General features: G+C 41.6%; 2 protein-coding genes across 8 annotated transcripts; both read left to right on the top strand.

The window, feature by feature from the left end:
- The first annotated feature begins 14,934 nt into the window (after window positions 1-14,934).
- Window positions 14,935-36,835, top strand: TMEM225B (transmembrane protein 225B). Of its 3 annotated transcripts, none has more exons than XM_037138183.2 (6): window positions 14,935-15,020; window positions 19,009-19,219; window positions 20,677-20,823; window positions 21,608-21,745; window positions 36,214-36,423; window positions 36,630-36,835. In XM_037138183.2, exons 2-5 carry the CDS (start codon window positions 19,012-19,014, stop codon window positions 36,384-36,386), a joined length of 666 nt encoding a protein of 221 aa, XP_036994078.2. In that variant the 5' UTR covers window positions 14,935-15,020; window positions 19,009-19,011; the 3' UTR covers window positions 36,387-36,423; window positions 36,630-36,835. The 3 variants fall into 3 exon arrangements, with proteins under 3 accessions (XP_036994078.2, XP_036994076.2, XP_053521298.1); XM_037138181.2 differs by lacking the exon at window positions 14,935-15,020 and adding an exon at window positions 16,633-16,715; XM_053665323.1 differs by lacking the exon at window positions 14,935-15,020 and adding an exon at window positions 18,338-18,425.
- Window positions 36,836-44,730: 7,895 nt separating this feature from the next.
- On the top strand, window positions 44,731-58,510 carry ZSCAN25 (zinc finger and SCAN domain containing 25). Of its 5 annotated transcripts, none has more exons than XM_037138159.2 (8): window positions 44,731-44,785; window positions 45,526-45,688; window positions 45,784-45,905; window positions 46,792-47,211; window positions 48,144-48,345; window positions 49,520-49,611; window positions 50,854-50,980; window positions 55,146-58,510. In XM_037138159.2, exons 4-8 carry the CDS (start codon window positions 46,822-46,824, stop codon window positions 55,976-55,978), a joined length of 1,644 nt encoding a protein of 547 aa, XP_036994054.1. In that variant the 5' UTR covers window positions 44,731-44,785; window positions 45,526-45,688; window positions 45,784-45,905; window positions 46,792-46,821; the 3' UTR covers window positions 55,979-58,510. The 5 variants fall into 5 exon arrangements, with proteins under 5 accessions (XP_036994054.1, XP_036994056.1, XP_036994053.1 ...); XM_037138161.2 differs by having other exon boundaries at window positions 44,738-44,785; window positions 45,611-45,688; XM_037138158.2 differs by lacking the exon at window positions 44,731-44,785 and having other exon boundaries at window positions 44,792-45,688.
- Window positions 58,511-71,139: the final 12,629 nt, after the last annotated feature.

A 71,139-nucleotide genomic window follows, 5' to 3' on the forward strand; every position in this document is an offset into this window, starting at 1 on the left:
TTCAGGCTAACATTTCATTTAACACGTATTTATTGAGTTACTATTATGAGGTGTTGAGACTAACTTGAAAGAAAATCTAACTCCTAACCACCCATGAGCTCAGAGTTGAGTTAGAATAGTTAACTATTGAGAGACCATAGGACAATAAACAGTGTATAAGTCCACAAGAAGAGATCCCTGTGAACTGGATAGTAGCCCCAGAACCCTTAGAAAGTTGTGAGTTTGGCCATGGAAGGATTTAGAGTAAGGAAGGAATCAGTTTTTGATGAGAGAGGATAGAACAGATCCTTACCACAGATTCCTTCCTGCTAGTCTTTATAAGAAACCAAGTGCCCCCATATTCACCTTCTTAAATACTCATTATTCATATTTTAAGTTCTGTACAGTAGTCTCAACCCAACTTTAAAGTCTTACCTCAGTATTCCCTAAGACAAACTCAGCAAGAGCGGTGTGTCTCCACAGGGTAATGCAGAAGACACTTTGCACTACCCACTGTTGTGCATTTGTGTGCTCTTACTCACATGCTTGCCATTTCCTACATTCTCTGCCTGTCCTAACCCCATGCATCTCAAGATCCCATGTGTGAAGACTCAGTGCAGGATAGCCTCTTTCATGAAGCTTCTGAAACAGGCTGGGGCTGTGAAGAAGGAAACAATTAGATGCAAGAGGCATTTACACCTGAACTTGTGAGACTTGGTGGCTGACTGAGGGCAGTTGGCTACATCTGCCTTTGTTCCCTTCACTGTTACACCTCTTTAAAAAAACTTACGCCAATTGCTAATACCTTTGTAATTGCCATTCACTTCTTGACACAGTGCTCTGCTTCTGTTCCATCAAAACTGGTTGTATCCAGGCTGCCAGTGGCTTACCTAATGAACCCACTGAACAAAATTTTTTTCAGCCCTAATTTTTTGACCCCTTATTATTTTTTTGTTGTGATCTCTCTTCCTTGTAACTCTTGTTCCTTGGTTTTAGAAGCACCATTTTCTCCTGGTCTGCCTCTTGTCAGGGCCTTTATGACTCCTATTTCTCCACCTGTTCCTTAACCATTGATTTTCCCCAAGACTGTTCTTAGCCCCGTCCTCTTTTCACTCCTAGAGGTGATCCTATCTCCTTCCATGACTTCAGTTACCTCTGTGAGCTGCTCTTGCTTCCAGCTGATGCCTGAGTACTAGATGTTCATAGGTTCACTTCTGAGCTTCTGATCTCATCCTTGTCTGCCTAGCCTGTATCACCCTACCTTCCTCTGACTACCTAGGTTAATTTTCGTGACTGATTTTCCCAAGCCAGAAAACTTGCAATCATCCACTACTGTTCTCCTTCCCTTCATATTCGGTTACTAAATCCTACCAATTTTTCTTCGGAAAGACCTGATTCTGTTGCCTATCACTGCCACTTCCTCATTTTAGACCCACTGTATTTTCTCTAGGTTGTTGAAACATTCCTATGCTATTGGTCATTTCCCCCACTCTAGACTCCCCATACAGTTGCCAAAATAAACTTCCCTGGAAACAAGTCTGATCATATTCTCTGCCTATAGGATAAAGTAAAAAATCCTGAGTGTGGCTTGTATGTCTCTTCATTATCTGGCTGTTATTCTATTTTTCTGCCATGTCTTCTGATTACATTTCAGTCACGCTGAATTTTTTTTCACTGCACCTTAAATTTAGTATTCCCTTTTAGGTTTCTGAGCCTTAACATATACTGTTGTTTGCCCGGAATGCGCTTTACCTTGTTGATTCTGGTTATACTTCAAGACCTAGCTCAATGTCATTCTTTGAGGGTGCCACACCCAGCTTACTGAGGTAGAGGTTGTCACTCCTAATTTTGTGCTTTGAAGCGGTTTGGTAATATATATCTATTTTAATACCTGTATCGGTATCTTGCACATAGTAGGTGCTTCATATGTTTGTTGACTGGTGAAAATCAAACAGGAAGCACCTAGTTTGCTAGCACTGCTGTAACAAATTACTACAACTTATGACTTAAAATAACCAAACTGTATTCTGTCACGGTCATGGAGGCTGGAAGTCCATGGGGGCTAAGATCCCTCTGAAGGCTCTTGGAAGAATCTTTCCATGACTGTTAGCTTCTGATGGCTCCTGGCCATCTTTGTTGCTCCTTCACTTGTAGTTGCATCATTCCAATCTCTATTTCCTTGTCTGAATCTGCCTCTCCTTTATCTTGTGAAGATACCTATCATAGGATTTAGGACGCACCCACATCCATTATGCCCTCATCTTAACTAATTACTTCTGCAAAGGCCCCGTTTCTAAATAAAGTCGTATTTTGAGGTTCCAGGTGGACGTGGGTTTGAGGGGGGGGGCATTAAAAAAGCATTACTCATTTCTTCTGCTGTTAGAAGTAAATGTATCTGGGATCATACAAGTTTTTAAAAGAAATTTTATTTATTTATTTATTTTTAGAGAGAAGGAGAAAGAGAGGGAGAGAAACATCATTGTGAGAGAAAAACATTGATCAGTTGCCTCTCCCATGCACTCCGAACCTGCAACCCAGGCATGTACCCTGAACTGGAATTGAACTGGCTACCTTTTGCTTTGTGAGATGGCACACACAACCAGCTGAGCCACACTGGTCAGGGCTGGGATCATACAGTTCTGTGGCTCACCTACTTGAAGAATGCCATAGATTTGCTTCTCCTTTTATTTGACTGTTATTCCAGGAAGCAGCTGCTCTTGGGTTTCTCTACCTCTTGTCTCAGACTGGCCCCTGTCTCCTGAGGGGACGCCATGCCATGAGGGGACGTGCCTGTCTGAATTCTACTTGTGTCTCAGTCCTGAAGAGTTTTTTATAAATAATCTATTTGGGACCCTCAGTGATTTATAGATTCTTCTATAGATGGAGTAGAGCTTCCTTTTCATGGATTGCTGGGAAATAATCAGGAGCACTTTTAAGCACCTAATACATGAAGAGTTTCTTAATAGTCCTATGGTTGGAGAAAAAGAAGTGGATGGCATCTTTTACTTTGATCCTTTCAATATAAATTGAGGGAAACACACAAAACTGAAGTTATTTCTAAAGTCCGAAGACAACAGGGTTCATTAAATGCCATGAGGGATACAGGAACTGTAGTCCTTAGAAATTCTATGGAAAGAAACCACTTTCTGCTAGGGGCTGGAGTAGGATAAATTTCACAAAGGAGCTGCATTTGAGTTGGGTCTTGAAGGATGAATAGGATTTTGATAGGTTGAAAGAGGAGAAGGCAATGCCTGGGGATAAATGTTCAGTAGGCATTAGTTCAGATTAACTGCTGCACAGAGAAGATGTGATAGGGATGAGATTGTAAAGGTAGAGTGGAGTGAGATGGTGTAAAATGAATTCCAGGCCAGAGTTTAGGTTTTGCAGGCAGAGATATTGAAGTATGCTAGCTTTGAACAGCTAAGTGTTGTCTATCAAGGTAGAGAATCTGATTTGTTCAGGGAGATGGAGAGTGCTTAGGATCTGACTTTAGGACATTAACAGTGATAACAGGTATAAGCAATAGTACTGTTTACTGAATGGATGTGGAGCAGCAAAAGGAGTCTTTGTTGCCCTTTCTTTTTAAATTTTATTTTTCTTGATTTTAGAGAGAGAGAGAGAAACAATCTGTTGTTCCACTTATTTATGCATTTGTTGCTTCTTGTATGTGCCCTGACCAGAGATTGAACCTGCAACCTTGGTGTATCAGGACGACGCTCTAACCAAGTGAGCAACCCAGTTAGGGCTTCCCCTCCTCTTTTTTACTTTGAAAAATGTTACAGCCATGAAACTTACAGAAAACTTGCAAGAATATTATACCAAATACTCATATACCAGAAGGAGGAGTGGGTTTGGGACTGGTATGAGAGGCACATGGAAATGTCTTTTTAGATAATTGGAGATGCTATAGCTGCCTTACAAATACCCCCATCTCAGTAGATGGGAATAGTCACCCCTCTAACTCCTTAACCTAGAGGGAAACCTTTCTTTCTTTAATATCCATATCTATTAATCAGTAATCCTGTTGATGAGACCATTAACATTTCCCCACAATCCAAGTACTTCTCTTACTAGCTCCTCTGCCACCATATCCAGCTAAGTCACCATCTTATCTCACATGGATTATTGAAATAACCTCCTGGCTCATTGTCCTGCCTCTGCTGTTACCTCCCTCTAGCCTGTGTTCAACACAGCAGCCAGCATAATCCTGCTGAAATGTCAGATCTTGTCTTCCTTTGGTCAGAACCCTCCTCTAGCCTCACTCGCTGAACGCAGATCTCTACTGTGGCCTACAGGGTCCTGTGCTTGTGGATCCCCTTTATATGTCTCTGACCTCATTTCTCACTACAGTCACTTTCTCATTCCACTCCAGTCACACTTGGCCTCCTTGAACACCCAGGGCCTTTGCCTTACTATTTCTCCTTTGAGTAATACTTCTTCCTAAATACCCTTATCGACGTCAAGTCTTTGCTTAAATATCGTTTTCTCAGTTCTTCTTTAACAATGTTATGTAAAATTGCAATTCTTCTGCCCACTCACTCCACCTGGCACTCTAATCCTTGTTCCTGGCTTTTTTCCTCTATAGCACTTCTATCGCCTTCTAATAGTATGTAATTGATATTATTATCTATCTCCTTTACTAAAATGAAAGATCTTAGAGGGCAGGATTTTTGTCTGTTTTGCTCACTGATACATCTCAGAGCCCAGAATGGCATGTGGCATGTTGTGGCGTGTACACTGAATGAATATGAACGAGTGAAGTGCCTTATGACTTGTAAAGATGAGAAGTATTTCAGGAGTGATGGGAGAAGGATCACCTTCAGCTTCATGGAGAAGGTGATATTGAACAGGGCCCCAGAGCAGTAAGTTACATATTTGAATATATCCAGCAGGCTGTTAAATTTCTGACAGTAGGCACATCCTCTAGAATGTCTAAGCCTTCATATGTTGTGATAGAGAATGAATAGAGTGGTTCAACAGACAGTAGAAGAGTCTTTGTGTAGGGGAGATAGTCAGAATGAGACTGGAAGGACAGGTGGGGCCAGGCCAGGGAGACATAGCAGAAGCTTTCATTTTCATATTTACCTAAGCCAAGTACAGGAGGCAATTATTATGAAGTATTCCAAGTCTGAGTGGTGGAATGTCCAAGTTATTGCCCTTTCACCTGTCAGTGAACTGATGGAGGCTCCATTCATTCTCTTTTCTTATGTTTCATCCTAATTAATGAATTCAGTTTTGAAGGGCTTCTGTTTTGAAGCTCTTCAAACCTCTGTTTGAAGTTTAGGTGCCCCAAGTCCTGTGGGACAAATTTGGCAGATTTAGAAAGCTCTAGAGTTATGCTGTCCAGTAGTAGGGTAGCCACTAATCATAAATGGCTAACTAAAATTAATTACAATTAAATACAATGAAAAATTCAGCTCTTCAGCTGCATTGGCCACCTCTGGAGTGCTCATTAGGCACTGTTGGTATGGTATTGGACAGCACAGAAGTGGGAAGTTTCCATAACTACAAAAAGTTCTGTTGGATTGTGCTACTTTAGGCATTAGTGAGTGACTTGAGTTCATTATGGTACCTTGCTAAAAAGAATTGCCCTGCTAGTATTTAGACCTGATGATGTCTTTGTCAGTCTTTAGATACTTAACTTGTCCGATGTAGTCCCTGTCCCCAGGAGCTTGCAATCTGTCTGACACATTAAGGCAAGCACATGTGCAAGGGGATGTAAAAACATGAAACCAGAATAGCTATCATCCAAAAGATAAAAGATAACAATTGGGGAGTATATGGAGAAAAAAGGACCCTGTGCACTCTTGGTAAATTGGAATAGTCATTATGGAAAATGGTATGAAGGTTCCTCAGAAAATTAAAAGTGTAACTACCATACGATCCATTTTTGGGTATTTATCTGAAGGAAAGAAAATCATTATCTTAAAAAACTCTCTGCACTGCCATGTTCATTGCAGCATTATTTACAATAGCCAGGCATAGAAACAACCAAAGTAGGTTAAAGAAAATGTGGTATAAGTATACAATGGAATGTCACTCAGCCATTAAAAAAGAAAATTCTTCCATTTGTGACAACATGGATGGACCTTGAAGGCATTATACTAATTGAAAAAGTCAGACAGAAAGACAAATGCTGTGTGATCTCACTTGTGGAATCTAAAAAATTTAAACTCAAAGATACGTGAACAATGAACAAAACAGATTAGATTGGTCATTGCTGGAGGTGATGTGGGTAGTTGGGGGAATTGGATGAAGATGGTCAAAAGGTACAGACTTTAGTTATAAGGTAAATAAATTAGTCCTGGTGGTGTGATGTGCAACATGGTGATCATAGTTAACAATGCCATATTAAATATTTGAAAGTTGCTAAGAGAGTAGATCTTACAAGTTCTCATCACAGGAAAGAAATTGTAACGTCCCCCCACCCCTACCCCCTAGTATCCAAATTGAATACGCAGAAGATGAGGGCGTATCTGGAGGTGGAACAAATATAAATATGGTTCTGTGATGATAACACAAATAATTATTAAGTCCCTTAAAGGCAGTGACCATTATTTAATAAAATCAGGGCTGCATATGTTTCAGGCTTTCACTGCTGATGGAAATGCTGCATTAGAATTCCTCAGCACCACCTTCCAGAAAGATCCCTGTAAGCAGAGGGTCTGCTTTTTCAGTATCACTGCAAAACAACTTCACTTCCTTCAGTAAGCCCCATTTAATAACTAAAACTTATTTGTATTAAAGTAAACGGGAGATGTTTTCTATCCTGTCTCCCTTAGATACAGCTAGGGTACAGAATTTATTTTTATATATTCTCTTAGAGTTAAAGTAGATTTGGAAATGGTTCTCTATACTATGCCTCATATTTTAAACAACTTCTTCTCCTATTCTTCCCCCTACCTGCCTTCACCAAATCCTCCCAGTTCACACTATTTCTAAAAGGTGCATATATGGTTTGAGTGTGTCTGTGTTCATGAGTGAGCATGTGAGCATGTGTCTAGAGAGAGACTCTCAACAGGAGTGAAGAAGGCATTGGGGTGGTGTGACTAGGTTAGAGGAGTCCTCTGTTCCAGCACAGACAATCCATGTGGCCAAGGCACCATGTGGATGGAACCTCTGAGAGGAGGGTCTCTTGCTCTATTTGTGCAGTCAGTCCCTGCCCCTCCTCACACATATTCCCAACATCACCTGTCCTATGATCTGACACAACACACTTCCCTCGAACTCTGCTTTGTTTTTCGTTAATCCCAGTGTTTCTGTCTGGTTGGCTACCTCATATATAAATTTTAATTTTCTCCAAATCTGCTCAACTTGTATCAATCTTTCCCCTACATTGCAAGGCATCCCCCCCCCTTTTTTTTTAATTACATACTTCTGGAATACTTTGATCATCCTGTTTCCCACCAGAAGTTTTTCTTGTTACATTTACCTTTTTTATATTTTCTGTCAGATGGTGAGACCTGGACTGAGGATCCATTAATTATAAAGCAGAAAATTCTTGCAGTAGGGATACAACTACATGAAGGAGGTGAATGTGAACAAAGCAAACATGAGGGAACCTTTGAATATGGACAAAACTTTGGAAATATTGGAAACTTTATCCAACAGTCACAAATTCTTACTGAAGAGAAATCTCTGTAATATATGTGGAAAATTTTTCAGGCAGAACTCATACCTTATTCAGCATGAAAAAATCCACATGCAAGAGAAATCTTATGAGTGTCACGAATGTGGAAAAGCCTCTGGCCATAGTTCAAACCTTCTGCAGCATCACAATACATACTGAAGAGAAAACTTAAGAATGTAGTGAGTGTGGGAAAACTTGGTGCAGCTCACACCTTATCCAGCATCAGGTAACTCACATAGGAGAGGTGCCTTACATGGGTAATGCATGTGGGAAAGCTCTTGGTTGGAATTCAAGTCTTATTCAACATCAGAGAATCCAAACTAGGGAGAAACCCTATGAATGTACTGTATGTGGGAAGGCCTTTAGTCAGAGCTCCAATCTAATAGAACATCAGCAAGTTCACATTGAAGAGAGATCACATGAATGCAATAACTGGGAAAACTTAAGAGTCGTAATTTGCACCTTATTGAATATCAGAGTGTCCAGACAGCGGAGGCTCCTTATGATTGTAATGAGTGTGGGAAATCTTTTAGTAGGAGTTCAGTCCTTATGAAGCATCACAGAATTTACACTGGAAAGAGACTGTGTGAATGTAGTGAATGTGGGGAGACTATAGTCAGAACTCCCACCTTGTTCAGCACCAGAAAACTCACAGTGGAGTCAGACTCTGAATCTAAAGAATGTGGGAAAACCTTCAAGTGTAATTCATACCTTATTGATCATCTGGGAATTCATGCAAGGGAGAAACTGGATGAGATGAAGGTGGTATTACCTTTGGTTGGAGTTCAGCTCCAGTTGAACCTCAGAGAACTCACACTGGGGCGTAGTGAGTGTGGACGGCCTTTAGATCTACTTCAGCTCTTACTTGTATTAAGACCTAGAAATTCACATAGTAGACTGATCTCACAGGTGTGTTCAGTGTATGAAAACCTTTAGATTGAGTTCCCGCCTTACTCATCTCAGCAGGTTCACTTTGGAGGAATGACGGGTGTGGGAAAAACCCAGCTGTGTGTTGGAGAAGGGCACAGAAGGGGCACAATGCAGCACTACAAAGCTGATGGGTAAAGTGGAACCTTAGTACTAGTTTCCTTTGATACTGAGAATCTGCATCAGGAGGAGATTCTGTGGTTTGCTTTTCAAATCACCATAGCTGTCTTCTGAAAATGGAATGAGTTAGGTCTATTTCAGGAAAGAAAGAATCAAGGAGTTTTGGATTCAGACTCATAGGTCAGGAAAGCAATAGGTAACCTTTGAACCCAATCACTTTTCTTCCAGCTCATCTGCCCTGTTTGTTGTAACTGTAGATAGAAATGGCTCTTGGGTCTTTTGGAGACAGTATTTTACTCCACAGTGTCCTGCATACTGCTGAGTCCCTTTGTTTAATGTGAAATAAATGCACAGATTTTCTAAGCCAAATACTTTCTCAGTGTGACATGTCATGGTTCTTTGGGCAAGAGTATCACTAGTAAACGGACAAGTTCACTAAGAATTTAGTGCTCAGTCAGGGGAACATGAAGGCTACCCACCCATTCCAGTTTGCCAGAACTTTCTCAGTCTTAGAGCTCAAAGTCCCACCTCCTGAAAATGCTCAGTCCTGCACAAACCAGGACATTTGGTCACAAGAATGCACAGTGATACCATCTCCTGCCCCTCAGGGCTCTGAGCTACAACAAGAAAAGACATAACAGAGCAGTAGTTGTCAACTTAGGTTGCATACTGGAATCTCTTGGTCCCAATCGCAGAGATTCTATGTATTTACTGTGGAGTATACCCTGGATTTTGGGATTTCGTAAGTTCCCAGGTAATTTTAATGTGCAACCAAGGTGGAGGATCTGTACAGTAGAGGATATCAGTGCTTCACAGGTGCCGAGAGGAGGATACAGAGACTGCATAGGGTCTAGTGGCTTAGTCACCAAGGGCTTCAAGAGGGCTGGGACAGGAGTATAGAGAGCACCAAGGGCCTGTATGAAAGGAGAGAGGGTGTTCTAGGCTAGAAGGAAGGAGCAGTGGGAGGGGCACATTGTGTTGGGGGTGAAGACAGCTATTGGGTGGTTTCCCTCACAGGGGCAGGGGCCTGCTCATTTCCCACTAAAACTCCAGTTTGGGCAACTCCGGGCTGCAAAACCAATGGCAGATTTGGAGCTCTGGACTAGGAAAGCACTGAGCCTCGAGGAAGTCAGAACCCTAGAGACTCCGGCCCCAACTCATGGGTACTCCACCCACTTTTCCAGCAGGCAATTCCTTCTTCCCTTGCCTGGGAAAATATAAAAATGCTTCCAGAGGAGTCTATAACCTAAACTTATACACACATTCTAGTCCCAGGAGGTGTTGGCCTGGCAGTCCCTAGCCATACCTTGCATCCACGTGGGTGAGAGGTATCTCTTTGGCTAAAGAGGTGTAGGAGTATTTGGGCAAAGGGGAATTAGACGAGAAATGAATTTTAGCACTAGCACCCAAATGTGATTGCCCAAATCCCATCAAAGGCTCTCATGGTCCTCAGGATGAAATCCTATAAGACCTTTCACATCCTAGTTCTGTCCACTGACTTCTTCAGCCCTTTTGTGGCCACTCCTCCCAGTCATTTTGAAATTCCTTGGGTCCTTGAACACAGTATTTTTCAACTGTAGGTCAAAAGCCGATAGTGGGTTATAAAGTTAATTTATTGTAATGAGTTGCAACCAGCACTAAGGATAAAAGGAAAAAGAAGGAGAGCTAGAATGGAATAAAAAACACCCACGTGCATTGCATGTAACAGAGGTAAGTGAGACTTTTGTCCTCTCTGTGAGTGCACAAGCTTGTAATGCACAGTTTTTGCAGTAGAGGAGGTGAAAGCCCCTGCACAATGCAGGCCCTTCTGGGAATAAGAGTTTATCTAAATCTCACCTTCTTGGCAGTCCTTAGACTGAATTTTTGTTGTTTTGCAATTCCTGTAGCATGCTATCTTTCCTTTATGTACTGATCACACTTAAAAAAAATGATTTATTCATTTGCTGTCTTCTGTGCTTAGATTGCAGGCTCCGTAAGGGCAGGGACTGTATGCACCTAACACTATCTGTTATTAGAGAAAGCACTCATGTCAAGCTGCTGAATGATAAACCTGAGTTTAGGTTCTAGCTGTGTGTGTGTGTGTTCTCAGATAAGTTCTTTTTATTTTTTCCAAAGTTTTATCTGAAAGATTTCAATATACAGAAAAGTTGAAAGAGTAGTATAGTGAACACCCTATATATTCTCCACTTAGATGAACAACGATTAATTCTTCCATATTTGCTTTTTATCTATATACTTGTTTTTCTTAATCTTTAGAAAGTAAGCCTGGATATAACTTTCACCTCTAGATACTGTGTCATAATTCTCCTAAGATTATGGTTATTCTCTTACATATCATGATACTATCAGCATACCTAAGAAAATGATTGTAATTCCGTGATACCATCTAAAGTGTAGTCCATCTTCAGATTTTTCCCAGCAGCCCCGAGAATGTGTTTTATACCTCTTTCATTTCAAATCAAAATAAAATCAAAGGTTAAATACTGCATTTGGTTTTGTCTCTTTAGTTCCTTTTAATCTAGAACAGATCCTCCACCCACCCCCCCCTTTTAAATGACAATGACTTTTGGAGGAGTCAAGAACAGTTATCCTTTAGAACTTTTCAGAAAACTGACTTCTGTTTTCCTCTGGTGTTTAACTCCCTCCTCAACCCCCTATAGCTCCTCTAAACTGGAGCAAGGTTTAGAGCAGGGGTGTCAACTCATTTTTACCGGGAGCCACATCAGCCTCGTGGTTGCCTTCAAAGGGCTGAATGTAATTTCAAATCCTTAACAGTTAAGGAGTAGTTACATTTATACAATTCTAAAATTATTTCAGCCCTTTCAAGGCAACCATGAGACTAATGTGGCCCCCGTGAAAATGAGTTTGACACCCCTGGTTTAGAGGATTGATTAAAGATTTTTGGCAAAAATATGTCTTCATTCTCTATCTCATCTGGAGGCACGTGATGTCAGATTATTCCACCCTAAGTAGTGCTGTTTGTTCACTTGTTAAAGATCTATCCTATGTAAAGATATGCTTCTTTTTGCCATTGGTAGGTAATTTGCGAAGATGATAAACTCCAGGACAGTGCAAAAATCTATTCCTCTGCAGCCTAATGTTTTTAGCAATCATCCATGACCTTTTAGTGACCTCCATGCTGATTTGGGCAAGATCTTAACCTGAGCCTCAGTTTCTTGATCTGTGGTATGGAAATAATAATGCCTGTCATTTTTTCCCTCTCCCTTTTCCTCACTGATAACCTTCCATGTGAACTCTATTTCTGTGATTCTGTTCCTGTTGTAGTTGTTTGCTTAGTTTGTTTGTTTTTTTTAGATTTGGTTGTTAACAACTGTGAGTTTGTTGTCATTTTAGTTCATATTTTTTATCTTCTTTTTCTTAGATAAGTCCCTTTAACATTTCATATAATAAGAGCTGGGTGATGATGAACTTCTTTAACCTTATCTGGGAAGCACTTTATCTGTCCTTCCATTCTAAATGATAGCTTTGCTGGATAGAATAATCTTGGATTTAGGTCCTGCCTTTCATGACTTGGAATACTTCTTTCCAGCCCCTCTTGCCCTCAAAGTTTCTTTTGAGAAATCAGCTGCTAGTCTTGTGGGAACTCCTTTGAAGGTAACTGCCTCCTTTTCTCTTGCTGCTTTTAAGATTCTCTCCTTATCTTTAATCTTAGGTAATGTAATTATGACGTGCCTTGGTGTGTTTCTCCCTGGGTCCAGTTTCTTTGGGACTCTCTGAGCTTCCTGGACTTCCTGAAAGTCTATTTCCTTTGCTGTATTGGGAAAGTTCTCCATTATTTTTTCAAGTAATTTTTCAATTTCTTGCTCTTTCTATTCTCCTTCTGGTACCCCTTTGATATGGATGTTTAAGGTTGTTTTGAAGGTTCCTAAGCCTCACCTCATTTTTTTGAATTCTCATTTCTTTATTCTGTTCTCAATGAATGTTTCTTCCTGCTGTTCCAAATTTTTGATTTTAGTCCCAGTTTCCTCCCTGTAACTGTTGGTTCCTTGTACATTTTCTTTTATTTTACTTTTTATAGGCTTCATTTTTCCCCCTAATTTGCGACCATATTCAACCAATTCTGTGAGCATCCTGATAACCAGTGTTTTCAACTGTGCATCTGATAGGTTGGCTATCTCTTTGTTGCTTAGTTGTATTTTTTTTCTGGAGCTTTGAGCTTTTTATTTGCGCCACTTTTTTTTTTTTTTGTCTCAGCATGCCTCTTATGCAGTAAGGGGCAGAGCCTTAGGTATTCACCAGAGCAACCCAGGTCACTGCGTTGTGACACTATATGTGGGGGAGAGTTCCGAGAGGGAACACTGCTGCTTGCTCCACTCTCTGCCAGTTTTCAGTTACTTCCTCCCCTATACACAAGCAAATTGGCCCTTTCTGGTGCTGATTCCCTGGTGGATGGGCTTGTGCACATTCTAGGACCCTGTGGGTCTCTCCAATGAACTATCCTGTGAGGCTGGGAGTTTCTCCCACAGCTGCCTCAACCCCCACAAGTGTTTTCAGTCAGAGGTTTGAGGCTTTATTTTCTGTGCTGGAACCCTGGGTTGTGCAGCCTGTCTTACTCCCCAGTTATTCCTCCAGGTTTATCTGCACGTGGATGCGGATCCACCCAATCTGTAAGCCACTGCCTTGCCTGCCCTGGTCCTCCAGTCAGCTGCCTTGCCTTGAGTCCTCTTGCCCCAACTGCCCATCTCTGCCCCTCCACCCCTCCTACCAGTCTGGATGAATGTTTTTTTCTTTAACTCTTTGGTTGTCAGACTTCCATACAGTTTGATTTTTTGTCAATTCTGGTTGTTTTTTGTTTTTCAATTTATCGTTGTCCTTCTTTTGGTTGTGTGAGGAGGCACAGTGTGTCTTCCTGTGCCTCCATCTTGGCTGGAAGTCTAGTGCCTGTCATTTTTGTATTTGATGGGTAATAGCATTGAAAAGTAATGTATAAAAGTGCATATGAAAATGCTGTCATGGTCTGCCACCATTTCTCCCTTTTTTTTGAGAACACTATCCTCTTTTCTTTAAGAAAGTTCTCTCTAGGCTGTTCCAAGTATGTGGTCCAAATTGCTGGCTTCCTAGATGACCCTATTGCCTGGCTAATGTGGGGCACAGCTGACTCATCTTCTTATGCCAGAGCTGAATGCTTCCCTAGGAAATTATGAATCAAGGAGGGGTAGGAATAGGATGAGGATAACATTCTTTTTCCCTAGGGTGGCTAAATATGAGGGTGTGGGTCTGGAAGTTGACTGTTTTCCCTTGTACCTGGAGAAACCCTATCGGATGGAGGAGATCAAAGCTACCTTTCAGAGATCAGGGCTGAGAGTTGTCTGGGGTGTTCCTGGCCTGGCTCTAGTCCTCACCAGCCATTCTTTTCCCCTGACCCAGTTAAGCCAATGAAGGCCCTCTCTTGCTTGAACATTTACAAATTGGGTTCTAAACCTTATGACAGATAGAATCTGAATAGCATAAAGCCTGTCATGTGCCTATCACATCATAAATGACTCAAATTACTGTGGCCCATGCCCCTTTCCCTTCCTGTTGCTTTTCAATATGTACCGTACACCTAGTGGAGAAGTGTGAAGGGGTGCTAGACATGGTCCAGGTCCTGGAGTCTAAAAATCTTATGCGCTGTAAATGCATTTTCTTGGTGAGCACAGACTCAGAGAGCAAGGGGAGCTAGTGACTTACCCAGCTCCAAGTGTAGCTGCTTTGGCCACTAGAACCAACCCCCGCCCCCTCCCCATGGCTGGAAGCCAGTCCTGCCTCCATTGAGTGCCCTCTCTTTGAAAAGTTTAAAACCAGCCCGGGTGTTGAGAGGTTCAAATACCGTATTCTAGGAGGGCAAAGGAGGGACATGAACGTCAGAGCCTAGAAGGCCTGAGGGAGATAAGAGCACGTGCGCAGTATGAAGGCTGGGGAGCATTTGGGAGGCAGGGTCTTGGGGAAGGAGAGTGAATTGTCAGGGCCCTGGGGATTCAGAAAACCCAGGGCTTATTCCAGGTTGCTAGTCGAGACTGCTGTGCAGCAGTATTTCTATGTTCTGGGGGTGGGGCGTTTGGGGTGGGGGAGGGGCGGTCAACCATGACGTATTTTCCAGCCACTTCTCATTGGGCGCTTCCTGCCTGTCTGTTTGGCAGAGTTACTATTATTAATCCCCTTTCACAGATGAGAAAACTGACACCCAGGAGAGAGAAGTAATTTACCCAAGGTCACCCTGCTGGTAATGGCCGAGTTGGAATTCAAATTCAGATCCCGTGGACTTCAGCTTGCTTGCTCTAACCCCCACCCTGTTCAGCGCGCTGGCGAACGAGGCCTGACTGAGAACAACCCCTGAAGCCAGATTCCCCTAGCGGAGAGCCAGGTGAGCTGCCGCTGGACAACTTCCTGAGGGGTGAGCTCCTGTCTTCCTCCGTAGGGCCCCAGGGCTCAGGAGGCCGTGCTCGGAGACCAAGCATACCAGTGTCTGGCCTCTGGAGCCAACGGCAGCCTAGATCACGGGCCGAAAGGTCAGATGAGGCGGGTGCTGGTGGCTCGTGCCACTGCAGTGGGGTCACCTGGATGGGATCCTTGCCGGGGAGACCCGGAGATACCTATGGTGCCCCTGAAGAGGGAGGGGAGACCAGTGGAGGGTGAGTAGAGGTGGCCTCATGAGTCCAGAGCGGGAGGTCATGGAGCAGACAACCCCCCTCCCCAGGGCTAAACATAACCCCATTGAGCTGTTGGGACCCACAGGGTTGTGTCTGGGGGCAGATGGCCAGATTGGGGCCCATCATCTTTAGATCTGGAAAATGTCACTGTAACTTTGGAGCCATGGAAGTTCTGGGCAGAGGAAGGTTGTGTGGGAACAATGGCCTTCCTCCCTGCGGCCAGGACAGTTCCCTCCTGGTCTCTTCTCTGTTCCAACCCAGGTGTACTTTATGTCACCCACCTCTTTATCTCCCAGTACAGTTTCCAGGTGTCCCCTGGGGTGCACAGGGCCCGGGGAGGTGACAGGGCTGCACTCAGGCTGTTGCAGGGTGGTTCAGGGAGACTGTCCCAGAGCCAACCCCAGCTGAGGACTCTCCACCCAAGTGGGTAGTTCTCAGACATGCCTCCTGGCCCCAGAGAGGACATTTAGCTCTTCTGCTTTCCAGTGTCTGAGGTCCTTTTTTAAAATCTTTTTTATAAAGATTTTATTTATTTATCTTTAGAGGGGAAGGGAAGGAGAGAGGGAGAGAAATATCAGTGAATGGTTGCCTCTCGTGCGTCCCCTGCTGGAGACTGGCCTGCAACCAGGCCTGTGCCCTGACTAGGAATCAAACGGTGATCCTTTGGTTCATGGGCCCATGCTCAGTCCACTGAGCTACACCAGCCAGGGCTGAGGTCATTTTTAAATAATACTTAAAACAGTCTGTGATAGTAGATGACAGGATTTTTTGTTTTGTTTTGGATGCCCTTGGAGAAATAAAAAGTTGGCAGTCCCACCTTCCTTCATTTTCTCTCCCATTCTCACACATGCGTATTAACATACCTATTGGGAAAAAATGGCAAGTTCCAATAAATTTCACATTTGGAAATCATTGAACTGAACTGCTGGCCAGTAGCAGCTGGTGAGGTGGGAGGGGCAGCCATGTGGCTTTCTGGTCCATGGTCCCCGCTGACTGGGATCCTGGAGCCTTCTCTCCTGCTCCCTGTTTCTTCAGAACAAAGGGATCTACAAATCCCCTTTATATTAAAATGTTGGTGGTCCTTTGAGTCTGGCCTATATCCGTTCATTTCTCAAATTGCATATTTGTGCAGTCCCAGTAGTAACAGCTTGTTCCACACTGGATCCTGGCCTATTTTCAGAGAAAGGCCGACAAGGTCCTCCTCACTGGAGATGGGGGTGGAAGGTGGGTGGGTGGGGGTGCAGACAGGGTGGTACGCTGGGGACAGGAAAGCACTTCATCATGTAATATGTTTATTTGTCTCTCTCTGCAGCAGTTACCAGGAGCCTGCAAATTCCTGTCTTTTTTTTTTTTTTTTTTTTTTGTCCCTGAATTGTTTGCATTGGCCTAACCTGGGTATGGGGCGTCCAGTAAGTGCAGTTAACTTTGGTTGGGGGATGTATGATGGTTGGTGGCTGGGAGGTCTATGTGTAGTGTAAGGACCAAGCTAAGCTTTGCAGAAATAGAATTTAAAAGGTCTGGAGGAACAGAGAGTGTACCCCCAGGGAAGGACTCCAGATATGGAAGCTACAGATGCTTGGGGTGGACTGTGGTCCAGGACTGGAGGGAGACGTGGTGGGTGGGGAGCAGGAAGGGTGGGTAGTTGGAAAATTTTGTGAAAACTGGGAGAATGATGATCTGGAAGCATGGGAGAATGGGAGAAGCCAGCATGAGCTCCTGGCCAGAGTGGGTGGTGGAGAGAATGACTGAAATGGTCAACTTTAGACAAGTTTAGTTTGCGGGGAGTACATAAGAAGGGGTACAGACCATCGATGAAAATGTCCAGAGTACCCCAATCCCATCCAGAGCATTGGGATCAATATGTAGCCATGACTTCTACCTGGAGAGTTTTAGAGCTGGGACTCAACATTCTGCTCCCACCGACTTCATCATGTTAGAGCAAAGGAAACTGAGGCTCTGTTGAGTGACTTATCAGTTGGCCAAGAGGGTGGAGGGGAGATTGAAAAGGGAGCCTTGCAGAGAGAGAAGGATCCAATTTTTCGGGTGAGGAGAAGAGAAAATTGGTGAGTGACAGAAAGGAAGAGCACATTAGAACGTTTCCAAAGCACTCTAGCAGCATTCAAAGAGGAGCAATAAACAGTATAGCTGGGAGAGCGCCCACACCATTGCCCTCTGCCTTTACACTTGTTCTGCTTTAGTTCTCAAAGCTTCAGAGACACTCCTTGTCCCCAGCTGGAGTGAGGGGGGTCTGCATTGGGACCAGTGGAGAGGCCTTAATGCCTGGCTGTGAGCAAGGGTGTTTGCACAGAGTGCAGAAATGTAAGAGCAGTGCCTCTATTCTGAGGACTCTGTCTCCTGCCGTCTCTGTGCACAGCTTGAGTCCCTAGTACTGCCAAGCACAGCCCTTGGAAAGAAGGGTTATTGTCTTAATGTGCTTCTCACCTCCTTTGTCATGTGTGTCTCTCACCTCCTGATGCCTCCCTTCGGCACCAGCAGGTGGCCAGGTCATCACAATGCCATTTGGATGTGTTACATCCAGGCCTGCCCTTCCTGTGGCACCCAGGCTCCTACTCAATTCCTCTCCTTCTACTTGTTCGTCTCCACCTTGGGGAAAACTCACTCCTCAGGGCTGCCACGCTTGGCAAGGGCAGAGAGGAAAGCAGACTAGTTGAACAAATTTGCCCTTAGATTATGAATAGCCACTAGTCCCCTTTCCCACAGGAATATTTGAATTTTAGAAGTCTGTCCTTTCACCCTCTCAACCTTAACCAAGCTCTTGAATCCCAGCACTGTGCTTGACCCTTCAGGGTGTAGTTTTTCATTTGGTTCTCCCAACGACCCACTGGGCAAGTGTCATATCGTCCTTTTTCCAAGTGGGGACCCAAACTCCTGAGTGTTTTAGCAAGTTTCCCATGATTGCACAACTGGCAAGTGATAAAGCTGGGATGATAATTGAGAGCTTCTAAAGCCATGTCCAGCCAGCTCTTATCTTCTACATCTCAGGTACACCTTCAAAAGAAGGCATCTATAATGACACAGTGGTGAAGGAGAAGACATGAGGGATCCTTCACTGAGGGCCTTGACCTCCAGGCCTAGAGGGGACCTGCGGCTTCAAGAAGGTCTATGGAACTAGTTGTAAAACTTCTGTTGTGCATATGATCTGCTCATTTTTCAGCAGAGGGCTTCTCCTAGCCAGTTGAACCCCTTCGCATCTAAACTGGGGTCCTGAGGCAAGAAGGCCAGTTACTGAGTTAGGGCACTTCAGACCTTGGTGTATTATCTCCCCCTGGTCCTCATTCTGAAATCACAAGAGACAAATAGCTGACTGAAAGAGACCCATGGAGAGGCTCTTCTGTGGCCAGGGGTTGGATGATAACAGAATTGAATGGTTAGAATGTCAGAGCTGGAAGAGGTTGGGGAGAGCCTAGTTTAACCCCTTGATTTTGCAGAGGTGGAAATTGGGGCTCAGAGAGGGGACCCCACATTCCCAAGATCACCTGGTGAGTTAGTGGCAGGAAATGTCTTGTGTTTTTTATGCCCACTGGAGAGGTCTGTAAGGCTGTCAAGTTTATCAAGGCAAAGAAGTGAGCATTTACTGGGCCTCACATTTGTGCTAGCATTTCCACAGGCATTATCTCCTTGTGCCACGTGAGAATTCGGATTAGGTGCCCCACCTCTCACCCTCGCTCTTCCCTTACACAGGTGATGCTGACTTTAGAGGACAAGGACATAAAGGGCTTCACATGGGCCATAGCCCCAGCCTTGACCTCACTGGGTTACCTGCTCATACTGTTGGTCGCCATCTTCCCCTTCTGGGTTCGCCTTGTGAATGAAGAGTCCCGTGAAGTGTTTTTCAGTGGCTTGTTTGAGAACTGCTTTCATATCAAGTGCTGGAGGCCTCGACCCTTATCCAGTAAGGAGGGACAGAAGCAGGGACTGGGAAGAGATGGGGTTGGTGCAGGGACTGGGGGGTGGCAGAGGACAGGATTTAATAAACCCATGAGGGCATTTTCTCTTAAGTCTCCACTCGGAGGGTTAGAGCAAAGTAGGCGGCTGGGAGGGGTTAATGATGAGAGGCTGACACTGGAGTCAGGAGCCAATGTGTCACCAACAGAGTCTATTTCTGGGGAAAGAGTGGCTCTACCTGAGACGGGGTAGGGGACCTTGCCCTGCTCTGGGAGGCTCCCCCACCTCTCAGGGCTGCAGTTAGCCATCCAGACAGCACCCTTTAGGAGCTTCTAGCCAGGGCAGCAGCCTGGTTAGCAGGTGCAGCTTTGATTTCAGCCTCCATTTGTCCCCTTGGCCACACACCTGTCCAACTCTGGGTGGCAGCTCTCCAGGTGATGTACTCAGGCCTGCGTACCATGTTGCCAATGAGACACTCAAAACCACATTTTACAAAGAACTTGGAAAGGCCGTGATAGTGTCTACTTGGAAAAAAGGTGACCTTGGGAGACCTAGGAGTTATCTCCTGGTAACAGGAAAAGAGACACTTTTGGGGAAGATGGGCCAGACTGTGTGAGCTCTCTGGTCCGGGGTTCCCCAGCCCTGGCACTGCTAACATTCTGGGTGGGACAGTCTTTGTCAGGAGCTCCCTCATTTCTTACAGGTTAATAGCACCCCAGCCTTCTACCCTCTAGGTACCAGTAGAACACCCCCTCCCTTAGTTGTGACAAATAAGATTACTTCTTGGCATTGCCAGATATCCCCCATGGGGTCAACATTGTCTCTGGTTGAGATCGAGAAGCATTGTTTTAACTCAAGGGTAGATTCTAGAGCTCTGGGTTTTCAGCAATACCTTTGTCACTTTGTTCCACTCCCAGGTGTCCATTTCTGCACATTCCAGAGGGCATACAAACTCATTTTAACATAGGTCTGAATCATGTAAGGGTAGGAGAATGTATCACCCTGTCCTTAAGAGTCTGGCTGTGCTACTTTGGGTCTGTTTCGTTACTTCTATCGATCAAGATGATTATAGGGTTCTCCACAGAGGTCAGAAAATCTTGATCTCGCAAAGTTCTGATTTTCTACCAGTGACCTCTTTCAGTGTGACCAATATAGATGCAATTCCTGACATTTCTTCATGTAGTAAGTTTTCTCATGGGGGTTTTATTTTATGTTGTTTTTAAAACTGCTATTCATCCATCTAATTTTTTTGGTTTGTATACTTCAATGTCATGGGGAGCAAAATGGAGCCAGAGCATTCTTGGGGTCAAAGTGGCAGGGTCAGAAGCTTGGTGCCAGGCCACATGTTGGGACCCAAAGTGGTGGAGCCCCAGGGGTCATCCCCACCCAGAATCCGTGGGCTCTGTGGGCTCTGCCCTTTGGGGTCAGGGTGCCCAGCGCCAGCCTGCTCTCCCTCCCCTGCAGTTTACATCATCCTTGGCCGAGTTTTTCTGCTGTCTGCAGTCGTCTTGTCTTTCCTCACCACCCTCATCATGGTGTCCTTTGCATCTCAGCTCTTTCCAAGGACCCCGAAGCACAATTTTGTGTCCGCCTTCTTCAGCTTCCTCACAGGTGTGCAGCAGGCAGAAAGACTATGGGGAGGGCCTGGGGAGGGATCCAAAGGTGGGTAGGGGGATGGGGAAAAGGGGGGTGGTCTCTGTGATGTCAGGAGAGAGGATTTTAAGGCCTCTTGGCTTCTCTGTGAAGTAGCCCACCGCCACATCTACCCCCTCAGTATTTATGACCCCTCTTCTTAGGGCCTTTTCCGCACTCCACACACTGGCTGGGGTCATTTGGTGACCATTTTACCATAATCTCTATTCCAGACTACCATAGAGTCTGGAATAGAATTCTAATACAATTGAATTCAATATACAGTTGAACTCAATATTCTAATACAATATAAATGTTTCTTAGATGGGTGAATGGAAGGATTATCTTTGGAACCTTTGCTTTTAAAGGTTGACCAGGGCTCTCCCCTGGTCATGAAATGGAGGAGTTGGAACTTTCATAGTGGGAAAATCAGATTAAGTTCAGTCCAAAGCATCACACCCGAAGGGCCCAGGCTGGAGTCAGCTTGTCATGAGCACAAAGGATACTCAGGAAAGGGATTTCTGATTAGGGGGCCCCTGTGGGATGAGGCACATGGGCTTTGTGATGAGTGGAAAGAGGGTAAGGTGGGCATGTGGGGTGGAAGTTACTGACTTCAAGAGGGCAGAGTGTGCTAGCAGAAGAAAGGAGCCTCCAGGCAGGAGCCACACAGCCTACATGGCTCTGTCCGATTAAGTCTGAGGAAGGCTGGAACAAAGGCAGAAGCACAGGAGGAGAGCAAGGGTGCTTCTCTGTGACCCTGCAGGGGCTTGTGCTCTCCTGGCCTTGTTGCTGCATGCCCTGGAGATCCAGAGTCTGACGATGAAGCCCAGCCCTCCCCAGTTCTCCGTGCAGTGGCCTTACTACGTCCTAGGCTTCGGCATCTTTCTGTTCATAGTGGCTGGTGAGTGTCCTGGGGCTGGTGCCCCTCTCCCTGTCCTCTGTCTGGATTCAGGAGCCATGGACCCTCTAGAGGTATGCTGTTCAAAACTGTAGTCACTAGCTATGTGTGCTGTTCAATTAATTTAAATAAAATAAAGTTAGAAATCCAATACATGAGTCACACTAGACACATTCCAAATGTTTAATAACTGCATTATTGTGTGTCTAGTGGCTACCATATTAGACGGTACGGATACAGAAATTTCACTGTTGCAGAAAGTTCTGCTGGACAGCACTGTTCTAGAGCTTCAACACGGCCCCCACCGTTGTCCTTCCCAATTCTTATCCTGCTTGACTTCAGAACCAAACTCTTCCAAATTTTCATACTCTTCCTTACACTGCCCTATTTCCTAAGGCTTTCAATTTCTATCTCTGTCTTTATCCTGAAATCTAAGACTTATTCCTCCTCTTCCCCCCTTTACCTCTATGGATCTAAATTCATATTCCTGTCAAATTTCGTCTCTGCTTCTAATCGTCTCCCTGCTTTGCTAACCTGACCCATGATTATTAACTATTTTAATTCAACTTTATTATACATTGAATATATAATAAAGAATATTCAAATATATCTGTAAGATATAAGTGATTAAAAATAAACTGTACACCCATATTTCCACCATATAGATTAAGAACCAGCCATATTTCCTACACTCCATTGCTTATGTTATACCCTTATTTTATGTACCACTGAGAAAGGAAATGTGGTGCCAAGTGAAACTCTAAGTTGCTGTAGCTTGTAAGACACATCCTCATTTCGCAAATGTTAAAATGTAAAAAAAACTGGCTGTCAAAATTAATGAAATATGGTAGTACATGAAGTATCTTTGAGGTCTCCCCCAGCTTGACCATCTGGCTGTTTCTGACCCCTTCATCTTTGCTTCCTAACCAGAATCATTTATTCTGAAACTTATACTAATTATCTTTACTACAAACATATATTCTTAAAATTATTTAGCTTGCATGCTTTAAAGATTTATATAAATGTAATCATTTTGTGCTGATTCTTCTGGAACTTGCTATTTTGATCAACGTTATAACCTTGAGATTTCTCCATGTTAATACAAGGAACTGAGGTTCACTTATTTTTACCACTGTAAATATTTACTGGTATAACTGCTCCACAATTTATCCATTTTCTTGTCAATGGGTATTTGATGGCTTCCTGTTTGTTTTTTTATTACCAACAACACTGCTGTGAACTTTATTATGTGTGTCTCCTGCTGCACATGTAACAGGGTCTCCCAGATGCCAAGTACTAGAATTCTAGATCCAGATTATGCTTATTTTCAGGTTTTCTAGACAGTGTTCAATCGATTTCCCAAGAGATGATGGTAGTAATTTGCACTCCTATTGGCAGAACAAAAGAATTCCTGTTGCTTTACCTCCTTGTCAACATTCAAAATTGTCAGACTTTTAAAGCTTTGCCAGTTTAATTGGTGTAAGATTGTACTTCATGCTATTAAAATTCATTTCCATAATTACTAAACAGGTTGAATATGCTACATACATTTATTGCCCATTTGTGTTTTCTCTTTTAAGGAATTCTTATTTAGTAATTTGCCTTTGTCCTTTCAAACTGATTTGTAGGTGTACTGTATATTCACCTACAAATACACTGTATGTAATTATATACACTGTATATAATTTAGATACTAATCCTTTATTAGTGAAGATATTATAAATATTTTCTAGTTTAGGGCCTGGCTTTTTACTTCTTATATTGGATTCTTTGAGGAACAGGAATTAAATTTACTGCTAAATTTGTGATATTTTCCTTTAAATTGTATTTTCCCTTTGTGTATTATTTAAGAAATCTTTCCATGTTGCGGTCTTTTTTTTTTTTCTTTTAAAAAATATTTTATTGTGCCCTGGTTGGTGTGGCTCAGTGGATTAAGTGCTGGCCTGTGAACTAAAGGGTTGCAGGTTCAATTCCCAGTGAGGATAGATGCTTTGGTTGTGGGCTAGGTCCCCAGTGGTGGGGCACACGAGAGACAACTGCACATTAATGTTTCTCTCCCTCTCTTCTTCCCTTCCCCTCTCTCTAAAAATAAATAAATAAAATCTTAAAAATCAAAAATATTTTATTGTTATTCAATTACAGTTATACCCATTTTCCCCCTTTGCTCTTTTCTCCCTAGATCACACCCCCCACTCCCACAGTCACTCCCCACCCTGTTGTCCATGCTTATGAGTCATTTATACATTGACTAGTTCCTTCCCCTTCTTTTCACCCTAATGCCCTCCCTACTCCTCTCTGGTCGTTGTTAGTCTGTTCCTTGTTTCCATGCCTCTGGTTCTACTTTGCTCATTTTTTTTTTTTTTGGTAGGTCCTCTTATAGATGAGATCACATGGTATTTGCCTTTCATTGCCTGGCTTATTTCACTTTGCATAATGCTCTCCAGTTCCATCCATGTTGCCATGAAGGGTAGGAGTTTCTTCTTTCTTTCTGCTGTGTAGTATTCCATTGTGTAAGTGTATCACAGTTTTTTGATCCACTCATTTACTGATGGACACTTAGCCTGTTTTTGGCACTTGCCTATTGTAAATAATGCTGCTATAAACATTGGGGTGCATACGTTCTTTTGATTTGGTGTCATGCTGAAAGTGAAGGGTGGAAAAAATATTATAAGCACACAGACATGAAAAAAGAAGCTGGGGTAGCAATGCTTCTATCAGACAAAATAGACTTCTAAACAAAGGCCATGAAAAAAGATAAATGTCACTATATAATACTTAAGGAAATAGTCCATCAAGAAAATACAACCCTTATAAACGTATATGTACCCAAAGAGGAGCACCTAAATATATAAGGAAAATCTTGGAGGACTTCAAGAAAGATATCAACAGCAACACATTCCTTGTAGGGGCTTTTAACACCCTACTGTCAACAATGGATAGATTTTCCAAACAAAGGATCAACAAGGATGTTGTGACACTGAGCAACACTCCAGAGCACAGGTGGCAAACATAAGGTCCATGGGCTGAATCTGGCCCCGCACCTTGTTTCTACCCGGCAGCAGTGCTGAGCTTCTTGCCTTTAGTTAAGGAGCAGTTACATTTATACAGTCCTAAAATTACATTTGGCCCTTTGAAGGCAACTGTGAGGCTGATGTGGCCCCTGGTGAAAATGAATTTGACACCCCTGCTCTGGAGCAAATGGACTTAATTGATACATACAGAACCTTCTACCCCAAAGAAGCAAAATATACGTTCTGTTCAAATGCACATGGAATTTTTTCAAAGATAGACCACATGGTAGGACACAAAAGCCTTAACAAATTCAAGAAAATTGAAATCATATCAAGCATCTTCTCAGAACACAATGGTTTGAAGCTAGAAACCAACCTTAAGTAAAAAAAGCTCCTTGTTGAGGTCTTAAAGATATATTTTAATATCATCTTCTAAACTTTTGTAGTTTTGCTTTCTATATTTAACTCTTTAATAAATTTTGACTAAGTTTATGGTGTGAGATAAGAATCATTTCATTATGTTTTTCGATGAATATTAAGTTATAATGGCAGTTATTGACTAATCTGCACTGGTCTATAGTGCCATTTCTGTTACTCATCATATTTCCATATTCTATTAATTTGTCTCTTACAGTGCCCAAACCATGCTTTTATAGTTTCTGTAGCTTTATGCTAACTTGATATTATATATTATGATATCTTATAGGAAAAATTTGTCTACTTGTTCTTTTTCAGACGTACCTTAGATATTTTGGCCTTTTAAAAAATATACATTTTATTGATTATGCTATTACAGTTGTCCCAATTTTGCCCAGCTCTGCCTGGTACTCCGCTTCCCTCCAGCAATCCCCCACCTTATTTTCTTATCAATGAATTGTGCCTGTAAATTCTTTGGCTTCCCCATTTCCTATGCTGTTTTAACATCCCCATCTATTTTGTTTCTGCTTATTATGCTTCTTATTCCCTGCACCTGTTCCTCCATTGTCCCCTTTCCCCCTCCCAGCCAATGACCCTCAAATTACCTCCATATCTATGATTCTGTTCCTTTTCTGGTTGTTTGCTTAGTTTTTGTTTTTTTTTTAAGATTCAGTTGTTGATAGTTGTGAGTTTGTTGCCATTTTAATGTTCATAGTTTTTATCTTTTTCTTAAATAAGTCCCTTGAACATTTCGTGTAATAATGGCTTGATGATGTTGAACTCCTTTAGCTTTACCTTGCTGGGAAGCTCTTTATCTGCCCTTCTATTCTAAATGATAGCTTTGCTGGATAGAGTAATCTAGGTTTTAAGGTCTTGCTTTTCATCACTTTGAATACATCTTACCAGTCCCTTCTTGCCTGCAAAGTTCTTTTGAGAAATAAGCTGACAGTCTTTTGGGAACTCCTTTGAAGGTAACTCTCCTTTTGCTGCTTTTAGATTCTCTCTTTATCTTTATTTTGTGTGTGTGTGTGTGTGTATCTTTTTTTTTATTGATTATGCCATTACATTTGCTCTATTCCCCCCCTCCATTCCCCTCCACCCTGCATACCCCTCCCCCACCATTTCCCCCTTTAGTTCATGAACACGTGTCTCAAATTCTTTAGATTCTGTATTTCCCCTACTATTCTTACCCTCCCCCCTATCTATTTTCTATCTACTGTCTGTGCTACTTATTTTCTGTACCTTCTCCCCCCTTCTCCTCCTCCCACTCCCCTGTTGCTAACCCTCCATGAGATCTTCATTTCTGTGGTTCTGCTCCTGATCTAGCTCTCCTCTTAGTTTGCTTTTGTTTTAGGTGTGGTTGTTACTAACTGTGAGTTTGCTGTCCTTTCACTGTTCATCTTTTTTATCTTCTTTTTCTTAGGTAAGTCCCTTTAACATTTCATATAATAAGGGCTTGGTGATGATGAACTCCTTGAATTTGGTCTTATCTGAGAAGCACTTTATCTGTCCTTCCATTCTAAATGAAAACTTTGCTGGGTAGAGCAATCTTGGTTGTAGGTCTTTGGTTTTCATGACTTGGAATACCTCTTTCCAGCCCCTTCTTGCCTGTAAGGTCTCTTTTGAGAAATCAGCTGACAGTCTGATGGGAACTCCTTTGTAGGTGACTGTCCCCTTAGCTCTTGCTGCTTCTAGGATTCTCTCCTTCATTTTAATCTTGGCTAATGTAATGATGATGTGCCTTGGTGTGTTCCTTCTTGGGTCCAACTTCTTTGGGACTCTCTGAGCTTCCTGGATTTCCTGGAAGTCTATTTCCTTTGCCAGATTGGGGAAATTTTCCTTTATTATTTGTTCAAATAAGTTTTCCACTGGTGGCTGTGCCTTTCCCTCTTCTGGTACCCCTATAATTCGGATGTTGGAACATTTAAAGATGTCCTGGAGGTTCCTAAGCTTCTCCTCATTTTTCTGAATTCTTATTTCTTCATTCTTTTCTGATTGATCACTTTTTTCTTCCTTCTGGTCCACTCCCTTGATTTGAGTCCCAATTTTCTTTCCGTTACTATTGGTTTCCTTTGTATTACCATTCAATTCAATAAGTTTAGCTTCCATATGTTTCTCTAATTTGTGACTAAAATCAACCAGTTCTGTAAGGATCCTGATAACCAGTGTTTTGAACTGTGCATCTGAAAGACTGGCTATTTCTTCATCGCTTAGATCTATCGGTTCTGGGGCTCTGAGTTGTCCTAGAGCCATTTTTGGTCTATTAGTGCTGTTAAGTAATCGGAGCGAAGCCTTAGTTGTTTACCAGGACCGGGCGACCCAGGTCGCTGGTTTGTGACGTTGGTTTGTGACGCTGTGTGTGGGGGCGTGGTCAGAGAGGGAGCAATGGCGGTCCTCTCCGCTAGCCCAGCCCATCCAGTCACATGGCTCGCCCCGGGATAAACGGGCTTGTTTATCCGTTCGGAATTGTGCGAGCCTGCTGCCCCGCGCAGGCTTCCCTTCTCACTGGTTTCTCCGCACGCAGATGCGCGACGGATCGATGGATCGATGGACCGCAGACAGCCCGCCGAGCCTCTCGTAGCTAGCTCTCGATCAGCGCCTTCGGCTGCTTGCGCTCCGTGCACCACCCGGGAATTTTTTCTTGCTAACCTGCTCCGCTGCTGGTTTCGCTTCTCTTACCGGTTTAGCTGAGTATTTAGTTGTCTTTGGACTCCGTATTATCGATTTTCCGTGTGGCTTGGTTGTGATTTTTGTTAAAAATAGTTGTTCTTAGATTTGGTTGTGCACAGAGGCAAGGTGGTTCCTCCACCTACATCTCCATCTTGGCGGAAGTCCTCTCTCTTTATCTTTAAACTTTGGCATTTTAATTATGATTTGCTTCAGTGTATTCCTCTTTGGGTCCATCTTGTTTGGGTCTCTCTGAGCTCCCTGGACTTGTATGTTTATTTCTTCACCAAATTAGAGAAGTTTTATTTCATTATTTTTTTTCAAATAAGTTTTCAATTTCTTGTTTTTTCTCTTCTGGCACTTCTAAGATTTGGGTGTTGGTATGTTTGGAGATGTCCCAGAGACTTCTTATACTGTCCTCGATTTTTTGAATTCTTGTTTCTTCTTGCTATTCTGGTCAAATGCTTATTTCTTTATTATGTTCCAAATTGTTGATTTGAATCCTGTCTCTCTCACCTTTACTGTTGGTTCCCTGCAGATTTTTCTTTATTGCTCTTAGTGTAACTTTCATTTCTTCCTTTTTGTTGTTGCCATACTCAATGAGTTCTTTGAGCATCCTGATGACCAGGGTTTTAACTCTGCATCTGATATGTTGGTTATGACCATTTCATTCACTTCTCTTTCTGAGGTTTTGTTCTGTTCTTTCATGTGGGCCATATTTCGTTGTCTCCTCAATTTGGCAGCTTCACTGAATTTGTTTCTGTGTACTAGGTAGAGCTGCTTTGATTCCATGTCTTAGTAGCATGGCCTTTTGTAGAAAAGGCACCTCTGAATTGTGTGGGGCAGAGCCTTAGGTAATCAGCAGGGTGAGGCTGTGTTGTGTAACACCACTGGTGATTACACATGGCTGTGTTGTGGTGCTGTATGTGTAGGATGGGTCAGAGAGGGAACAATGCCACTTGCTCATCTCTTGGCCAGCTTTCAGTCACTTCTCCTGCAACTCACAAACAAATTGGGTCCTTTCTGGTGCTGGTTCCTAGGTGGGTGGGCTTGTGTATGTTCTAGGACCCTGTGGGCCTCTCCAACAAACTCTCCTGTGAGGCTGGGAGTTTCTCCTACTGCCACAACCCCCATAGCTTTTTACAGCCAGAAGTTTTAAGGTTTTATTTCCTCGTGCTGGACCCCTGGGTTGCTCTATCTGTCTTGCTCCCCAGTTGTTCCTCCCAGTTTATCTGCACACAAATGTGGGACCACCTGCCGCCACCTCAGTTGCCCAGTCCTCCAGCTGCTGCCTTTTGCTCCACCCCTCCAACCAGTCTGGATGAATGTTTCTTTATTAACTCCTTGGTTGTCAGACTTCCATACAGTTCAATTTTCTGTAGGTACTGGTAGTTTTTTGTGTATAAATTTGCTGTTATCCTTTTGGTTGTACAAGGAGGCACAGTGTATCTACCTACACCTCCCTCTTGGCTGGAAGTCCCTCTAGGTATTATTTGTTTTGAGGTTTAGTTGTAATTCTCTCTGTGGTTGTGGGAGGAGGCAAAGCATGTCTGCCTAAGCCTCCATCTTGATGGAAGATGGTCTTTATTCTTATGTATAAGAAAATATTTCTTATATTTCCTTACATATATGTATATATGTATATATGTATATGTGTATATGTGTATATATATATATATATATATATATATATATATATATATATATATATATTACGTATAAGAAATCTTTCATTACATTTCCCAGGAAAAATTCTACTGAAATTTGTTTAGAATTATACTAATTATATAGTTAATTTGGGGAGAGCTGATTTAAAAAAAATAATAATATTGGATCTTCCTATGCATAAACAAGGTATTTTTCTTTGCTTTTCCTTAGGTCTTCCTTAATGGTTATTTAAAAGTTTTACAATTTTGTCATTTTTATTTTTTTCCCTAGATATATGTACCTCTAGTATAATGATAATTAGATAGTGAAAGGATGTTTTACTATGAACTATTATGTATATTTGTACATATTTGAGGTAGATAATATTATTATATTAAGGAAGTTACCTTCTAGTTCCAGTTTGCAAAGATTTGTGTTGGTTTTTTTTTAAGATTTTATTTATCTTTAGAGATAAAGGGAAGGGAAGGAGAGAGGGAGAGAAATATCAGTGTATGGTTGCCTCTTATGCGTCCCCTGCTGGGAACTGGCTTGCAACCCAGGCATGTGCTCTGACTGGGAATTGAAAGATTTGTGTTTTCTTTTTAATCATGAATGGATGTTAAGTTTTATTGGATGCTTTTTCTTTTTTTTGCTTTATTTTATTTTATTTTACTTTATTTATTTTTAAATCATTTTATTGATTATGCCATTACAGTTCTATTTCCCCCCTTCATTCCCCTCCACCCTGCACACCCCTCCCCCACCATTCCCTCCTTTAGTTTATGACCACATGTCTCAAGTTCTTTAGATTCTATATTTCCCCTACTATTCTTGCCCTCCCCCCTATCTATTTTCTACCTACCATCTATGCTATTTATTTTCTGTACCTTCTCCCCCCTTCTCCTTCTCCCACTCCTCTGTTGCCAACCCTCCATGAGATCTTCATTTCTATGGTTCTGCTCCTGATTAGCTGTCCTCTTAGTTTGTTTTTGTTTTAGGTGTGGTTCTTAGTAACTGTGAGTTTGCTGTCCTTTCACTGTTCATCTTTTTTATCTTCTTTTTCTTAGGTAAGTCCCTTTAACATTTCATATAATAAGGGCTTGGTGATGATGAACTCCTTGAATTTGGTCTTATCTGAGAAGCACTTTATCTGTCCTTTCAATCTAAATGAAAGCTTTGCTGGATAGAGCAATCTTTGTTGTAGGTCTTTGGATTTCATGACTCAGAATACTTCTTTCCAGCCCCTTCTTGCCTGTAAGTTGTCTTTTGAGAAATCAGCTGACAGTCTGATGGGAACTCCTTTGTAGGTGACTGTCCCCTTATCTCTTGCTGCTTCTAGGATTCTCTCCTTCATTTTAATCTTGGCTAATGTAATGATGATGTGCCTTGGTGTGTTCCTTCTTGGGTCCAACTTCTTTGGGACTCTCTGAGCTTCCTGGATTTCCTGGAAGTCTATTTCCTTTGCCAGATTGGGGACATTCTCCTTTATTATTTGTTCAAATAAGTGTTCCACTAATGCCTGTTTCTCTTCCCCTTCTGGTTCCCCTATAAATTGTATGTAGTTCAATTTTCTGTGATTTGGTTGTGTTTTTGTTGCTAAAACTTGTTTTTAAACTTAGTTGTGGGAGAAGGCACAGTGCTTCCACCTACACCTCCATCTTGGTGGAAGTCCTCAAAAGATTTTATTATTTATCTTTACAGAGGGGAAGGGAGAAAGAGAGGGAGAGAAATAACAATGCATTGCTGCCTCTCACCGCCCCCCCCCCCGTCCCAACAGGGACCCGGCCCACACACCAGGCATGGGCCCTAGACTGGGGATCAAACCAGCAACCCCCTGGTTCACAGGCTGGCTGGCATTCAATCCATTGAGCCATGTCTTCTGTGTTTATGATTTTAACTTAATTTCAATTTGATGAAAGGTCATGGTTTATATAATCCTAATATGTTCAGATTCATTGAGACTTGCCTTATAGCCTAAAGGTCTGTTTTTATTTTTCATGTTGAGCGCAATTTTATCTATAAACATTAGATCAAGTTTATTATGTTGTTTAAATCTTGATTTAGTATTGTTATATTTTACTAGGGAATTAAACTTTTAATTTTTATCCTTTTTATGTCTAGCAATGCTTTTGTGGTAATGTCTGTTATCTAATATTACTAGGTACTGCTACATTCTCTTTTTAAAATATATTTAATTGATTATGCTATTACAGTTGTCCCATTTTCCCCCTTCACCCTGCATACTCTGCTCCTACCCACATTCCCCCGTTAGTTCATGTCCATGTGTCATACTTACAAGTTCTTTGACTTCTACATTTTCCATACTATTCTTACCCTCCCCATCTATTTTCTACATACCATCAATGCTACTTATTCTCTGTACCTTTTACCCCTCTCTCTTCTCTCCTCCTCCCACTCCCCTGTTGATAACCTTCCATGTGATCTCCATTTCTGTGGTTCTGTTCCCATTCTAGTTGTTTGCTTAGTTTGTTTTTGTTTTTGTTTTAGGTGTGGTTGTTAATAATTATGAGTTTGCTGTCATTTTACTGTACATGTTTTTTATCTTCTTTTTTTTAGATAAGTCCCTTTAACATTTCATATAATAAGGGCTTGGTAATGATGAACTCTTTTAACTTGACCTTATCTGAGAAGCACTTTATCTGCCCTTCCATTCTAAATGAAAGCTCTGCTGAATAGAGCAATCTTGGATGTAGGTCCTTGTCTTTCATGACTTGGAATATTTCTTTCCAGCCCCTTCTTGCCTGTAAGGTGTTTTTTGAGAAATCAGTTGACAATCTGATGGGAACTCCTTTGTAGGTGACTGTCCCCTTATTTCTTGCTGCTTCTAGAATTCTCTCTTCCATTTTAATCTTGGCTAATGTAATTATGATGTGTCTTGGTGTTTTCCTCCTTGGGAGGAACTTCTTTGGGACTCTCTGAACTTCCTGGATTTCCCAGAAGTCTATTTCCTTTGCCAGATTGGGGAAGTTCTCCTTTATTATTTGTTCAAATAACTTTTCCACTTGTTGCTCTTCCTCTTCCCCTTCTGGTACCCCTATTATTCGGATGTTGGAACATTTAAAGATGTCCTGGAGGTTCCTAAGCCTCTCCTCATGTATTTGAATTCTTGCTTCTTCACTCTTTTCTGTTTGGTCATTTCTTTCTTCCTTCTGGTCCATTGATTTGAGTCCCAGTTTCCTTCCCATCACTATTCGTTCCCTGTACATTTTTTTTTATTTCACTTAGCATAGCCTTCATTTTTTCATCTAATTTGTGACCAAATTTAACTAGTTCTGTGAGCATCCTGATTACCAGTGTTTTGAACTGTGCATCTGATAGATTGGCTACCTTTGTTGCTTATTTGTATTTTTTTCTGGAGTTTTGATCTGGTTTTTCATTTGGGCCTTTTTTTTTTTTTTGTCTTGACCCTCCTGTTACATAGTAAGGGGCGGAACCTTAGGTGTTCACCAGGGTGGGGCAACCCAGTCACTGGGTTATGATGCTGTATGTGGGGGCAGGGTCAGAGAGGGAACAATGGCTCTTGCTCCGCTCTCTCTCAACTTTCAGCCCCTTCTGCCACTTCCCACAAGCAGAATTGGGCCCTTCCAGTGCTGATCCCTGGGTGGGTGGGGTTGTATATATCCTGGGACCCTATGGGTCTCTCCAAGGAACTCTCCTGTGAGGCTGGGGGTTTCTCCCGGCAAGTCAACCCCCACAGGTGTTTTCAATCAGTGCTTTGAGGCTTTATGTCCCTGCGCTGGGACCCTGTGTTGCACGGTCTGTCTCACTCTGCAGTTTTGCCTGGTTTATCTGCGTGAGAATGTGGGACCGCCTGGTCCATCAGCCTCCTTTCGCACCATGCCCCTACACAATCTGCCACCTCACTGGGTCTGCCAGCCACCACTTTGCCAAGAGCTGAGAGCCAAGAGAACTGTCTCTGTCCAAGCTGCCCAACTCCACCCCCTACCGGTCTGGATAAATGTGCCTACTTTAACTCTTGGGTTGTCGGATTTCCTTACAGTTTAATTTTCTGTAGGTACTGGTAGTTTTTTGTTTTTAAATTACTGTTGTCCTTATTTTGTTGTGTGAGGAGGCATAGTGTGTCTACCTAAGCCTCCATCTCTTGGCACTAGTTCTATGTTCTTTAGGTTAGTATATACCTGTTACATTTTTTAAGTCTTTTACTTAAAAACTTTTCTGTCTTCATGGTTTGGATATCTCTTATAAATAGCTTATAACTGGATTTTAAAAATCTGGTCTTATAATCTTTTTAACTGGAGCATTTAGTGATTTATATTTATTGTGAGTACTGATATATATATATATTTTTCTATCACCGTCATTTGTACTTTCAGTTCTTTTATGCTCACCTCTTACCCCAACTCTCTTGCCTTGCTTTGGATTGGTTGAATTTTATGTATACAGTTCTCGTTGCATTTCTCCCCTTTTTAGTTTGGAAGCTATATGGTCTGTTTTTATTCATGTAGTAGTTACTTTTGACATTTTAAAATGCTTATACAACAAAGTTGAAATATAATCAACATATTTATTCTCTTCATAAATAATACAAGGACTCCTCACTCTCAATTTATATGCTATTTTTTCCAGTGTTTTAATTTCTTTTTGAATCTATACATTTTGAATTATTTTATGCATTTAATATTTGTTTGTTTAAATTAACCCATATATTTACTAGCTTAGTTGCTCATACAACCTTCTTAGATTTTCTAAGATCATTATTCTTCTGCTTGAAATATATTCTTTATAATGCTTTTTAATGAATAGTCAATTAGCAATACACTTATATTTTGTTTGTATGGAATTTGTTCATTAAAGTCAATTTAGCCAAACACACAATTGTGAGTTGACAGTTATTCTCTGAGCATTCAAGATATTATTTTCCCATTTCCATTGTTGTTGAGAAGTTGGGTCTCTGTAAAAATATTCTTTTTTTAAGGCATTCTTTCTTTTTCTCTTAGACTTTGTCTGGTGTTTTTCAGGATATGGGTATTTATGTTAGTGTTTGTAAGTGAACTAAATCTGAGGAGTAGTAGCTTTCAGTATTTCTAGAACATTTCAATCCTCTCTCTCTCTCTCTTTTTTTTTTTTTTTTTTCACTTTGTGGAACTCCAGGAAGACTTCTGTTAGACCTTGTTACTCTCTCCTGCATGTCTTTTTTATTTCTTTCATATTTTCCTTCTCTTTGTCTTTCTGGGCTGCATTCTGAATAAAGATATCTTCAGTTTCACTCATTTACTTTTTAGCTGTCTGATCTGCTATTTAACCTATTCACTAAATTTTTATTTCAATTAATCTATTTTCATAATTAGAAGTTGTATTTTCCCCTAAACGTTGTATTTTATAGTCTCTTGTCCTTAATATTTTAAAGTTATTCTCTAAATATATTTTCATTATACACGCTAAATGGACTTACTTTACATTTTGTGTCTTATAAGTTTCGTATTAAATTATTTGCAGGTCTGAGTCTATTGGCTGCTGTTTATGCAGACTTTTGGTTGTGATGTCTTATTTCTTGGTATGTTTTATGTTTTTTGACAGTGAATTAGTTTCCCTTGGAAATTTTTTTTTTTTTTGGTAGAAATTCTTTGAGGCCTGTGTTTAAAGCGTTTACTCAGAGAAAGATTTGCATTTGCATCTGCCTGGAACAACTAGCCTAGGATGACAAACGAAATACATAGGTATTATGAATTTAGCTGCAGACACACTAACACCTAGCTTATGTTTACAAATTTTTAGTAAATACAAGTAACTTTGAAGTTCCAGTTTTATATGGAAGACTTTTATTAGCATTTCCTCTGAAGTATGTCGTGGGCTTTTTCTACTGGTTTTTTGTGCCCCAAATGGCCAAGAGAATGGAAAGTCAGAGTCACCTGGGTTGCCTGTGCATCTCCAAGGTGAAAGCTAATTGTATGCTTGCTTAATTCTCTGATTCCTGTTTTCACTGTGGTTTTGGATTCTAAGAATATTTTACTCTGATGCCAGCCTGATGGTGCATTTATAAATACATTTTTGAAGAAATATTTTATTTAGAAATTTTTGGGTTTTTTTCATAGAAGAGTACCTAGTCTGCTACAATGCTGATTGATAACAGAAGTTGTCTTTTATCTTAGTGTTAACATTAATACAGCATTTACCATTCTCTTAAGGTATCTTCATTTATTCTCATGAACATCAATTCTCTTTTCCTTTCTTTTGTAAGGCTCTTGAGTTGGGCCTCAAAGGGCCTTGGTTTGTGTTTGACCTTCCTCTCTTAAACCTTGTTTTTCACTTGTTAATGGTTAGACAATGGCTAGTTCCAGCACTGGCTGTGGTTTTGTGAGCATATCCATCTGTTTGTGTGCCTTGTCTTCTGGTGCTGTTTCCCCTCTGTCTCTACAGTACCCTTTGGTGGATGGGAGTGTAAGGGAAGGAAGGTTCAGACCAGGAGTTGTGTTAGTGGAGGAAGTTCCTGACCTCTAGGATGTGAAGCATGACACTCTCTCTAACCTGAATCAAACTTTTTTTTTTTAAGAGTCAACTTTATTTAATTTTTTTTAATATTAAATTTTATTTAGTTACTTTTCAAGTACATTTTTTTTTATCTATTTCTCCCATCCCACCCCCCCCGCCCGGTTTCCCCCCTCCCTCCCATTCCCCCCCCCCCCCAGTCCTCATCTCTGTGTCTTTCATACTTGTTCCTCAATGAATCAAACTTTTGCTGTTGCCTAGGTGCCATCTGCCTCTTTCAAGAAACAGCCTGCCTTAGGAGCCATTTATTACCCATTTCCCGGAATACTGAGGAGACTGAAGAGATCCCGCACCTGGAGAATCTGCAGAGTTTGGGAGGAGGACCGAGCTCAATACAAAAGGAGACCCTGCTGAAGGAAGAGACAGTTATCTAGTCCAGGAGAGTCTGTCCTCTACCCTTCATTGAGCCGTGTGAGTGGCTCTCCCTCCTCTGCCAATCTCCACTACTTTTAATAAGCTTCTTGAGGGTTGAATTAATGCTCTGCTTCCTTATACAGTGATCTATTTTGTTCATATTTGAATTTTTTCATATTTGAAATTTGTTTATATTTTTTGAATTTTGAACTTCCTGAGTGATTTCCCTTTCTCTTCCCTCCCTTCTTTCCCTTTTTTTGCAGGTGTTTTCAATAAAAGAAGGACTACTTTCTGTTAATCCATTCCTCAAAAACCTGGTTGGAGGGCAGGAGGGGAGGGAGGAATATTAAAAAATGATCAAGACGAAATGATCTTCATAAGACAAAAGCTGAACAGAATGTAACCACAACAGAAGGTGTTGTGTTAGTCATATTAAAAGAAAAGGTGATGTCCCTATACAAAAGTGTGACTTGGTACTGAAAACTTATTTATTTATTTAAATTATTTTATTGTTGTTCAGTTACAGTTGTCTGCATTCCCCCCCACCACCACTCCCCTGTACCCCAGCCAAACTAGAAACTTTTCTTGAGTGTGTGTTGAGAGGAAGGGGTGGGAGTGGTTAAAGGTGAAAACATCTATAGGATTGAGTTCCCAGGTCTGGAAGCCTGAGCCTAATGAGTCATTGCTCTGAGGAAAGCATAAGGCAAGTTAGCCATCAGTGTATTGGCATTCTGTCCTTCACCAGAGTCAAAAGCCTCCTGACTGAACCTCCAGTGTGCTCCATTCACACTCCTGATGATGCTTGAAGACTGGGGAGCACTCAGCCTCCCAGCTAGGATGAGGGTCACTGGGAAGTACAAATGCTTTGGGGCAATGGGGAGGCCAGAAGAGTGACCCAAGACCCTTCATGTCAGTCACACCAACTAACAATGCCTCCCCGTATCTCTCTCTAAAGAAGATATATGTGGAAGAAGCTCCTAGAACTTAAGCAGTGTAAATTCAAAAATAAGTCCAGGGAGTCCTGTCTGTCCTTCTGGAGAAGAAATGTGACGAGCATGGCTAGAGTCAAGTGGGCTCTGTTGAGACTGTTAAATAGTGTTCAGGGCAGGCTGACCTTGTGCAGTCACCGTGGTGGTACACAGAGGTATCAGAACCAGTTCCTGTTCTCCAGATGCTTACACCAAGCAGAAAAGCTAAGACATACCTACCTGAAAAACAGCCACTAGGCATTTTAATTGTATATATTTTTATTTTCTTACATTTCTCTTCAAAAGGTATCTTGGGAATTTCTCATAGGGATATGGTGACAGTCTAGTTCCAGTTGTCTCACTTTTCCTCCTAAAAAAATCCATATGGGAACTATTATTATCAGTGAAACTAGGGTTAGAGGAAATCTACAAACTAAGGTATACAACTGTGGCCTAAACCAACCTCAACCAGCAGAACCAATATGGGAAGTCACAACTGGAAGAGTGGTATGGTGGGCACATTGGGGTAGGTCCATAAATATATAGGCGTTGTAGTGGTGGCATTTTCCAAAAGTTATTAGTAAATATTAACCTTCAGATGTCTGAGAAGGACTCACTTTGAGAGGGAATGGCTATGAGTAGGATAGAGGAGAAACATGGGGCATGTGTGTTGAGGAGACAGAGAAGGCATGGAAAGTGCATGGGAGTCCATAAAGGGAAAGATTTAAAAAGCACCACTTGTAAAAGAGAGGAGACCATCTTGGAAGGCAGGTGACAGTATCTTTTCATAGCAATGACAGATGAAGAATAGAAGGAAGGAAGTGAATGGTAGTATAAGCTCTTTTGAGCTGTTAGGATATAAGAATCAGGGGAATCCTGGCTGCATGGGCACTGTTATATTAAAGAAAGTATCCCTCAATGTAGCAATGGGAGAAAAAGCCCTTGCACTGAGACTGGGAATGTTATGCTTATCCAACCCCCTTTCCACAGTATCCATCTGTGAATAGCTGGTCCAGAAAAATCAAACTCATTCAAATAAAAGAGTAAAACACCAGTGTCAATATAAGGATATTATAGGAAAATGCAGATAGAGAAGCAAAAGTCTGAACATGAAAAAAACTCAACTGAAAAGTGTTGTCACAAAATAGAGGAAAATTAAATCCAACATTCCAAGACAAATTAAACACTCAATGAAGCAGTTGCAGCTAGGGGGGGAAAGCCTGCAATTCAGAATTATAGGAACTTAGAGAAGAAATGTTCCCACAACAGAAGGTGAGAGCCATATAACAAGGATATGAAATAGAAACTGTTAGAATTCAAGAAAGAACTGGAGCCCCAGTCAGGTGGCTCAGTTGGTTGGTGTGTTGTTCCACACACCAAAAAATTGTGTGTTGAATCCCTGGTCTGGACACATACCTAATTTATGGGTTCGATCCCCAGTTGGAGCACGTACAGGAGGCAACCTGTCAGCGGTTCTTTCTCACGATGATGTCTCTCTCTCACACACACACTCTCTCTTCGTCACTCTCTAAAAACCAATAAACATGTTCTCTGATGAGTATTAATTAAAAAATTAAAAAAGAGAAAGAATTGGAAAGAGTCAGAAATGAAGACCAAATTACAATTGACACCAAGGAGAATAGATACCAGAACAGTAAGAGACATAAAGTATTAAGAATAATAAAAGTGAAGAAAATAAAGGATTTGAGAGAAAGAGAAAGATATGATAGGTAAAGAAGATCCAACATATGTAAAATTGGGGTCCATGAGGAAGAAAACTGAAATAAAGGGACAGAACCAATATTTAAAGCTAAAATACTGAAATAAAGTTCCTTTGTATTTAAAAGGAGTAACATTTACTTGGGAAAATTGACACACAATGGGCAACCCTTTCCATGATGGGGCAGTGCTTTTTTTTTAATGGAATAGATACTCTGGAACAAAGCACTGCCTCATCATGGGAGGCCTGGAGCCTCTTCCATTATGCACAAACACTGGCATACAATGCAAAATTAAGAGACATGTAAAAATGTGACCGACAAGAGAAAAAATAACCAATAGAAGTAGATGCAATGCTCTCAGTATTGGGGTTAGCAAACACAAACTTTAAAATATTAAATAATGTGTTGAAAAGAAATGCAAATTTTTCAAAAAATGGAGACAACTACATTGAAATGCTATTTCTATGAGATTTGCAAAAGGCAAAAGTTTAATGCAACACATTTGGTTGGCTAAGCTGTGGGGAAACAGGCGCTGTCCTATGTTGTGGATAGAAGTGCAAAATGATATACAACCTGTATTGAGAATCTGGCAATATCTACAACACTATGTTAGCATTGATGCTTTAACGTTCTCTATTTAAGAATTTATCCATCTGATATGCCTGCACACAAATTTTAATATGACATAGGTACAAGTTATTTATTGCTGCAGCAATTTGTAATAAATGATTAGAAGCAACTCAAATGTCCATTGGTAGGGGGACATTTTAAATAAATTGTTATCTCTACACCAGCTTTAAAAAAAAAGAAAGGTCTCTGCACTGATGAATATTTTCTAGGACATATTACATGATAAGAAGCAAGGCATCTAGTGTATGTCCTTTTTGTGTGAGAGGAGAGGAGATAGGGAAAATGTATGAATGTTAGTATCTGTAAATAAATAAACACTTGAAGGCCATACAAAAAAACTAATCTTTAGAAATGGGGGTAGATTATGGAATAGTGTGCACGGAGTGGGTAGAGGTATGAGCAATAATTCTTTGTGTAACTTTTTATATGGTTTTGACTCTTGAATCATGGAAATATACCTATTGAAAAATTTATGTTAAATCCTAAAGGCTAAGTTGGGTAATGTAAATCAAATATCCAAAACTGTCCATATCAGCATTTTGAACACCTATAACCTTTATTTCTGTAATTAATGCTAAAACAGCTTTCGCATCTGCCATTTTACTTTGGCCTGTTAAAGACAGGACAGAAATAATTCTACCCATATTGTTAATAAAGGACGAGAGAGGTGAAGTATTAACTCCAATGTCAAGCCTGACAGCCCAGGCCTGCTGATGTTCAGAACAGGTTTTTAAATGTTTTTAAGTAATCTCTCTGCCTCTTCTATTTCTTCTCCATGGTAATGACAGCCTCTGTCCTCCCCTCTCCTTTCCTGTGTTTCACCCAATACCCTCATCTCATTTCTTTTGTTAAGATACTTTTTCCTCTCTGTCTGTCCCTCTTGTCCCTTTCTCTTTTCCTTCTTCCCTTTCCCCCTTCCTTCTTCTCAGTCCCTCACAATGCTGTCAGTACATTCAGTACCATGTTCTTTGCTAGGAAAAAATAAGCTTTCATTTGCTTACCTTTCCTGAAGTGTTTTCTTTAGGACAATGCCATTTCCCTTGGGTATAGTCTGAGCTCTCCAGGCTGGGAGCATGAGGATGGACTGTCTGGTTTCCTTTATAGTTTTCAGGCAACTATTTTTAAATTTCCTCCAAAAATCTCTTTAAACCATGGGAAAGAAGAACCAATGATATAGAAAAGCTCTTCCAAATATAAATGATATTATACAACTGTAGAAATTAAAACAATTTGTTTGGTCTTGACACAGGATACAGATAGATTACAGAATAGGAGTCCAAATATAAAGGCAATTTTACATAGAAATATAATGGTTGATAAAATTGGCCTTTTAAATTAATAAGGAAAAATAGATTATTCTTCAGTAGTGTTGAGGGAAGCTTGCTAGCCATTTGGAAAAAGGGGTCCAGGGGAGGCTGGATTTCTATTGTTTTTCTTTGACTAGATGCATTTCAGGCACAAATAAGATAAAATCCTAAGTATATTGGAAGGGCATATGGGGGAATTTAAAAAATCATCTTGGAGTACAGAAGGTACAAAGCACAAAATATTTTTTTAAAAAGGTAAGATGAATTTGAATCCACGAAACAATCTTGCAGTGCATGAAATTTCATTAAGAAAGGCAAAAGACAAATAGCAAAATATTTTCTTTTGGGCTAATTCCTCTCATGTCCAAAAACCCTTCATATCAGTAAGAGATAAATAACCCAACAGAAACAGAGGAAAGGATAAAAATAGCCAGTTCAAGCAAAAGAATTACAAGTAACTAATGAAGCTAGGAATAATGATTGACTTCACTCATAAATAAGAAATACAAATAAAAATCAGGGCACATTTCTCTTATCATACTGGCAAAGATGGAAAGTTTGGTAACATCCAATGTTGACGAAATTGTGGGGAAGTGAACATTATCCCCAAGTGTTTTGGGGAGTAGAAATCTGAACTCTGCAGGATAATTTGGCAACAATAGCTGACAATTCAAAATGCACATAATTTTTAGGCCCAGCAATTCCATGTACAGGAATTGATCCTTTAGATTTATTTACAAAAAGTGCACAAGGAATTATATATAATAATGTTCATCCCAGATATGTGGTAAATCCTTAAGTTGGAAACAACCTAAATGTCCACCAATAAGCTTCATAAGTTATGTAACGAATTAGTTATGGGAAATACATGCAACAAAATATTAATGAGGTAGGTCAACATGTGTAGATTTGGAAAGATATGTTTACTGAGTAAAAAGCAAAGTGCAGACAGAATATAGCAAAATTTCTGTTTGTGGAAAACAGAAAGGATATGTACAGTTAGTTTGCCTATAACATTTCTTGAAAAATTCATGAAACCTGCTTCATGGCCTCATCCTAACCTCGGATTCCTTAGTTTCTCTTTGTTTTTCTTATTCGTTTCCAGCACTCCTCTCTGCTTAGCTTGGATTCCACAGTCACTCACTACAACCTGCCATCAGAGCCCTCCTTGCCTTCCATTTGGCATTTTTGTAATCATTTTGGCAAATTCCAATATTGGATTAATCTGTTTGTTTTCTGAAGCTCTGCCCCCAGATTGCACAAGCAATTGTGTAGATTGATTCTAGCACTTGCTGTTTTGTTTTGAATCTCACATGGGTGTTTAGTGTTGTTTCACAATCTTTCCATTCACCTTACATTTTTTTCTACATCATTCCTCCCAACAGATATTCCAACTATTGCTCCATTACTGACGGTCCGAGATTATCATTGTCCTTTGTACTCTCAGCAGATAACATCACTGAGAAAAGAGGCCAAGAACGAACTCTTTAGAGTTTGTTTAAACTCTCTAGAACAATTTAAAAATAAGCTATTTCAAGAGTCAATGAACTATATAGCCCTTGTGTCAAATCCAGCCCTGGCTGTGAGCTGACGATGTTTTTACATCTTTGAAGGACTGTGAAAATGAATAATATTCAACAGACTATGTGACTCACAAAACCTGGAATAGTTATTACCTGACCCTTCGTAGAAGAAGTTGTTGAGCCCCAACCTAGATCATCACCCACCTTTAATTCTTTTCTGATTCAGAGCAGCCCCTTTCTCCTCTCCACAGTTGACCTGGAAACCCATGATCTGATTCAATCTCCTGCCTCTTTCAGAATGTCCTCTTTGCTGTCTCTTCTCCATAGCAAGCTGAAGAATGTTTTTTATATCACTAGGTATAGTTCATTTTCCCCAGATTGCCTGAGCCAATCAGGGAGTTTCTCTTGGGCTTTGGATATATTCCAGTCTCATCCCTTTTGAATGTGAGTGCATGTTAGCTATTGGAGGCTATCGGACACTACTTCCACATAGGGTTGTTGTTGTAATTTATAATATAAAAGAATCTGAGACCCTGTGAAACCAGCTGGACTTGACCCTGACATTTGGTATAAGGTAGGGACCCAATGTTATCTTTTTTCAGATGAACAATCAGTTGTCTGCTTTTATTTTTTTAATGATTTTATTTATTTACATATTTTTAAAAATATTTTTAAAATTTATTTTTAGAGAGAGGGGAAGGGAAGGAGAGAGTGGAATAGAAACATCAATGTGCGGTTGCCTCTCATGTGTCCTCCACTGGGGACCTGGCCTGCAACCCAGGCATGTGCCCTGACTGGAAATCGAACCAGTGACCCTTTGTTTCACAGGCGCGTGCTCAATCCACTGAGCTACACCAGCCAGGGCTTATTTATATATTTTTAAAGATTTTGTTCACCAGGGGAAGGAAGGGAGAAAAAGATGGAGAGAAACATTGGTCACCTCTTGCACACCCCCAAGTGGGGAACTGGCTTGCAACCCAGGTATCTGCCCTAACACAGAATGGAACCAGCAACCCTTCAGTTTGCAGGCTTGTGCTCAATCCACTGAGCCACACCAACTAGGGCAAAAGATTTTTTTCATTTATTTTTAGAGAGAGGAGAAGGGAGGAAGAGAAAGAGAAACATTCACCTGTGAGAGGTACATGGATCAGTTGCCTATCACACACACCTCAACAGGGGACTGCCAGGAACCCAGGAATGTGCTCTGACCATTATCTAATGGGCAACCTTTTGCTTTGCCAGACGAAGGTCATCCAAGTCAAGCTGCTCAGGGTGTTTGTTGTGCGAGAAACCTGGTTCTTCATGCTCACACAGTAAAGAATTATAGATCAGCAAGTCCATGAGTGTGCTGGCAGAGTTTATTGGTGATACGTTTTCTTGGAAGAGAACAGGTGTTGATTGGATGGGAGAGAAAGGCATAGGTACAAAACACAAAGCAAGATAAGGACAGAGAAAAGCAAGGGCAGCCCAAAAGCCCGGGGGCCCTTTGTTGTGACAACTTTGGATCTCCATTTCCTCTGTTCAGTTTTTCTCATAGTTTCTCCTAGCATCTTTCTAAAACAGGTTCCTTTCCACCTTAAATCCTTTCCACGGTTTCCTAGTGCCTTCAGGTTATCTTCTGAAGTACTTATTTTAACCGTCTGCTCCAGTAACTCTGATGTTTCAAGAATGCCTTAATTCCTCCCCACTCGGTGGGCTCGTCGTGTTACCTTTGCTGGGGACACTTACCTCATTTTTTTGGTCCACCCTTGAAATCCAATTGCATTTGCCTACTCCGGTAAGACTCCCCTGATTATCCGCCCCCAACTATTGCTATCGAGCCTCTCATATAAACATGTATTAAGTTCTTTCAACCGACATTCTCGGCCCCTACACAGTGCAGTAAGCAGCAGGGCTGAAGGAAAAAACACGTGTTGACCTACTGGATTGTAAACCTCCTAAAAGGGAGGGGCCGTGTCCCGTGTATGTCTGGAGAGTCCATCCCACAGAGGGAAAGCAGGTGCAAAGGCATGAAGGCGCAAAGAAACCCGGCGACCGAGAGCTTCGAGGAACGCACTTAGCCAAGGAAAGAGCCGCCCGCCCGCCCGCCAGCCACGCTTCGAAGGCTTAAGAGGATGAGCGACCATCGAGACGCTCTGACCTCCGAGAGTCCTAGAGAGGAAACGGAAGGGGCCCTTTCCTTACGCACCTGTCTGACAGAGTCCGAGACCCACTTCCGGTCTGTGGAGGGCACTGGGGAGGCTGGCGTGGGCACGGGTGCGGGGACTTGGGTGAGAGCTCGGTTGGTCCCATAAGAATGGCGGTGGTCGGGGCTCCGGGCCCGGGCTGTGATGCAGTTTCTGGGTGCAGCAGCGGCGGCACTGACGCTGAGGGAGGCGCATCTCCTCGGAGCTGCCTTCCCCGGTGCCAAGGCCTGGCGGGCTGGGACCCAGGGCTGGGGGAGGGGGACTCCCGCGGTTGGCTCACATAGGAGCGATGTAGATCCCGCCCGGCCAGAGTCGGCCTAATGCTGGGTTCTTGTCCATGAACTCGAGACCTTGAACCAAAATGGAACTCTGAAAAGTGAACGTAGTTATTATAGAGCAATACGTAGGACACTTTTAATGAATAGCAATGGGATGCCTTCTATTTGTCAGCTATGAGGAATAAAAGATGAGTGAGGGCATTTCTTCAGGGAATCTGGTAGGCAGAGACCCATTGGTAAACATTTGCGCTAAAATAAATGTAACAGCTAGAAAATCATGAACAATCAATGCAGGAGAGAAGATGAATAGACTGAAAATGTAAAATAGGTTTAAGAAGAGTAGAAAAATACATAAATATCTAATAGAATATTGAACAGAAACTGGATGTGCTTCCTGCCGGTTGTTCATTCTTTGCTCCATTTAGAGTGATCTCTTCCCCTAAAAGCCGAGCCCTTTACCCGCTTTGGACTTGCAGATCTGTCTCCCCAGCCTGTCACCCCCTCTGCGTGCATTCTCCAGTCTAGAAGAAGCCTCTTCTTTTTCAGGAGTTCTTGAACCTACAATTATCTTTCTCTTTTTGGCTTCCCATATTTCTCATCTAAACTATATATTTTGGAATGTCGACCTCAGCCAGCCATCTCACCTCTTCCTCTTCAGTTTTTTTCATCTGAAAACTAGGAGAAATAGTACTCACCATACAGAATTGTTGTAAGTATTAAATGAGAGTATGTGTTCACATGCTTTCTAAATGGTAAAGCCTACACAAGTTAGAAATGGTATATATGTTGCTCTGTTGTCTTTAGGTTGAGCACACACCCAAGCCACCAGCAAGTCTATTTGGTTTATCTCCATGATATGTCTTAACTTTGTCTGCTTCTTTGCCACCATCCTGATATAAGTCCTGTCATCTCCTGCTTGAACCACAGTAAGTGCTGCTTCCCTCCTTTCCCTCAGTAATTCTTGTCATACTGCAGGTAAAGTGGCCTTTGTAAAACATGTAGCTCCCCACTAAAACAAGAAATAGGAGTAAAGCCCGTAATTCTTACTGTGGCCCAGGCTCTGGATAATTTGGTTTCTTCCTGTCTCTGCTACTACTTCTTGTATAGCTCTGCCCCTAATGTACTCTGCTGAAGCCACTTTGGTTTGTTACCCAACATACAGAGTAATTTCTAGCCTCAAAGCTTTTGCCTGGAATGTTCTTTGAAGGACTGGCTCATTCTCATCCTGCAGGTATCAGCCTAAGTGTCATCTCTTCAGAAAAGTGTTCTTGAAGTTGTCCCCCATTAGTAGAGAACCTTACTTATTTCCTTTCTAGAACTTATCCTCATTTATAATTTTAATTTATTTGCTTACATTTGTTCTTTTCTCTCTGCTGCACTAGTATGAGTTTCAGGGGATAAGCACCTGGTTTCTCTTACTCTCTACTATATTTCTACTTTCTATGGGCCTGGCATATATATGTATTGAATGTTTATTTCCTTTAGTTTTGGAAGAGTAGGACCAGGTGACTGAACTAATTATTACCCATCTTACATCCTCTGATTGTAGTTTTACCTCGCTAATGGGATCCTTAGGTATTTGTGGGTATAAGCTAAACCTTATACATTTTATATTTACTCTCTGCTCACACTAAGTGGTTCGCAAATACTGAATTGAACTGATGTGAGTTTCAAGATGTATGTTTCATCTTTTGAAAATGTCTCACAGAAGGTAATTCACATGTTTTCCAGCAGAATATTCATTGATGTAGAGACAACTGGGATGGACTGGTCTGTGTCTCACGGTCATTGTCTGTCTGGTTTTCCCAACAGACCCTCAGTCTTCTGGGTGGAAGTGCGAAGATGCTTAAAGAGCATCCAGGGATGGCAGAAGATCCTCAGCAGCAGCAGATAGGTGTTCCTGTGGTAAAATTGGAGAAAGAACTGCCATGGGGCAGGGGAAGGGAGGACCCTAGTCCTGAGACTTTCCGGCTGAGGTTTCGGCAGTTCCGCTACCAGGAGGCAGCTGGTCCCCAGGAAGCCCTCAGGGAACTCCAGGAGCTCTGTCGCCAGTGGCTACGGCCTGAACTGCACACCAAGGAGCAGATCCTGGAGCTGCTGGTCCTGGAGCAGTTTCTGACCATCCTGCCCCGGGAGTTCTATACCTGGATTCGGGAGCATGGCCCGGAGAGTGGCAAGGCCCTGGTGGCCATGGTGGAGGACTTCACAGAGAGAGCACTGGAGGCCAAGGCGGTGGGTGAGAAGGGAGTCTCAGGTCTTGTTTTGTTGGTGTGATGGGGGAGATTTAAAGAATTGAGAGGTTTGAGGAACCATGAGGTGGGTTAGATGCAGAATCTCTGTGCTTATACTCCCAGAGGTACTTTTTGGAGGGCAGTGGAGTTTTCGGCAAAAAGAAGCCATTCCCAGGGCTTCTTTTTTGGTCATCAGGGCAGAAGGCTGCCCATATGTCCCTTGTGAGTCTCAGGCTCAAAGAAGGCAGATGTGATAGATTCCAAGGTTCCTTCTAGACCCGTTCCTCTTTGCACAGAGCTGTATGTGAGAATGTCGGGAAGTCTGTTTTGTGAATATTCTCACCAAGAAGAGCTGTCTGAAATGATGCTGTTTCCACATCTGGGACCTCGGCTCATGTGGCTCACACAGTGCTTCTGTGGTGGTATTCTGGTGATGCCAAGTAACTACTCTGCTGGTGCTTCCTTGAGACTCTGGCCATTCTCTGTGCCTCTCTGATTCAGTTGCATGATCACTGGCTGGGAAGGAAGAGAGCAACTTTTTCTCACCAGCTAATTTATGGCAGAGTTTAGGCTTTGTAGTTTTTATTTTCAGCATCTGTAATTGGGGAGGTTTTGTTTTTTTTTTTCTAGTAGGGAAACCATATTCAGGCTCTTTGTGATGTTTTTCATGGTAGAATTTGATCTGTATTTGAGGCAGACAGAAGGGATCCTTGTAAAATGGTATGGACTCAGAAACGTTGCTCAGAGCCTGAGGAGGGTAGTTTAGCTTCCTTTTCACCTTCTCACTAATGTCCTGATGAAGAGCTGAGCCAGCTTGTCCTTCCTCTCCCCTGCAGCTGGAATCCTTCTTTTCTTGGCTCTCTTTTTAGATTTTAGTTCAACTCCTTTCATAACCAGGCCTCATTTGAAATAGGTTTTTGGGCCCATTCTTAGGTTCCATGCCACGTGCAGGGAGAGCAGGAGGAAACAGCACTTTGCGGAAGCACTTGGGAACCTGGTGTCCACCTGGGGCCAGTGGAAGTCAAGCCTGAGTGGGGGATGCCCCGTGGGGAAGGAGTTCAAGGCCTAGAACAAGGCACTGAGGAGCACCTCAATCAGGACCCTGGTGCTGGGACACAGGCCTTCCAGGAGCAAGGTAAGATGCAAACAGGAAATAAGGTCACAGGAAATGGTGCTTTGTGTCCTCTCCCTCCCTCTTTCCTTTACAAACCCAGCAATTGATAAATTAAGTTACCTGCAAAGTGTATGTGTGTGTGTGGGGGGGGAGGTGGCTAGGAAGGGGGAAATCCCCAGAATTTATTTATAAAAAATTATTTATTCTTACATGTTTAAACTTTAGCCACCTTCAAGTACTCTTCACTTGATGCAATACACCTATTAGGCCTTTTTTCCATTGCTCAGAACAGTTTTTGAACTTGTCGATTTTGATGCCTTTTAGTGCTTCTGCCATTTTTTGTTTCATCTCTTCCACATCAGCAAAAATGTTACCTGTAATGACTTTTTTCATCCAGGGAAACAAAGTTGCTTGGGGCAAGATTGGGTGAATAGGGAGGGTGGGACATGGGGGTCATACCATTTTTGCTCAAAAACTACTGAATGCACAGTGGTATGGGCAGGTGAGCTCGTAAATCACCCGTCATGAAATGAACAAACACGTTGAAAGAGTCTTCAAAAAACTTCACTGAAGCCAAATTCAGCCTCTCACAATAATGCCAGCTGGTACTCTGATAGAGATGGATTCCTTGAATACTCATGGAGATGGGGTAGCCTGTATTTCAAGGGGCCCACCCTCCAGAGATAATTCTGGTTTGGGGGGGGGGGTCCTGCCTCATAATTATGAGTTTTTCTGGCTACTTCCTTGACTTTAGTAGGGAAGCAATGAAATGAAATTGTTTTCTGTACCTTAACTCTTTAATTTCTTCAGGGTATATCTGAGATCATGCTCTCTTGTCATTTGTCTCCTTTCCCTCACATTCCTTTTTGAAACCATCAGGAATATTTAGCTGACATGTAGAGATATTTTGAAGTAGGCAGATCAACCATATCCCTAAAAGTAATGTGTGCCTTTATTCTGTTACTGAGTCTCAAGGGGAATTATTTTCAGAGTAGGGATCATGCATAGCTCTGAAGAGATAGGTGTAATTGGGTTGAGACCATCTTCCCAGCTGAGAACAGGGTAGGATACACACAAATTCCTATCTGGAGTTTTCTTTTGGTTCCTGGGTTTCTGTGTCAGACATTGGACACCTTTGAAGGAGCTAACTGTAAGATAGCACTGATTCTGCTCATGCTTTTTTCCCCCTGCTCAGGTCTGCCAATTCTTCAGGCTGGTCCTGGCTTCCCCTCAGTGAACACCAGAGACCAAGAAATGGCAGTTGGATTCCTTACGGCTGGATCCCAGGTGAGCTGTGCCTCTGCTCTTTCAGTGCTAATGACATTGCTTTGAATGAGGTTCACTTTCCCCAAGATTTCTATGTACAACTGAGACCCATCCATAAAGTTGAATTATTCTTGTTCTGATGGGCTTTGTTCTCCCCATTTCACTGTCTTCAGTTGTTAATTTGAATTGAGTCTGTGCCTTAGGGTCCTGGCATAAGGCTCAATTCACTTGTTTGTATTACTCTTGGAGTTTTTTTGATTGACCCAGTATTACTGTTTTAATAGTGGGAGGAAGACATGTTGATAGAAATCCCGTTGACCTGGTCTAGGCTGTGGCTGTTGGCCAGGAGATCAGTAACCCTTTGTGGCTAGCCTTTATGGATACTTCTGCTGCTGCTCTTCCTCTAGACCTTCCCTTCCCCCATGTTAGCAGGAGTGTAGCTGACTTGGGGTTGGGGGCTCTCAGGAGTGCTGAGCAGAGTGGTCTGTCTGGTCCCTACACTGGCCACACCAGGAGTTCTGGCCTTACTTGCACTTCTTAGCCTGCTACAAGTCGTGGGTAACTAGAGCAAAGATGGGCATTTTCGCCACACTGTGAGTCTCTTCCATGAGGTTGCTGGGGTGGTGAGGGATTTCCAGTGTGGCACCTTTGATTTTATTGTAGAAAGTTCATAGCATAAAAAAGAAGTGAGTCAAGTCTGATCTAGTTAAAGCTAGCATTGAACAGGTTTGATGCTGGCAACATTCCCTATTTCTGTTTTCTATGGATGGGGTTTGGAGAAAATGCAGAATGACAGCAGTGTGTTTTAATTTGATCAGACCCTCATCGTCTGTCATAATAGTTCTTCATGGTGTCGTGAATGACAGTGCATTTATTTTACCATGGCATTAAGACAGGGCTTGCTCAAATGTTGACTTATCTCTGATGGAAAATCAGTTTTAGGTGAGGGGTAAATAGCAGTTTTCAGCCTCAGTCAAGCTTAAGGATTAAGTAGTGGCGATTGGAAAGTGGAAATTGGATGCTGTGTTTATTAGGTACAGGCTAAGCATCTACAGCAGAGACTGAAAAATAAAGTGGCTCAAACCAGTTCATTACTCTTTGTTGAGAGGCAGGCACTTCTGCTTCCAAGGCCAGCTAAGGACCCTGGTTCCTTGATCTTCTTGCTTTGTTCTCTAGAGTATTGTCCCCTCTAGTCACTCTGCTTTTAGATTGCTCCTACTTTGGGATTATTTCTTTATCCATAGCAGTCTCCTGGTTTTTCAGGGTTTGGGACCATTTAAAGATATGACTCTGGCCTTCCCAGAAGAAGAGTGGCGACATGTGACCCCAGCCCAGATAGACTGCTTTGGGGAATACGTGGAACCACAGGCCTGTGGAGTCTCACCTCCAGGTAAGACTGTTTTCAGGTAAGAAACAGGCATTTCGAAAGCTACAACCTTGTTCTGGACGTCAGAACCGAGTACTGCTGTCAAAGGAAGGGGATTTCATGGCAGATGAATAAATGAGATCAAAGAGCATGGGCCAAGGGGGTGAGAACTGGCTAGGCACATTGCTGTGTCATATGAGAAGGCAAGAGGCAAGAAAATATGAGGTAGTTATTCTGGCTGCAGTGGGACACGTTGGTCATTAGGATTCCTGAGGACCTAATCTGTATACATGATTGAAGTGTATTGAAGGCTTGAGAGCAAGAGAAAAGCAACAAAAGATGGAACCTCTGATCTCATTCACTAAGCACGTGTTTATTCAATGTCCTCTGCATGTAGGCCCCAGCTTAGCTTTGAGTTGGGGGAGACTAGTGTACATGAAACCTTCGGGGCATATAGAGTAGACATCTAGAGTAGGGCATGAGAACCCATAGTAGGGTTTTAGAGACAGGAAGGGTCAGTGTGGGCCTGTGTCATGGGGCAAGCAGAACCTGGCTTGGCCTGTCTCACCTGATGGCTAGGTTTTACCTGAGATGAGAGCTGGGGGCACTTGGCCATCATGCACATGTAAAGAGCTCGTGTGCAGGAAACATGAGCAGGAAAAGAGGCGGGAAGGGTTACCAGGGTGAAGGCCCTAATGGGAAAGCCAGCAGGGGCCAATGCAGGGGCTGGGGAATTTCCAGAGTGAAAAATAGTGTGGAAGGTCTCTGTGGGCTGAATGGGGAGCACAGTGGAGACAGGAAAAGAAACGAGGGTGGCCCATTCCTTTGTTTTCTCTAATTCTCTTTTTTCCCCTTTAATAACTTCTTTGTAAGTTATGTACTGACCACTCATAGGTCCTGACTTCACCTGGCCTTTTTTTGTCTTGATATATGTGGAGGGCTGAATAAGAGTATTATTGTATTTCCCTCAGGACCTGAGAGAACCCATGCTGGCTTCACTACTTACTGTGTCCTTGGGCTTCTCCCTTGACCTTTTCAGGTCTCAGTTTTCTTAGTTGTAAAGTGGGGATATTCATATAACACTGTCTCTTGGTGCGGTGAGAATTTAATGAGAATAAATCTATTTCTTGGCGCGGTGAGGATTTAATGAGATAATAAATTTAAACATTTGGCAAGCATGATAGTGTTAGATATTTTTATTAGTTGTATAAGTATTAAGTTATTTCCTTATGAGTCAGTGAGCATTCATTCATCTATTTATCCAAAAATATTTATTTGGCATTTGCTGTGTGGCCAACAATCCACATAGTAGTCACTGTGAAAGGCTAAAAATGATTATGATTATAATCATGATTATGATTATGATTATAAAAATGCCTCCATGATTTTAACAGTCAGATGAAGACCCCAAGTGCCTATAATAATGCTGATTATGGACATTATGCTCAGTGATACAAGCCAGGCACAAAAGGACAAATAGTGTATGATCATATTTACATGCGATATCTATAATATAGTCAAATTCATAGGAACAGAAGGTAAATTCATGGTTGCCTGGGATTGGGGCAGGGGAGAATGGGGAGTTGCTTAATGGAGACAAAATTGCAGTTTTGCAAGATGAATAGAATTCTAGAGATTAGTTGTATAACAGTGTGAATGTACTTAAAACTACTGAGCTGTACACTTAAAATGGTTTAAATGATTTAAAAAATCCTACGATATTTGTGGAGAAAAAAAGTTGACAAAATAAAAGCAACTGACGTACATTAAAAAATAATAATGATGCTCATTATGGAGCAGTGCAAGGAGCACTAGAGGAAGGGGCTCGGGAGACCTAGGCCCAGTACAAGGTTGTCTGTCACACCATGAGAAGGAGATGTGCGATTCCTCGGTGGCAGAGGATGTAGAAACCCTCAGAGGTTACTGCACAGTGCAGGGTCTCATGCAGCATGTCCCAAATAGAGGTCCCATCATTCTAGTGTCTTAATCCCCATCGGTGATATACCTCTGCCAGTGATGCCACTGTGTGGGGAAGGATTCTGCCCTCTTGTTCGTGGGGGGTTTACATCATCCTGGCCTTTTTTGACTATTCTAGAGACTCTCTGTATGTTTGTCCTCTTAGCCACTCATTGCTTCAGAACAACCCTAGTACTTCCCTAAGCGCTTACGTTGAGGCTAGGTGAGGTGAAGGTCTGCTTCTCAAACACACTGTCTGCTAGCTGCTTCAACCTTCAGGTCTTCCTGACATTTATTCCCCAGTAGTTGCAGCTCTGGCATTGATGGCTGTGTAGGATAAAGCCTGAGAAATAAACATTTTCCGGCCTCCGTTCCGTAGTATATAATACATATTTGCCTTTCCTTAGGGTCTAGTTAAGGTTCACACATTGCATTTAGATTTAATTTTACTATTCATAACACCTCAAAACTGGAAACTACCCAAAAGGACGTCAGTGAAAATACTAAAGAGGTTGGAATATATTCTTAGACTGTAATACTTATACCAGTGAAAAAGAATGTAGTGTAACTACAGCTACTCACCACAATATGTGTGAATCTCACAAGCATAGTAATATTGAGCAGAAGCCAGAAACAATGTGGATCAATTATGTAAAGTTCAAGAACAGGCAAATGTGCTTTATGGTGATAAAGGTGGGGATAGTATGTTACCCTGAGGGCAGGATGTAGTAGCTGGAGGGGATGGGAGAGGAATTTCTGGGTGCTGGTAATGTTTCTTAAACTGGATGCTGTTTATAGGGGTGTGTTCATTATGAAAATTCTTTTGAATTCTCCATTTATTTTTTTGTACACTTTCACGGAAAGTTCATGAAACAATACCTCAGGGTTGATAGCTGTGCCCTTCATATTTTAATCAAATCAGGAGGCATGTAATGTCTCTTTTTTTAATCTTTTAATGATCTTGCCTGAAAGGACTCTTTTTTCAATTTAAGTACCACTTGCCATTTTTCTCTTGCCTTCCTTGCTTCCTATTAAAAGGAATTTAATCTCACCTTTTCTCTTCCCTTTTCTCTTGTTCTCCTGTAAACAATTGTTCTGTTAATTTAGAGAGAGTATAAGAGGGACCAGAGGAAGGACTTCTAGAAGGGGCAAGGCATTTCAGTAGCCTTCACAGGCGTTTTGGTCTTAATGAAGACGCTATAGTAGAGGTGGTCTGGTATAAGAATGTCAGTGACAAACTGGGTTCATTTGTTCTTCCAGCAGTCATTAAGCACCTTCCTTGAGTCAGACACTGTGCTGGGCTCTCAGGAGACCCATATTAGTAAAACAAGGCTAGGTGGAAGGAGCAGTGGGAGTGGGGACAGTGGCCTGAGCAGGTGATGTACGATATGGAGAGCTGCAAGTAGTTCACCATTGCTGGAATAGGTTTATAGTCACCGAGGAAGGCAAAATGTTTGGATGGATGTAAAGTAGCAGTTACAACAAGGTCATAGATAAATAAGTACAGAATAAATAAAGTGCTAATTGAATATATTTGTGCTGAAGAGATCCACAGTAAGAGAACAATCAGGGTGTATTTTTAAGAACTCATTGAGTCAGATTTTGAAGGAAATAAAAGAGTCCAACTTAGAAAGTTAAGTAGGAACACATTAAAATTTGGTAGACTCTTCTCTAAAAAGGCGTGGAATTTGTTTTTTTGCTTGGGCTTCTACAATAGATTACTAAAGACTGGGTGATTTAAACAATGGACATTTATCTCTCACAGTTTTGGAGGCTGGGAAGTACAGGGTGCCAACAGATTCTGTGTCTGATGTGGGCCCTCTTCCTGGTTTGCAGACAACACCTTCTTGACTTGACCTGATAAGGCAGAGAGAGGGGGTGGGCAGCGGGGAGAGACAGATCTGTGTCTCTTTTTCATAAGAGCACTAATCCCATCATGAGGGATCATGGCCACAGGACTTCTTTGTGTTTGTTCAGAGAGAGAGTTCTGGTTTCTCCCTGCCTTCTGATAGCATCCCACTGGGGCTTAGGGCCTCAACCTGTGAATTTGGAGATGGGGCAGACATTCAGTCCATGACAGAGGTGGAAAGAAGTAAAGGAAAGTTTGGCTTGAAGGTCAAAGAAAGTAAAATGTATTGAGGTTGTTGGTTGAAGGAAAAAAGAAGGAATTAGTTCTAACATAAATTTACTTCCTAGCTGTTACAGAATCAGTCTGTGTCTCCTTGCCCTGCAGGTATTGGGAGCAAGGAAAAGGAGGCCAAAGTCCAGCAGGCAGAGCTCAAAGGGGTGCTTGCTCAGGGCACATCAGAGAGGTTTGGGGAAGCTGCTCTCCAGAGCCCTGAGCTTGGAAGAACCTGTGAGCAGGAGCCTGGTAACTCTGTGGGAAACATGCCAGGGCCTCCTCCTCCCCAGCATGGCATCCTACCCATGCCCAGTGACCTCAAGACTCACAGCTCCTTCTGGAAGCCTTTTCAGTGCCCCGAGTGTGGTAAAGGCTTCAGTCGGAGCTCAAATCTTGTCAGACATCAGCGAACCCATGAAGAAGAAAAATCCTATGGCTGCATTGAGTGTGGGAAAGGGTTTACTCTGAGAGAATACCTCATGAAGCACCAGAGAACCCACCTGGGAAAGAGACCCTATGTGTGCAGTGAGTGCTGGAAAACCTTCAGTCAGAGACACCACCTGGAGGTCCACCAGCGGAGTCACACAGGGGAGAAGCCCTATAAGTGTGGGGACTGTTGGAAAAGCTTCAGCCGGAGACAGCATCTCCAGGTGCATCGGAGAACTCACACTGGAGAAAAGCCCTACACCTGTGAGTGTGGCAAGAGCTTTAGCAGGAATGCCAACCTGGCTGTGCACCGGCGAGCCCACACCGGGGAGAAGCCATACGGGTGCCAGGTGTGTGGGAAACGGTTCAGTAAAGGGGAGCGGCTGGTCAGACACCAGAGGATCCACACGGGGGAGAAGCCCTACCACTGCCCTGCCTGTGGGAGGAGCTTCAACCAGAGGTCCATTCTCAACCGCCACCAGAAAACTCAGCATCGCCAGGAGATCCCTGTGCAGTAAGGGTGCCCTGTGGAAATGCATCTTTTGCTAATGGAAAGTGCTGGACAGGGTGAGACCTTGCAAGACCACCAAGTAGAGGGAGACCTTCCAGGAGTTTGGAAGGAGAGGGAGACCTTCCCACATCTTTACTCACTGTGGGGTTATGGGTTGCAGAAAGACACTTTGACCCTTTTGCTTTCCACTTGTTCAGAAGGAAAAAGGGCAAGTCCTAGTTCAAGTCTCTGAGTTCCCAGAGATCACAGCCTCTTCCATCTCTTACCTAGGTAGTGCTAACAGTTTTTCTTATCATCTTTTGGGGAAACAATATCTTGAGTTTTAGTTCACCTTGAGGTTTTTTCTCCTTGAGTTGGATGTTCATATCCGCCGTCTCCTGAGCAAGACTGATGGTCAAGGTAAAATTTTGTCCAGTGTTAGCAGTTTGAACTTATTTTTCTGAGGTCTGCATCTTACCTGTCAGGATACAGACTGTCTCCTTCTACTCTCGTCCATTTAATAAATATTTATTGAACACCTACTATATGCCTGGCACTGGGATTACAGTGGTTAATGAGACAGATGAGACCTTGTTCTCCTGGAGCTTGTGATTTAGCACTGGAAGCACCAACACAAACCCATTAAATATTGTATTATTAGTTACATTTTGTGGTGAGTGGCATGTGAGAAGGTTTTCTTGTGCTCACTCATTCTGCCCAGTCTGCTTGGGTGCTGGATCTTTCCCTCCACAGTTTGGATCACTCAGGCAGCCTCATTTATTTTACTTTATTTGTAGCCCCCTTTGTAACATTCTGCCTTCATCTGTAAAGTTTCCCCATTCAATTCCTTGTACTACAGCGGCTATCCACATATCTATTAGGAAATAAATATTTTGCTATTGATCACTGAATAAAGATGTATTTTAAGAAAGCATTCAGTTCTGTATAAAGATCTAATAAGTCTAAAAGATGAACTAGTATTAATACTTTATATTTGATGGCACTGTACAGTATATAAAATGCTTTTCTTTGTGTTCCCACTTGATTAATTCCATATATATTTATTCATGTCCAGCAGTGTGCCAGGAACTCTTTAGGTGCTCAAGATGTATCAGTGGATAAAATGGGAAAATCATTGACCTTGTAAAGCTTGTATTTTAGTGAATGTATTTGATCTTCTGAACCACCCAACATGGAGCCTGTGGATGTTCCTATGAACCTTCTGAACCTGGGATCTGAGCCTGTGTCTCGGTCCTGTCAGCTTCTTGCCCTGAAATGCATTCCCTACCTACCTCTTGTTACTGAGTAATCTCTGTTCTTGGTGCATCTAGATCCTTGTGAAGTGCTTGGGGTCCCGAGTGCCAACTGGAGATGATGAGATGGTAACAATCTGTTTTGCATGAGAGTGCCAATTTAGGAAAAATAAAGATGTTTATAGGCATTTAAAAAATATATTTCTTTAAAAATAAGATGCAGTGTTTATAACTCTTTAAGGTTTCTTTTATTATTTTGCCATCACCAAAGGGTTTCCTTCCTGTCTGAAGTTCCGGAGACTGAAATTTGCATGGACTGCACTGCGGTGTTGTGGTTCTGTGCCTCTGAGTGCTGGTGCTGAGAAAGTTCGTCTTTTGATGTGATTTGTCTCATGATGCCTCTTAATATTCTTTTACTGAGATCCCCCCCAATTTCTGTTGTAAAAAAGATAAATGGTAATGATTTCAACACACAGAGTTGCATTACTCAGTCTGTTTTGAAGCTCATTATTTTACCCATTTATTGGGAGGTAGCCATGGTGTTTAATTTTGATTTAGTGAATGACCTTCTGGGCCATCAGCTGTCCCCACGGGGTTGTAATAAGCAGGATGTATCTAACACATCTACTATCTGAGATACTGGACTTTTCAGCAACATTGAGGTCCAGATTCAAAATCAGCTTATTTTTCCCCACTTCCCATACAAGCCAGGCAAAGTTTGATGCTGGCCACCTTGCAGCCAAACCCAGTGGAAGGTTTTTGCTAAACCTCTGGCTTCAGGTCTATAGGACATGGGACCTGACCTGGCCTGAGTTTGGCCTTCTCTGAGAGGTCCATTATATTCCAAAGCTGGAAGGGAGCATGGGACTACCAGGGGGTGGTGAGTTGCTCATCAGTGCTCTTTTCTGTTTACCTGAATTGTATTCTCTTTGATCACACACTTAGCCAGACAGGTCTCTGGGTTTGCAGCCAGTTGAAATATCCGGAGGTAAGCTTCAATAAAGTTAGGCCTTGCTGTCTTTCCCACTTGGGCTCCACTGTGTGCTTAGAGGCCAAAGCTTAGGGACAGTGCTTCAAAAGTGCCTCCAAAGAGAATTTTCCCATGTAATGGTAGTAACCTTATTTTTATACCTACTCAAATGTCAAATATTTTATTTTCTGTATTTTTCTATTTAGAAATATTTTTAGAATAGAAAATTTCAAACATGTATAAGTGAATCCTCATGTGTTAACCATCTTTTAACTAAACATTGTAAACTCATAGTATTGCTTTATCTCTACCCTCTCCCAATCTTCCTCCCTCACTGAAGAACTTTGAAATAAATTTCAAATGTTTATAAATATTTTAGTGTGTACCTCTAAAGGGTAAGGTCTCTAAAAGAATAACCACAATACTATTATGCCTAAAAGTTAACAATTCCTTAATTCTTGATTATTATTTTAAACCTCCCACAAATTCTTTTAGAAGCTTTAAGACCCAAGATTCATAATTTTAATTGGATTGTCTTCTAAGTCTAATAATCTATAGCTTCTATTCTTTTTCCCTCTTGAAATACATTCACTGAAACAACTGGATTTCTTATCCTGTAATCCTGGATTACTTATCCTGAGAAATGTTTATTTCTCAGGCCTTATCCTACACAGCCATCAATGCTTATTGTTTGCATATCCATGGCATTGTTTAATACAGCTCTCTGACCTCTGTATCAACAAAGAACTTACAAGGTTTAGCGATGTAAGCAGATTCGTATTCCACACTTTTCAAGAACATGTAGATGATGTCATGTCTGGTGGTTTCTTGTTACATAATATCAGGAGCTTAGATCCACTTATTTTATTAACTCTATAAATGATTATTAGCTAGAAAATGCTTCTGTAAGAAACTTCCTTTCATTAACTTGGGTCACTCTTAGATTCAGTTCATAGAGGAAAGGAAAAACTTTAATCTCTCTTCCATTAATCTGTTTTCACAATAATGATCTGGCTGCTTTGCTTCCTGTAAAAGTGATGAATTACTTTTTAAAAATCAAAATGGATTTATGGATTTAAATCAGTTCACTGCAGTTATTCTTAATGATGCTGAAATCATTTCACCTTTGGCCAGTGGGAGCCTGTTTTAACTTGGCTCCGGATTCTTTTTGACACAACCTTAATCATCTTTGACAGTTTGTTTTCTGGTGGGGCAAGATGTTACAAGATCATCTTGTAATTTCCTGCCTCTTTGAGAGTGAAGGGAGGTGATATGTATGTACGTCAGGACAATGGTGTAACGTGGGATTCCAGGGTCACCTTATTTACAGCCCTTGATTGGCTGTCTGCAGCTCCTCACATGAGAGGGGTGCTGTGTGCAGGGCCTGGCTGTGTGTGCCTTGCTACTGCAGTGATGAGGAAGGGTGTCACTTCCAGGGTATGACCTTTGTAGAGAGACCCTGTAGGATAAGTGGAGGCAGTCTGGCTTCCTCACCCAGGTGTCTGGGTAACTAAGGGAAGCAGTGTTCTCATAGCCTTGGAGGGGCCTGATTAGTAGTGTTCTCACAGCCTTGAGACTGGGTCCGATAAACTGTTCCCATAACATGAAGTGGGCACGCATGTGCAGAATTAAGTTATATAATGTTCTGGCTGTTTTCCGGCTTTGTTCACCTCTAGCACTTAAACAAGTGGAGGCTGCTCTCTAGACAGGGGCTTTATTCATGCCCAACCATGAATAAAGGCATGCCAGACATCCCAATGGCTCTGTGAATATTTCTCTGTCTGCATGAATACCATGAACCTGCCTGGCCTTGAACGGTCTAAACACAGACCTCTTTTTATCTCCAGGTGGTGGCAGAGCCAGGTAAGTTTCTGCCCAAGGTTTGTCCTGGGGAGCTATTGCATTAAATTTTTTTTCTCAAAAGGCATGCCATTTTGAGAAAATGAATGAATGTTGTCTTCAGGCTGATTAACTATGCTTAAATACTTTCAGTTCTTGTTTTATCCCAGCCTAGGGGCAAGTAGGAAAACCTTTGTTTCTTTTTTTTTTTTACTATTTTTAAAAATTTTTTTAAATTTAATTTATTTTTTATTGATTATGCCATTACAGTTGTTCTATTCCCCCCTTCATTCCCTTCCACCCTACCTCCCCATCCACATTACCCCACTCCTTTAGTTTATGACCATGTGTCTCAAGTTCTTTAGATTCTATATTTCCCATACTATTCTTGCCCCCCCATCTATTGTCTATGCTACTTATTTTCTGTACCTTCTCCCCCCTTCTCCTCCTCCCACTCCCCTGTTGCTAACCCTCCTTGAGATCTTCATTTCTATGTTTCCACTCCTGATCTAGCTGTCCTTTTAGTTTGCTTTTGTTTTAGGTGTGGTTGTTAATAACTGTGAGTTTGCTGTCCTTTCACTGTTCATGTTTTTTTAACTTCTTTTTCTTAGATAAGTCCCTTTAACATTTCATACAATAAGGGCTTGGTGATGATGAACTCCTTGAATTTGATCTTATCTGAGAAGCACTTTATCTGTCCTTCCATTCTAAATGAAAGTTTTGCTGGACAGTAGAGCAATCTTGGTTGTAGATCTTTAGATTTCATGACTTGGAATACCTCTTTCCAGCCCCTTCTTGCCTGTAAGGTCTCTTTTGAGAAATCCGCTGACAGTCTGATGGGAGCTCCTTTGTAGGTGACTGTCCCCTTATCTCTTGCTGCTTCTAGGATTCTCTCCTTCATTTTAATCTTGGCTAATGTAATGATGATGTGCCTTGGTGTGTTTCTTCTTGGGTCCAACTTCTTTGGGACTCTCTGAGCTTCCTGGATTTCCTGGAAGTCTATTTCCTTTGCCAGATTGGGGAAGTTCTCCTTTACTATTTGTTCAAATAAGTTTTCCACTGGTGGCTGTTCCTTTCCCCCCTTCTGGTACCCCTATAATTCGGATGTTGGAGCGTTTAAAGATGTCCTGGAGGTTCCTAAGACTCTCCTCATTTCTTTGAATTCTTGCTTCTTCATATTTTCTGTTTGGCCATTATTTGCTTTCTTCTGGTCCACTCCCTTGATTTGAGTCCCAGTTTCCTTTCCATCACTATTGGTTTCCTGTGTAATTCCATTCATTTCAATTAGTTTCACCTTCACATATTTGTCTAATTTGTGGCTATAATCAACCAGTTCTGTGAGGATCCTGATCACCAGTGTTTGAAACTGTGCGTCTGAGAGTTTTGCTATTTCTTCATCACTTAGATTTATAGGCTCTGGGGCTTTGAGATCTTCTTGAGCCATTTTTGGTCTGTTCTTGCCCTTTAAGTGCGAGGAGCAGAGCCTTCCGGGCCTCCCAGGTCGCTGGGTTGTGACGCTGTGTTTGGGGGCGTGGTCAGAGCGGGGAAATGGCGGCACCATCTGTTGCTCTCACCGCTGGGGCCTGCTGGGTCCCATCTCACCGCCCTTACTTCCTCCCTGGTCTATCTGCGCACAAATGCCCGACCACAGTCAACCTTCAGTCCTGCTCCCTCACTGTTTCCCCGAGGTCGCTCGCTTGGTCGCTGGCTGGGTCGCTCACTAGGTCCAACCTTGCACCTGGATTCCACGCGCCTGAGTCCATCTGACCAAGTTTTCCTGTGCAACCCCACTCCACCAGCTGCTGGTTTCGCCCCTTACCGGTCAGGCTGAAGCATTTGTTGTTAACAGACTTCCGAAAAGTTCAATATTCTGTGTTCTGGCTGTGTTTTCTGTTGCTAATATTTAGTTGTCTCTAAACTTGGTTGTGTGAGAAGGCACGGTATATCCACCTATGCCTCCATTTGGCGGAAGTCGGAAAACCTTTGTTTCTTAAAAAATAAGCTGATTTCAAGTTGATCCCTCTCTACCCTGTAACTCAAGTTGACTTTCTCCACTTCTGAGATAGGAAAAAGAACTGGCAGAACATCCTTCTTTAGAGTCTACTTGCTCTTTTAAACTCTGCCAGGGTTTCTCAGCCTTGGCACTATTAACATTCTGTGCCAGATAATTCTTTGTTTTAGAGGCAGCCCTGGCTGTTTGTGCATCTTTGTTTAGTGGCATCCTTGGCCTCAACCTACTAGATGCCAGTACCATCCCTTATTTGTCATAACTAAAGAGGTTTCCAGACATTGCCAAGTGTCCCAAGAGGGGCAAAATTGAGCCAACTGAGAAATACTGCTCTTAGCCTTCAGGATAATCACTAAAGCAAATTAGATGGGTTTTTTTTTAGTGTCTTTTTTATTTTATTTTATTGATTATGCCATTACAGTTGTTCTATTCCCCCCTTCATTCCCCTCCACCCCACCCTTCGCCCCCACCATTCTCCCCCTTTAGTTTATGACCATGTGTCTCAAGTTCTTTAGATTCTATATTTCCCATACTATTCTTGCCCTCCCCCCTATTTATTTTCTACCTACCGTCTATGCTACTTATTTTCTGTACCTTCTCCCCCCTTCTCCTCCTCTCACTCCCCTGTTGATAACCCTCCATGTGATCTTCATTTCTGTGGTTCTGCTCCTGATCTAGCTGTCCTCTTAGTTTGCTTTTGTTTTAGGTGTGGTTGTTAATGACTGTGAGTTTGCTGTCCTTTCTCTGTTCATATTTTTTATCTTCTTTTTCTTAGATAAGTCCCTTTAACATTTCATACAATAAGGGCTTGGTGATGATGAACTCCTTGAATTTGATCTTATCTGAGAAGCACTTTATCTGTCCTTCCATTCTAAATGAAAGTTTTGCTGGACAGTAGAGCAATCTTGGTTGTAGATCTTTAGATTTCATGACTTGGAATACCTCTTTCCAGCCCCTTCTTGCCTGTAAGGTCTCTTTTGAGAAATCAGCTGACAGTCTGATGGGAGCTCCTTTGTAGGTGACTGTCCCCTTATCTCTTGCTGCTTCTAGGATTCTCTCCTTCATTTTAATCTTGGCTAATGTAATGATGATGTGCCTTGGTGTGTTTCTTCTTGGGTCCAACTTCTTTGGGACTCTCTGAGCTTCCTGGATTTCCTGGAAGTCTATTTCCTTTGCCAGATTGGGGAAGTTCTCCTTTACTATTTGTTCAAATAAGTTTTCCACTGGTGGCTGTTCCTTTCCCCCTTCTGGTACCCCTATAATTCGGATGTTGGAGCATTTAAAGATGTCCTGGAGGTTCCTAAGACTCTCCTCATTTTTTTGAATTCTTGTTTCTTCATATTTTCCTGTTTGGCCATTTTTTCTTTCCTTCTGGTCCACTCCCTTGATTTGAGTCCCAGTTTCCTTTCCATCACTATTGGTTTCCTGTGCAATTCCCTTCATTTCAATTAGTTTAGCCTTCATATGTTCCTCTAATTTGTGACTAAAATCAACCAGTTCTGTGAGGATCCTGATCACCAGTGTTTGAAACTGTGCGTCCGAGAGTTTTGCTATTTCTTCATCACTTAGATTTATAGGCTCTGGGGCTTTGCGATCTTCTTGAGCCATTTTTGATCTATTCTTGCCCATTAAGTACGAGGAGCAGAGCCTTAGGTGTTCACCAGGGCGGGGCTGCCCAGGTCACTGGGTTGTGACACTGTGTGTGGGAGCGGGGTCAGAGCCGGGAAATGGTGGCTCCATCTGTTGCCTCTCACTGCTGGGGCCTGCTGGGTCCCATCTCACCGCCCACTTCCTCCCTGGTCTATCTGCGCAGGAATGCGTGACCACAGTCAACCTGACGCCCTGCGCCCTAGCTGGGTCTGCACTGGGTTGCTCACTGGGTCCGCCCATTGCAACCCCACACCTGGAATCCTTGCACCTGAGTTTGTCTGACCGAGTTTTCCTGTGCAACCCTGCTCCACCAGCTGCTGGCTTCGCCCCTCTTACTGGTCAGGCTGAAGAATTTGTTGTTATCAGACTTCCGAAAAGTTCAATTTTCTGTGTTCTGACTCAGTTTTCTGTTGCTAATATTTTGTTGTCTCTAAACTTGGTTGTGTGAGGAAGCTGTCATCTGCACCTATGCTTCCATCTTGGCAGAAGTTAGATGGTTTAACTATTGAAAGAAATGACTCTCCTACCAAGGATGAGTGATTTCCTGCCAAGCCTAAAATTCCAGTCTAACTTTCTAGAAAACAAAGGAGTTTTATTAGAAATCATTTGGGTTAAATGTAGTATTGCCAAGCAGAGGCAAGAGCTATTGAAGTAGAATCTCAGGGTAGGGGCTTTGTAATGAGGACCCCAAATGGTTCCTATGCAGGCAACTTGGCTTGTTGCTTTGGGTTTCTTTCAGGGGAGCACCTGCCATGGAAGTTGTACATCACAAAGAGCCTTTGTTTGGGTCTAGAGTCACCTTTTTCAGTAAATGCAAGTTTGTAGTGGGGACAATTTAAGCTCAGTGCAGCCAGTTTCAATCTTCTTTTACTCCATTATTTGTCTTCAAGGTACACAGTAGATGGTAAATATTAGAATAAATGAAAGGCCTGGATTTCTACTATTTTAGCCAGAAAGCTTTCAAGCAGGTGCCTTAGGGGGAAGGAGCACAGCATCAAGTTGCCTCCCAGTGACTCTTCCAGTCTGGCAGTTACCTTAAGCTATCATGCCACCAATTACTGTTGCTCAAGTTCACTTTATACAGTGAACTTGATACATTTATATATTCTTTATACATTTTGGTTATTAACCCCTTATTAGACGTATCATTGGTGAATATGTTCTCCCATCCAGTGGGTTGTCTTTTCATTTTGTTGATGGTTTCCTTTGCTATGCAAAGCCTTCTTAGTGTGATGCAGTCAAACTGGTGTTCATTTTTTCTTTCGTTTTCTTTGTCCAAAGAGATATATCAGAAAAAAATATTGCTGCGAGTAATGTCTGAGATCTTACTGCCTATGTTTTCCTATAGGATTTGAATGATTTCACATCTTACATTTAAGTCTAATCCATTTTGAGTTTATTCTTGTGTGTAGGGTAAGAAAATGGCCTAGTTTTATATTTTTACATGTATCTGTCCAACTTTCCCAACACCATTTATTGAATAGACTGTCCTCTACCATTATATGTTTTTCTCTCTTTGTCCAATATTAATTGACCATAAAGGCATGGGTTTATTTCTGGGCTCTCTATTCTGTTCCAGTGATCTATATGTCTGTTTTTAGGCCAGAACCATGCAGTTTTGATATCAGGTAGCATGATATCTTCAACTTTGTTCTTTGTCAGGATTGCTGAGACTATTCAAATTCTCTTGTGGATCCATATAAATTTTTGGAATTTCTAGTTCTATGCAATATGCCATTGGAATCTTGATAGGAATTGCATTGGATCTATAGATTGCTTTGGGTAGTATAGACGTTTTAATGATGTTAGTTCATCCTATCCATGAACATGCTACATGTTTCTACTTATTATATACCATGAATATAGGACATGCTTCCACTTATTCATATCTTTCTCAATTTCTTCAGTATATTATAATGTTTCAAGTACAGTTCTTTTTCCTTCTTGGTTAAATTTATTTCTGGGTACCTTTTTTTTAAATTGTAAATGAGATTGTTTTCTTAGTTTCTCTTTCTTATGTTTATTATTGGTATATAAAAATGAAACTGATTCCTGGGTATTTATTTTGTATCTGCTACTTTACTGAATTCATTTATCAGATCTAATAGTTTTTTGGTGGAGACTTAGGGTTTTATATATACAGTATCATGCCATCTGCAAATAATGACAATTTTACTTCTTCCTTGCCAATTTGGATATCTCTTATTATTTCCTCTCCTCTCATAGCTGTGGCATGAGCTAGAGTTTCCAGTACTATATTGAATTAGAGTGGTTAAAGTGGACATCCTATTTTGTATCTGATCTTAAGAGAAACACTTTTAGATTTTTCCTATTGAGTATGATGTTGGCTGTGAGTTTGTCATATATGGCCTTTGTTATGTTCCCTCTATTTCCACCTTGCTGAGAGTTTTTATCATAAATGGGTGCTGGATTTATCAAATGCATTTTTAGCATCTATTGATATGATCATGTGATTTTTTATCATCCATTCTGTTTATGTGGTGTATTATATTTATTGATTTGCAAATATCAGTTTGCATACAAGGAATAAATCCCACTTGATTATGATTTATGATCTTTTTGATGTATTGCTGTATTCAGTTTGCTAAGGTTTTCTTGAGGAGTTTTGCATCTATGTTCATCAGGGATATTGGCCTATAATTTTCTTTCTTTTTAGTGTCTCTAGATGGTTTGGGCATTAGGATAATGATGGCCTCATAAAATGAGCTTGGGAGCCTTTTCTTCTCTTGAGTTTTTTATAAAAGTTAAAGAAGGATAAATGTTAATTCTTTGAAAAGTTGGTAAAATTCTCGTGTGAAGCCATTCAGTCCAAGACTTTTGTTTGCTGGAGTTTTTTTATTACTATTTTCAGTTTCACTATTGTAATCAATCTATTTAGATTTTTCTATTCCTCCCGATTCAGTTTTGGAAGATTCTATGCTTCTAGGTATTTATCTGTTTCATCCAGGTTGTACAATTTTTTGCCATATAGTTTTTAATACTTTCTTATAATCCCTTGTATTTCTTTGGTGTCAGCTGTTACTTCTCTTTCATTCCCCCCTCCCCTTTTTTTGATAAGTCTGGTTAAAGGCTTGCCAATCTTGTTTCTCTTTTCAGAAAACCAGCTCTTAGTTTCATTGACTTTTTGTATTTTTTTAGTCTCTTTCTCATATATTTCTGCTTTAATCTTTATATTCCCCCCAATCACTCTGATCTTTGTCATTATTTTTCTAGTTCTTTTATCCAATTTATTTTTAATTTGCAAGCTCATATGTAATAAAGCCCATTTGCAAATTGATTTTTTTTCCATACTGGCCAAGAAACCTTAGTTTTATTTTTTAATTAAATTATTGGTGTGACATTGGTTAATAAGATTGTTTGAGTGTACAATTCTATGATATATCATCTGCATATTTTATTTTGTACCTACAATCTAAAGTCAAATATTCTTCTGTCTCCATATGTTTGACCCTCTCTACCCTTTCTTATCCTCCCCCTTCCCACTGGTCAGAGGAAGACTTTTAAACTATGACTCAAAATACAAATACAATTTTAAAATGATTGATTAATTCACACATAAAAAGTTTAAACAACTTATGAATAGCCAAAATAATTAGCAGAGAACCCAAGACGGTCAAATAGGAAGTGGGAGCTACACTAACCTCCTCACAGGACCAAAGTGGAATTACAATAAAGTATAAAGATTTTCCATTAATTATAAGGTTGGAGAGAAGACTTACAATCAAGGACAAATGGAAAAAAGAAAAAACACTTCACCACAACATGACTGGTAGGGAGTGTTGGGGCACAAGAGGGCTGGCTCTGTTCCTACAGGCAGCAGCTAAAGTTCTGGAAGGATATTTCAGTGACTTGGGTGGGGGGGTTCACCCTGAGAAGGTGACATCGTAGAATCTAAACCCCAGGCTGGACTCTACAGCCTAGAGGACCCAGAACTAGGAAAGAAACCTAAGTAACATCTGGCTGTGAAAAGCAGTGGAGTTTCTGTCCACTGGGATGTAGAGAGCCTCTTAACATGCCAACACACAAAATTTTATTTGCAGCCATTTACCCTGGGCAGAGCAAGGACAGAGTGGACTAGGGACACATGAAGAGAATCTGGGATTGGTGGCTTTAGGGAGAGAGCTGAAAGAACATGCTGCCAGGATCTCTATGCTGTCATTTCCTCATACTTCAGAAGCTATCTATCTCAGGCAGAAGACACCCCTCCAAGCAGAATCAGCCTGCAGGCAAGCAGGAGCCTCACCCACAGGAATTTCTCACATTCCGCCCAGTGGAGCTTAAGACAGGCTACCAAGTATAGCTGGAAGCTATACTTTTTTTGGAGAGTCCCAAAAAAGTTGGACCCAAAGAGGACCACATTAAGACACATCATAATTAAAATGTCAAAGGTTAAAGGTAGAGAATCTTAAAAGCAGCAAGAGAAAAGCACTTTTTTACCTGCAAAGGAGTTCCCATGAGACTATTAGCTGATTTCTCAAAAGAATTTTGCAGGCAAGAAATATTTAAAGTGATGAAAAGCAAAGACTACAACCTAGATTACTCTACCCAGCAAAGCTGTTATTTTGAATGGAAGGGCAGATAAAGTGCTTCCCAGACAAGGTAAAGCTAGAGTTCATCATCACCAAATCATTACTACATTAAATGTTCAAAGAAGAAGAGTAAAACTATGAACACTAGAATGGTAACAAATTCACAACTATCAACAATCTAATCTAAAAAACCAAACTAAGCAAATCAGATTGCTGGGGGTTGCTGGAGGGAATGGGGTTACTGGGAGAGGGAGGGGAAGGGTGAAAATTGGGACAACTATAATAGCAAGTCAATAAAATATATTTTTAAAAAGGAAGAAAAACAGGAAAATAGTTATAAAATAAAATAGCAATAAATACGTGCCTAACAATAATTACCTTAAATGTAAATGGCTTAAATGCTCCAAACAAAAGACATGGGTGTAGTTGAATGGATAAAAAAAAGGACCCATATATATGCTGTCTCCAAGAGACTCACCTCAAATTGGAAGATACACACAGACTAAAGGTAAAGGGATAGGAAATGATATTTCATGCAAATGGAAAGGAAAAGAGCTGGTATAGCAATACTTATATCTGACAAAATAGACTTTAAAACCAAGGCTATACTAAGAGACAAAGAAGAACACTACATAATGATGAAGGGAACAATCCAATATGAAGATACAAACTTACTTAACATTTATGCACCCAACAGAGGAGCACCTCAATATAGGTAAAGCAAATCTTGGTGGATATATAGGGAAAGATCAACAGAAATACAGTCATAGTAGGGGTTTTAACACCTCATTGACTTCAGTGAATAGATCTCTGTCTGAAGACAGAAAATCAATAAGGATAAAGTGGCCTTAAATGACACACTAGATCAAATGAATTTAATTGATATCTTCAGAACATTTTACCCCAAAGCAGCAGAATATGCATACTTCTCAAGTGCACATGGAATGCTTTCTAGGATAGACCACATGGTAAGACACAAAACAAGTCTCAATAAATTTAAGACCGAAATCACATCAAGCACCTTCTCTGACTACAATGCTATGACACTAGAAATCAATTACCAGAGGAAAATTGAAAAACACACAAAGACATGGAAGCTAAATAACATGTTATTAAACAATGAATGGGTTGACAATGAAGAAGAAATCTCATTGGAAGGAGGAAAGGAAGAAATCAAAAGATACTTTGAAACAAATGAAAATGAAAACATAATAACCCCAAATCTGTGGGACACAGGGAAAGCAGTCCTAACAGAGAAATTCATATCATATAGGCCTATTTCAAAAAACAAGAAAATGCTCAAATACACAATTTAACTTTATACTTAAAGGAACCTGAAATAGAACAACAAACAAAGCCCAAAGTGAATAGAAGGAAGGAAATAATAAGTATCAGAGCAGAAATAAACAAAAAAAATGTCTGAAATATGATAGAAAAGATCAATGAATCCAGCAGCTGGTTTTTAAAAAGATAAACAGATCGATAAACTTTTAGAAGACTCATTAATAAAGAAAAAGAGAACCCAATAAATAAAATCAGAAATGAAAGGAGAAATAACAACAGACACCAAAGATATACAAATAATTGTTTTCTTTCATTATTTTTAAAATAGATTTTCAATTTCTTGCTCTTTCTCTTCTCTTTCTGGCACCCCCGTGATGTAAATTGTCCCAGAGGTGGCTTACACTATTTTTGTCTTTTGGGCTTTTTTTTCCCTTGTTCTGATTGGTTGTTTTTTGCTTCCTTATGTTCCAAACCATTGATTTGATTCTCAGCTTCATCCACTCTACTGTTGTTTCCCTGTAAATTGTTCTTTACTTCAATTAGTGAATCCTTCATTTCTGACTGGGTCTTTTTTATGATGCAGTCCTCACTAAGTTTCTTGAGAATCCATATAACCAGTGTTTTGAACTCTGCATCTGATAGATTGCTTATCTCTATTTTGTTTAGTTCTTTTTCTGGAGTTTTGATCTGTTCTTTCATTTGGGCCATGTTTCTTTGTGTCCTCATTTTGGCAGCCTCCCTGTGTTTGTTTCTATATATTAGGTAGAGCTGTTATGACTCCCTGTCTAGGTACTGTGGACTAATGTAATAAGTATAATGTAGGGTCCAGTGGCACAGCCTCCCCTATTGCTCAAGCTGGGTACCTGAGGTGCACCCTATATGTGAGTTGAGTACACCCTCCTCTTATAGTTGATCCTTAATTGCTGTTGGCAGGTCAGTGGCAGGAATTTATTCAGGTCAGTCAGTGGCAAGGACTGGCTGTGAACACTAACCTTCAACAAGAGGTTCAGCTGTGCAGGGGTAGGGTGGTGGTGCTTTAACATGGTCTGTAGCTGTCCACTGGGTGTATCAGTTCTGGGGTATCCCAAGTGTGTAGATAAAGGTCAGCTCCCACCTGTGTTCTGCCCAGAGCCACCTGCATGAGCTATTAGGCAATCTGAGATGGCTGCTGCTTATGCTGGGCTTGGAGGTTCTCTGACAAAGCCAAGTTATGCTCTAGGCTGGCTGCTGTTAGTTCCAGGCCTGAGTTTACTTAGCAAGAGGTTTGGGGATTGGGGGATCACTGAGGGTGGCTGTTGCTTGTTTGAGATGATTTAGGAAGTTGTGAAGCATGAGCTAAGAACAGCCATTCATATGGAAAAGTCACTGTTAATAGCTTGGGTGACCCATAAGTTGGGTGGGATGGAGTCTCAGGGCATCTCCAAGGTGGAGCAAACTGTATTAGCCAGGTTGATGGAGTCTCAGATATGGCATCCTCCTGGTGGCTCGGTGGCTCTCTGCAGTGGGAGGGGGCCTGCAGTTTGGAAATGGGACAATGGCCTCAGCCTGCCTTTCCATATGGAAGAAAGCTTTCCTCCAGTTCTGGCCTTCATGCCATATACTTCAGTTCTTCCTGCATTCCACTGGTGCCTTTCA

This window comes from Artibeus jamaicensis, unplaced genomic scaffold, assembly GCF_021234435.1.
Source record: "Artibeus jamaicensis isolate MK-2021 breed Jamaican fruit bat unplaced genomic scaffold, CSHL_Jam_final contig_402, whole genome shotgun sequence".
Lineage (NCBI taxonomy): Eukaryota > Metazoa > Chordata > Mammalia > Chiroptera > Phyllostomidae > Artibeus > Artibeus jamaicensis.

Bases quoted from the DNA above. Each gene is read 5' to 3' on its own strand.
- TMEM225B (XM_037138181.2), top strand. The intron at 20,824-21,607 runs GTGTGCAGCAGG...GTGACCCTGCAG, and splicing joins CTTCTTCAGCTTCCTCACAG to GGGCTTGTGCTCTCCTGGCC. The intron at 21,746-36,213 runs GTGAGTGTCCTG...GCTGTTGCCTAG, and splicing joins CTTTCTGTTCATAGTGGCTG to GTGCCATCTGCCTCTTTCAA.
- ZSCAN25 (XM_037138157.2), top strand. From the start codon at position 46,655: ATGTATGTTTCATCTTTTGAAAATGTCTCACAGAAG. The intron at 49,612-50,853 runs GTGAGCTGTGCC...CTGGTTTTTCAG, and splicing joins TCCTTACGGCTGGATCCCAG to GGTTTGGGACCATTTAAAGA. The intron at 50,981-55,145 runs GTAAGACTGTTT...CTTGCCCTGCAG, and splicing joins CTGTGGAGTCTCACCTCCAG to GTATTGGGAGCAAGGAAAAG.